Source organism: Clytia hemisphaerica, unplaced genomic scaffold (genome assembly GCF_902728285.1).
Source record: "Clytia hemisphaerica strain Z4C2 unplaced genomic scaffold, Clytia hemisphaerica genome assembly, whole genome shotgun sequence".
NCBI lineage: Eukaryota > Metazoa > Cnidaria > Hydrozoa > Leptothecata > Clytiidae > Clytia > Clytia hemisphaerica.
This window is the reverse complement of record NW_027103414.1, coordinates 2,573,178-2,645,266: the sequence shown is the minus strand read 5'-3', so window position 1 is coordinate 2,645,266 and position 72,089 is coordinate 2,573,178. Positions and strand designations below refer to the sequence as shown.

The 72,089-nt window shown below is 35.5% G+C and overlaps 2 protein-coding genes across 2 annotated transcripts; both read right to left on the bottom strand.

Moving 5' to 3' along the window:
* Positions 1 to 23,518: 23,518 nt before the first annotated feature.
* LOC136797590 (uncharacterized) lies at positions 23,519 to 29,127 on the bottom strand. The gene is made up of 5 exons (XM_067054180.1): positions 28,597 to 29,127; positions 27,560 to 27,825; positions 26,216 to 26,349; positions 24,249 to 24,520; positions 23,519 to 23,884 (listed from the first exon to the last, which is right to left on the bottom strand). The coding sequence occupies exons 1-5, from the start codon at positions 28,982 to 28,984 to the stop codon at positions 23,616 to 23,618; spliced, it is 1,329 nt and encodes a 442-aa protein (XP_066910281.1). The 5' UTR covers positions 28,985 to 29,127; the 3' UTR covers positions 23,519 to 23,615.
* Positions 29,128 to 64,220: 35,093 nt separating this feature from the next.
* LOC136797592 (uncharacterized) lies at positions 64,221 to 68,405 on the bottom strand. Its single transcript, XM_067054183.1, has 2 exons — positions 67,971 to 68,405; positions 64,221 to 65,499 (listed from the first exon to the last, which is right to left on the bottom strand). Exon 2 carries the CDS (start codon positions 65,464 to 65,466, stop codon positions 64,264 to 64,266), a length of 1,203 nt encoding a protein of 400 aa, XP_066910284.1. The 5' UTR covers positions 65,467 to 65,499; positions 67,971 to 68,405; the 3' UTR covers positions 64,221 to 64,263.
* Positions 68,406 to 72,089: the final 3,684 nt, after the last annotated feature.

Here is a 72,089-nt window from a genome sequence, read left to right as displayed (position 1 = left end):
AGAACTATCACAAAATAGCATTGCTTTATTGTTTTGATAAAGATTTAAAGATTTAAAATCTCCGAAAATTGTTAAAAACGCTGTAACTCGGCGTAAAGTCGGCATCTTGTGGCGACTTCATGTCCCTACATATTAACAACCATATAAAAAAAAACATAATTAGCAATTTTGGAGTCTGGTGAGCTCGTGTTGGCTGACTGACTCCGAGGTCATGTATTAATTTGTTAGATTTTGACATTTTGCAAACAAAACTTGTAAATCTTGAAAGATTTGCGAAAATTTTATCCACGAGGTTCACTCGAAACTAGAGTCTCATTTCTCATTCGCTTTCTCATCAGCGACAGTTTCCTTACTTCGTAAGTTTGCGGCTCATCTTGCGAGCAGTGAAACCACAGAAGCCAGAAGGGCTAGATGTCGTGCTTTAAGTCATCGCAGCCAAAAAAAATTGAACATCGGAAAAAATATTGTTGCTATTGATGATTTTGAAAACCCGCAAAGCTTCTGATTGGTCAAGCTTTGAAATTCTATTGTAATGTCACATGCGTGACCTAGGTAAGATTTCCTACCTAACCTCGGCACACTTTTCAACCGAAGCACAACATCTAGCCCTTCGGGCTCTAAAATTTATGAATGACACCTCAGTGAGCACAACTAACAGCTACAGTGTCTTATTTATTTGCTGACACAACAACTTTGTTCATATGATAGCGGTTTATCTTGATGAAAGTTATCATAAGCAGTAAAACTGACATCCAGTCCCTTTAAGCACGCTTTTGGATAATTCCGATAACCCTCAAGATTGTATCACGTCCGTCAGTAAAATCAAAAAGTAGTGAAAGTTGCTCTGCTGGGTACGAGATTTGCAAGCAGTGACATTTCAGTCTTCCCAAACACAACTAGCAGCTGAAGTCTCTCATTTATTTGCTGAATCAGCAATAGTTTCTTCATATGTTGGCGGTTGATCTGGATATTCCAAAGCGGTTGTATAGCTTGGTGGTGGTGGAACTAAAATTTTGATTGAAAACTTTAAAACCTTTTAAAACAAAAAGAGTAAGAAGAACTCTGATCCAAATAAGTTTTATGTCTTTGGCTAGTTACTTAAAAACCAAACATAACAGCCTTAGAGGTGAGGTTGGTTGGCTAGGATATCAAACAAAGTTAAGCTGATTGACGTCTAAAAGCGCTGTTTTCTGCTGTTTTTTGGGGTCAATCAATTATTAACTTTGGATTTTAACTTTATATTGAATAAATATTTTAGTGAAATTTCTTCACAGTGATGACCTCCTAAGATCAAAGAATCTCTCCAGTGAAAATGAAAGTTAAAGCACTTTTCTACAAGATCTTAATTTTTTCTTCTTCATTTTCATCTTCGTTTTTAGAATTTATTTTTAAACTTTTTTATTTCAAATTGTTCTACTCATAAATATCTCTTCAAAAATACCAAATTTATAGAATTCCTTCAAAAGTTATAGGTAAAAGAAAAAAGAGTGCACACTTATCGTGAACAGACTTTAGTATATTATTTCTCTATGGGAAATGTCCGTATCTGTGAAAGACGGAATCTACGGATACTTTAAAGTCTTTTGCCGTACAATCAGGGACAAAATACACAATAGGGAAATTCACCAGGGTGTTTTGAAACCACAATCGATTTGTAAGTGCTCTAAAGTAGGTTCGAAGGGTAGAGTTTCAACTCTGAGTTTTAACGCTAGACTTAAGTCTTAGGACCTTAGGATCTGAGGATCCGAAAGTTAAAAAATGGTCCAGTAGGGCTTGAAATATAGCCTAGAAACCAATAAATCCCACCCAGATCGAAATACTCGATGAAATCAAGTTGAAGGCCTAAAAATTGACATTCTCGCTCGAACTTCAATTTTCGAAAAATTGTAAATTAGCCAAAAGTGCCAATATATTATGACACTGATTGTAGTACGCTATACTAAACGTACTTAATGTGTAGAATACGACATACGTTTACGACAATAGACCCAAGAACTGAGGGACATTGTCATCTAAAATTTGTTTACCTGCTGATGGTAAAGAGTTATCAAAACCAAAATTGATTGCGCCATTCCCTTCTTGGTTTGGGTGATAACCAACAAATTGTGGTGGAAAATTATGCTCAGGATTCATATTCGTGTTGTTGATAGTAGCTGGTAATCCCTCATCGAATGCTGGCGCCGTTGGGGCTGAATGGGAATCTCCTCCTTCTTGTGCAGGTGATTCCTCTTCACCTGCTTCAGATCCCCCTTCTTCTGTTTGGGAATCTCCCTCCTCGTTTGCTGTTTGAGAATCCTGAATTGCTTGCTGCTGACGTCTTTTTCTTTGTCCACAGTTACAACAGATGAAGAAGATGATGGCAACACCGATACCAATGAAATGTAAGTAACCGACCTCTTCTTCTGCCTTTTCTAGAATGGGGAATATAGTTTGCTATTATTGGGCTTCTCCCATCCCGGGGTTTAACAATTTTGAAAATGGATATCCTCAACGTGAGGGGTACGGATTTTAACTGGAAAAGCCCATTACAGTAGACCAGGGAGTTTCATTTTTTCCTTTAAGCGGAAATTTGCGCTAACTTTTGTCTGATATTCTGATTCCGGATTGGTGACTGCCCTCTCTTAAGCTCTAAAAGAGTGAACCAATTTCCCATGTGAGAGGAATAATAGTCACCCTTAGATGCGCCGCATCCCAGTCAGGTTCAACGGCCCTTGGGGTAAGCCTGATAATAACAATAATCTCCAAAAATGAGGGCTGAGGTTCCGCCTTCCCACTGAAAAAATACGGTCTGGCAAAATTCCGTAATCATAACAAAAAAAATCTGTGTTTTAGCGTGTAGGAACAAATTACATCGAGTGCCAGATAAGGAAAAGTTGACCATCTCGCTTGTCTAAATATTTTTAGTTCCATTTTGACGATTTTTGAAAAATAGAAGCCTTTCAAGTGCTTTGACGCAAATTCGATTTTTTTCGCCATTACAAAAGCTTCGAAAGTTAAAAGATGATCATTATATGATGATATGAGCCCTCCCAACTGGGGAATAACATTCAAGAAAGTTGCAAAGTTGAATAGACGTTTATTGCGTAGAAGAAACGCTGGTGACGAGAGGTATAAGGTATTTGAGAAGTCGCCTAGGATCATGTGGTTTAAGGGTTTAAGGTTTCAGTGCCACAAACCAGGACTTCCCGAACCTCTGCTAATTTCCTCTACCGTTTCGTTCAGTTCATAGATATCAAACCGAGCCAGCTAGCCGTGAAGCAAGTGAAAATAAATTGCATTATTTTCTCGATTGTCTCAAACTCATTGCATCGTGAGAGGCGTTTTCTTTGTTTCAACAAAACAAAATGTCCCAATACATACACCTTTTCGACCGTAGCAGCCAATTACCGCGCGGGCATTTTTATCAAACTAAAACCGTCCCAGTCCTTTTTTGATACATTTTTCTATTGTCTATAGGTGCGAAAAAAATATTGGGACGGTGTTGTATTGGGATAAAATTGCGCGGCAATTGGCGGCTACTGTCGAAAAGGTGTATTCTTAATGACTCGATAATCATAACTTGTTCCTTGGTAACCGTTTCAAGACGAGGCATGAGTTCTTTCGGTAGCACTGTCCTCTAATTGTAGCGTCGTTCTCAACTCAAATCAAGAAACACAGAATTCTCTAACCAGAACAGACCGACACCGGCAACATTTAGAGCGGGTGTACATACTAATGAACTTACTTGTTGTTGTCCAGCCTAGAGCAAAACCACGGGCTGATCTGCGACCATGAAAAGTCACATGGATTCCATATCTCTTGGTGGAAAATGATTTGTGCTGGTTGAAATCCTCTTGTCTTTCCAATTTCTTATTAAATTTGTTGTACTTTGTGTCTTTAGGCTTGAAACCTTAAATTAAAAAGTCAAAATAAATAATACAAAAATGAATATCATAAAACGGTACCATGGAGGTGTAAAAAAGCTATCAAACTCAATACTTTATTCTTGTTTTGGGTTTAAATAGATAGACATGGCTCCGTGGTCAAGACCTACCAATACAACACCAGTGATGACATTCAATATGATGTAATCTTTCAGGGAAAAAGTTTTAAAGATAATATTTATTCTATTATATTTTTGTCTTATTCTGCTTTGTCAGCATAAGAGACTTTCAAAGTTTTTGAGATTTCAAAAAGACATCCTTTGAAACATTGAGATTAAATCCAGTGCGACTGGCATCTTATGAGGTTGCTCGATTCTTTTGTTCCTTTACCGGATGTACAACAGTAATTACTTTTGATTATGGAAATGTCACTTTAATTGGATCTCGGGGGGGGGGGAGTACTTAGGCAAATGGAGGGTACGGTATGTGCCGCCCTTAAGGGTACCTTTTTTGGATTTCCAAAGTCCCGCTAAGGGTCGGGAAAATCAGAAAATCAAATTTCAGTTCCACTAAGTGGTCGGAGAAATAGGAAAATTTCAACTTTATACCCAAGGAAAGATCGAAATTTGGTCTAAATTGGTCAAATTTGTCCCAATAAGGGTCGTAATATTCACAAAATTTTCCTTTGTTTTCTCCTTTTTAGTCCCGGTAAGGGTCCAAAGGTCGAAAGTTGGGCAGCGCCCCCCCCCCCCCCCCCCCCCCGTCAGCTCGCAACCCTAGTACCCCCGGAATCAAATCGAAATAATAGACAAACTTTTGGGTTATGATTCTCTATCACTGACTCTTTTTAAAAAGCAATGATGACATTTTTGAGTTGTGTTTTCAACGACAGGAATAAAAATATCAGCTTTGAACTTCATCTTGGATGGTCGTCATGGTTACTTTTCTCTGCGTTGATTGCGCGCTGAATAGAATCTGGATTGGTCGGCACAGCGTCGATATATGATTTCGACCTGTGCGTATCACGGTAAGGAACGCTGCAACCGATGCCGCCCTGTTTTTTAACCCAAGCCAAATAAAAAACTAGCTGTGATTTGCCTTTTTGTTGTAGTTGGAGTGTGAACGCGCATTTAGAATAAAAAATTAATTGAAAATTTGAAAAAGACGGCGTGATAACATTTAAAGGGTTAAGGGTGCCAATCCGCAAGAATTTATCTTTGCTATCTTATTACATATTCCTTTTTATTTCTTTAATTTTCAATTTCCGGGCCAGGGGTTGGGTTGCTCCAGGTCATTTACTTTTACCACCCCTGAAATCATACCATATTTATGCATATTAGATGAAGGGTTAACGTCTGCTATGGTTAGATTTTCTAAAAAGCTTTTACTTTAACAGGTAGTGAAACAAATTGGCTTATTGAAGGGCATGAACTTTAGCAACATGGTTGCTTATAAATTCGCTTGTAGTTGAACATACCGTAAATCGCGACAAGTGAGTCATCGTTAGAATCCAATTCAAAGTCTATTATATTAATCAAGATGTCACGATTTGAAGCAGTTTCAATTTTCCAAAGACAATCAATATCATTGTCTAATGGAAAAGGCCAATTTGGTGACATTATCACTCCAGTACTCTGTTTGAAGACTTTTTGGTTATTACACGTAGATGGTGAATTTCGACTGGCCATCATTGAGAAATCAACCGTTTCGAATGTGAATTTCACAGTAGTATTATATCGTTTTCCATTTTGTACAATCACTGTCATACAACCGTCTCGACTGTAGAATTCATGTGGTGCAGAGTTCCCACAAAATGGACCAAAAACTTTCTGATTCGTACACCTAAGACAAAATGAAAATTTAAATCTACATCAAGGTCAATATTTGAGAAGAAAGGGAAATTCCCCAGGAAGTTTTGAAACCCCAATCGATTTGTAAGTGCTCTAAAGTAGGTTCAAATGGTAGAGTTTTAACTCTGAGTTTTAACGTGAGACTTAGAACTTAGGACAGGATCTGAGGATCCAAAAGTTCAAAAATAGTTCAAAAAGGCTCAGAATATAGCCTTGAAGTCTGCCAACCCCTCCCAAGTTGAAATATTCGATTAAATTAAAAAGATAGCCCAAAATCGACTTTCTCGCCGGAACTTTAAATCTTGAAAAACGTTAAAATAACCGGAATTCTCATTTCGACCATGATTGTAATATAAGGGAAGAAGTTCGCGGGATTTATTTCGCGGTCTTTTGACAAATCCGCGATATTAAATTCCGTGAAACACAAATATTCTCAGAATTAAATAACCCCCCCCCCCTCTTTTAAGGGCAAAATAGGCCATATTGTAAACAAAACAATTCTCCCAGCCGTGCAATTCAGTTCCGCGAAATTTCCGAATTTTGAGCTTTAAACGGCTAAATAAAATCCCGCAAAAATTTCTTCCCGCAAAAATTTTTTCCCTTAAAGTATTCAAATTTAAGCTTATTTTCATCTACCTCCGTCCGATGAGAACAGATGATCGACGTAAGGTTGGCAGCCTCAATTTTTTTCCAGTAAAAAGAATCTATAAGGTGGCCGGCCCATTGAATTGAAAAACAGTAAAAATTGATTATCTTGTCTCGATTGAGAATACCTTTAGAAGGTTTCTAGTATTCCACCCTCGAGCAGAAAAGCTTTCTAAGAGAAAAATAAGGTTGTTTGTGAGATATTGAAGTTCTTCTTCAGATATTGAATGATCTCTTACTTACCCAACTTGAACATATATTTCACCAGCGCAGCCCTGCGTTGTGCTTGAAAGCCTAAATTCAACCCATTTCAAAACACTAACACCACCAACATTCTCCAACATATAGTATTCTAAATTTCCATTATTACTTGCCGTGAAAGTTTTTCGGTGTTGAATACTGAGATCAATGTGAAATTGATGACATTCTGGTTTTTGTTTTGTCTGCATAGTTCCATTTTCGTGATCAACTACATAGCTGCAACAATCTCGGTTCCTATCACATTCATAAGGCCAAGAAAAAGTAAATTCAAATTTGAATGCAATCAATACAAATATTAAATTTAAGTTCATTTCTGATAGTAAGTCTAATGTCTTTCACTGGTACTCAGGCTATCAATGGTCGAAGGCTAACGCATCATAGCCTAGTTAACTAGACGTTGACGATAGAGTTTTATCCAAGAATTTCAAGCCCAAAAAGAAAACATTTAGAAATCAAGTGATGTAAGTCTTTTCTGAGTTTTGACGACTAGAAAATCCACTTTTTTTAGATTTTATTATATTCCATATGAATTTATTCACAATTTGATTTTCATAGTTACATATAGGAACATGAATAGATGAATAACTGTCCCATCAGGCTGTCGTTACAGACTAACTATTCGTTGATTCATAAGCTTCATTGAGGAAAATCACTCTTTGAATAATTCAAATATTCTAAATTTTAAAAATGACCATTTTACATTTAATGTAATTTTCAATCACAATTCCGATTGCAAAGTGGTAATTTCGAAAAAAAAAAGGATTAGGAAAGATATCTGATTACCCAATTTTTCTTCATGCTATCGGTGACATATTCAACGGAGGGGTCAGTTTGGCATCCCACAACCCCCCACTCCCCTTCCCCGAGAAATAAAAACTGATGAAGAATAGTTCAGCATTTTCCCACTTTCATGTTTTTTTTGTAAGAGTATACTCTATAATAATACTCATGATGAAATTGGCTGAAAAATTAAAAAATAAACTAAGAATATCGCCATCATGGAATCTGAAAACTGAGCCTGAGAATGTCATTTTAGAGCATTTTTGGACCTACCTATGAATTAATCTATTTCCGTCCGTCCATCCGACCTGGACATACCTATATCCAATATCTTCGATTGGATCGATCGAACTTATCAAGGGTCCCCTTTGATTCGAGAGAGGGGGAGGCACTCGAATTATCAATATTTTTGTTTTGTGTTTGATATAATCTTTTTCGAATGTATTTTGTCAAGTATAAGCCAATTTTCTCCGTCTATTTGAGAATGTGGAACGTAATATAATGAGTCAGGAAAAACATATTATTCAATGAGTATTTCGGCCAATTGACCTTTTTCGATACAAAAAGAATTGAATTTCGAATGTATATACTGCCAACTGCCGATCGCGAAATTTCTATGTTTACATATTTTTCAACCTAAACCCCGGGGGGGGCACTGGGTTTGCGGACTGACGGTATGTGCGGGCCAAAAATTGGCTTTCAAAATTGCACCCTTACAGTGCAGCAAAAATCAGTGAAAATCATACCCTTAGAGTGCATTTTCCCCAAAATTTTCGATCCCTTTCGTGCAAAAAATGGTCAAAATTCTAGCATTTTTATTCAAAATATCTAGATTTTTCAAGAATTTTCTGAAATTTCTACACTTACAGTGCATCTCTAGTTTTTCCGACCCTTACAGTGCATTTTAAACATATTGGAAAAGGTACCCTTAGGACCCGCACATACCCGTCAGTCCTTTTGCCCAGCTGCCCCCCCCCGGGACCTAAACCCGTCTCAGTTATTTTTTGGCAAATAAATTTCAAACAAAAAAGCTCGAATGAAATATCGTTAATATTTTCTCTATGAAAACTTAGCCTCTGGTAACCAGCGTTCTAAAGGTATGGAAGCCGAGAAGGGTCAATCAACGTGCGATCTCTTCCGAAAGCTGTCGAAATTTCTTTTAAGCTGTCGCGTTCCCAGAAACTGTCGCATTCCCAGAAACTGTCGAGTTCCTAAAAACTGTCGCGCTTCCAGAAACTGTCGCGTTCCCAAAAACTGTTGCATTCCCGGAAACTGTAGCGAGCACCTCACTAAAAATCGGGATTTTTAATCTCGTTTCTTAGTGAGTTCCACTTTGACGATTTTCGAAAAATAGAAGCCTTTCAAGTGCTTTGACGCAAATTCGATTTTTTTGCTACTGCAGGAGCTTCGAAAGTTAAAAGTGACGTCAAAAAATCGAATGTTTAGAGCCCGAAAACCCGGGAAATTTACATGTTTAGATGTTTTTCAACCTAAACGCGTCAGTTATTTTTGGCACATAACATTCAAACGAAACAGGTGTCCAAAAGATTAGAACATAAGGAGGATAATGTGATTAAGTAGTTTGAATGAAACGTGTCTGTCCGCACAACGACGGTCGAAAAGGTGTATATTTCTCATTTGATATTCCGATATGGCCGATTTGCCGCCACCCTGACCAAAGCTTTAAAGGGAAAATCGCCAATTTCCCATCGGAGAAGACTTTACAGTCACCTGGGCGTCAACTGCACAACAAGTCCTTTTCACTGGCATAACTCAGTCTTTTTTTCGCACATAAATACAAACTGAAAAAGTGTCAAAATAAAAAGATTTGGATTGAGTGTAAGGGGATAATTAAGTATTTAAATGACAAGCGGTTTTTAACGTGATGACAGACGAAGGGTGGATTAAATTTGGTGTGGTTCGCATTTTTTTTTATCAAATTCAGTCCTCGCGAAAAAATTGAAATAATAATCTTTATACAAACCTCTATGAAATTAAGAGAAATTAGGTGAGAAAGGGGGTCAAACGTGGAAGTTTTTACACGAACAAAATTAGATCTTTCTTTGGCAACAAATCTTTCCTTGGACTTTTCCTTGTGACACCTCTTTAAAAAACGTTTTTGGAAATTTGACGTGAAGATGTAACTCGAAACAACTTGACTAATCCAAACAAGTAACACATTATATTACTTGTGTTACACGCATTATAAAATTTTTTTAATCTAGACATATTTTTTGACAAATTGACAAGTTGTTTTCCCAGTCGATTTCAAATGTAGGACTATTATGACAAAAATGTTCACCTACCAGTGGATACCCTTTAAAACCCTGTTCATGTTAAACCCTACAACAAAAAAGGTACCCCTATATCCTGAAAACAGAAAGAGCTCAAACTTTTTCTGGCGAGTCTAGGCTACCTATGAATTTCTTCCCTGGGTATGGTTTTTTGTAAAAGCTGCTAAGAAAATTTTTATTGCTTCGTGAAAAAACGCAATTCTATTTACCCCTTAAAACCTACAAAATGATTTTTTTGAATAACTTTTAAAATAGTCCTTTTGTTCACTGCAAAATTACTAATTCTACAATTAGATCATTGGTATCTAAATATTTTCTGTAAATAAGATTGACTGTACGTTAAAATCAAATTACATCTTAAAACCTATACCCCTGGTAAAAATTCTTGAAAAGTTCTTGAAAAGATCTTATCAAGAAACTTTGCTTATTCTTTTTCAGTTTCTTACTACGAACGTGCCAAGATCTTTCAAGATCTTTAACGATCTGATAAGACTCTTTTATAAGTTTTGAATAAGATTCATGTCCCTTACAGTGATTCAAGATCTTGACGGAATCTTAAGTAAAAGTAAGTCGGAGGTGACCTGCAGGCTCCACTATCTACCTGAAGGTAGGGGAGGGATTGCTCCACTTACTTGCTGAGCATCAAGCAGAGAGACATCAAGTACCATTTTAGGAATCTTTGGTGTGACCTGGCCGGGGGTTGAACCTTGCGCACCGTAGACGGATGCTCTACCACTGCACTACGGTCGCTGACGGAATTTTACTACTATCCCCGTTCAGTTATTGAATAAGGGCCGAAAGCTTCGCTCGAGTGACAGCATTCAACTGATGACCTCGTCATTAATCAACTATTTCATTAGTACAGTCAATGATAACACACGCAAAAGAAAAAAACAATTTACCGTATTTCGAAGCTGACCAAAAACTGTTTCGTAAATACTATCCTAAGAGATTGCTCTCCTTAAGACTAAAGACTCCTTCTTATGAAAAACAATCATAACCAGAAATTTACGTGCTTTTAAGATTCTTAACTCAAACTTGATAAGAACCACTAAGAATCTTAAAGCTTCTTTGCACATAATAGTTAGTTAAGATTTGGAAAGTCTCTTTATAAAAACTTTACAAGTTATGCAAAGAATCTTAAAATATTTTATGGCTCAAGATTTCGTAAGATTCTACTTAAGAACTTAATAAGAAATAATATAATTATCTTACTATAAATATGAGGGAAGAATCTTGACAATTCTTAACGATTTCTTTACAAGATCTTTAAAGATCTTTTTGTTGGAAGAAATTTTCAAGATTGCCTAAGAATCGTTGTAAGATCTTACAAAGATTTTATAAGATTCTTACTTGTTAAAGATCTTGAAAGGTCTTCAACGATCTTTTCAGATCTTATCAAGAATTTTTACCAGGGACCCTATTACACCTTAAAACCTACAAACATTGACCCCTTGCTTACAACTTACTGAAACTGTGAAATTGCAATTCAGATGGTGAATCGTGATTCAATTGATCAAATACTTGCTAGAAAGTTGGCTAGAAACTTTTATTCACTACTCTTAGGTTCCAAACAAAGGGGGGGGGGGGGGTGGAAAATTTTCTTATTAACTTATTATAAACTAACGGGGGGCTAATTGCCGGGGGCGAAAACCCAAAAATAAGGTAAAGCAGAAGCAGAGCAGAATAAGGGACCTTCTCATTGAAAGCTGAAAAAAAAATTCTTAAAAAACGGGGGGGGGGGGGGGGGGGGGGGGGGGGGGTTAACAAGGGGGGGGGGGGGGTTATTTGGAACCTAAGAGTACACTTTTGACGTATGGTACTAATGTTCTTCTAAATCTCCATCAAATTTGTGACATTTTGGGTATACAATACGGCCATGCTTTTGTCGATTTTCAGATTTTATTGACCACTATCATAAATTAGCTTTAAAATAGAACTTTGAGGGCCTTACGATTTCTTTAGGGTGTAACCATGGAGAAGAAGAAAATGATTTTTTCGTACCTACCAAAGTATCTTACATACTAAATGAGTTTATGGAAAATATGTGTAACGCAAGAGCTGAGCTGTTATTCTCAAATTTGAAGACGTACTCTAAACGACTAATCCAAACAAATAACACATTTATATTACTGTATTACACGCATTATAAAGATTTTTCAATCTAGACATATTTTTTGACAAATTGAGTATGGCAAGTTGTTTTCCCAGCCGATTTCAAATATAGGACTATATTATGACGAAAGTTTATTTTCACCTACGAAATTTTTCCCTCCTAAAGCTGTTTTGTTTTGTGATGATGTATTTTAACTTTTAGGTTTTCGAAAACAATTTTTCTAAGAACCCTGTTGAATCTATAGCATCATCTTAACCGGCAATGATAAATCACGCGTTTTTTTTTACTTTTAGAATGGGCGAGAGGTTAAGGAAATTTGTTTTCCAAAACAATACAAACTACAAGGATGCGGTCCAAGATGTCATTTTTAGCTTACCTGAAGAAGATCAACCCGCGTACTTTGGCTTACCTGCGAACATCGAACGCGCGGCTTAAAGAAGTATTAGTTCTCAGGTAATCTCATCTTTTCTACTTATATACCGATACTGTGTGGCGTCATGTTCACCCACAATCAGCCATTTTTTGAGAAATAGCAGAAAGAATATATGTATGAAATTTATGTCAGTTAGGTACAGGCAGCTTGCTTGAGTTTTGTTTGAAGGTTGTTCCCAACTGGATTTTGTGGAATTACGAATTGTTGTTATGAAAATTGCGAGAAGCTGATTATAATTTCAATAATCATATCCGCCATTTAAACTCACCGACTCACTATACAGTGGAAACCTATGTTGCTAAACACGGAACTGCTGCCATCTCTCTCTATTTTAACCTTGATCATTCTGTAATTTGAACTAAGATATGGCTAGAAGATTGTATTAAATACTTGTTTTATTAAATTCGAATTTTTCTCTTATTCGAAAAATATTCATGGTCTCTTGAATGGAGATCGAATTAGAGAGAGTCAGCTATATTTTGAAAACACCTTCCAATGTTTCCTTATATTTGAATCAGGGTAATTGTTATCCTCATTGCCAGGCTAAGCGTCGCTTAATCTGTGCCATGGGGAATTTCATGTGAGAATGTTATGTCTCCTTGACAAGAACAACAAAGATTTCAAAGATCCCTCACGCTGGTTAAAAGAAAATTGTGGGATGAACTACTGAAAAGTTTCAAGAAATGCCGTATTACAGGTCCGTGTTATACACGGCACAAAATGCAAAAGCACGTGGCAAGCATGTGGATAGATTTTGACTATTAAAAAGGTTTTAGACCAATAAAATGATATTTCTAACAATTACAAGTGTTTTTCGAACATTCTCTTTGTCTTTTACAACAATTAAAGCTGACCTGTAAGCACTGACCTGCGTCCTGTCTCCTGTCTCCAGGGTCATGTCTCCTGCGTTTCGAACCAACCGTTACAAGTCTTAGAATTGCGAATTATTTATTTTTTTAAATCTGATAAACACAAAGAGTTGCACTATTCTTTGTGGCTTCCCCGCTATTTCCTGAAGAATTGTCATTTCTACATTTCAAACTTTAAAGAGATTTTTTTTTCATTTGATAGTTTTTTAAGCCAGTTTTGCGTTCAGCTACAGCTTAACCGGCGTGCGACTGGTTACCGGCTAGATTATATAGTCTATACTATTAGCTTAGAACCTTGGCTAGCTCACTTCACCCTCGACTCCATGGCTTATCTAACCCCCTTACGCTATTGATGATTCTGATGGACGCGTTGACGGGGGATATAAGCCCTGGTGCACATAGAAAACGAAAGTGATTTCAGGGGTGTACGCGAATCGGATGTTGATTAGCAAAGTTCCATAATGACGGATAGGAAAAAAAATCTTGTCCGAACTACGGATGGTTTATATCATTTTTCAACAAAAACAAATACAAACTAGCCACAACCAGACTGTCAAAATGTTTGAGCCAAGCTGTTTCTCCAAAGCAAAACAGAATATGCAAGAGGATCACTTGTCACTTTCTTGATTTCTTTCTCATTGAATATGAAGAATGTTCTTCTGATCAAGCAAAATGCCATTGGAATTTCATACTGCTAACGAACACTATAGAGGGATAACTAAACAAATTTGATGCTGATTTTCTACTGTCTGCTGCTGAATGAATAAAAAGACATAAGGACAGAAGAACTATGTAAAAGGTCCTATGTCTACGTATAAATATATCTCTGGTACTGATGTCAGCTAGCACTCAATGGCTGAATGCCAATTGTGTTCATCGATCTGGTTGGATGAATTGGAAGTTGCCTTCTTTAGAAGTGGGAGTTTTAATGACATATCCATAAAATGAAATGGACTTATATGGATTGAATAATAAAGTATTATAAGATTATAATCTGTGTATACCTACAACTGAACTTGGCTTTACTTTTTATGTCCTTGTATAACTTTGTGTGCGTAACCTGATGCCTTACCCAAGTGACAGTACAAATATGGATTGACGTGAAATGTATATAATGAGATATGGATTTGAATAGCGGTAAATGATAATGACTGAATGATATTTGGGGAATGTCTTTTGACGCCTGAGTGAAACTACCTGATACCAATGACTGACAGTGTTGAACGTTTAAATGGGAATGGTGACTACTAATTTTTATCATTTTGGCACTTAAGAATATTTTTCAACATTTTTTCAAAATACACCTGAATGATAATTATATAAACAGATATAAACACAATGCCATTATGTACATTTTGGACTGATAATAAACTTGCCAAAATTGGAAATAATATATAATTTTTATTTTGTACAAACTTTGAATATTTCAACCTTTTGGCAATAAACAAAAAGGCAATAATCATGTTACTCAGTCAGTACAATTTTAAACTTTTATGTTTGTCAAATGTTTTGAATATTTCTAAAGATCGAACAAATTTTTCAAACAAATTCAGAAGATTGAATCAAAAATGAATTTTCAGATTAGTTCAAGCTCTTTTATTTTGATCCAAATGATTTGGAAATTTATGACAAATAACCTTTTTGTTTTGGAAAGTACAAACTTCTTGACTTTCTTCCAAGATTTCTACATTATTCTGTTTTTTTTTAAGGAAAATAAGTTTCTTCCATAGAAAATAGAAATTTGTTGACTTTTTCTTGTATTTTTAAAGGAAAATATCTCTGTGTTTTTCATCTTTGTATTAAGGATAACTGTTTATGTTTTGAAAGAAAATGATTTTTCTGCATTTTTCAAGAAAAAATGTCTCTGTATTCTTATAGGAAACTCAATTTTTGTATTTTGCAAGGAAACTTACGTCTGACTAGCAGTTTGCTTTGAATTGTGGTAAAATTTGAAAAATTGAAAGACATTTTTTTTTACTTTTAATAAAAAGTGATCCTCTCTTAGCAAATTTTCTTACCAAACTTTTTTTCTTTCAAAGAAATAGAAATCATTTTCTACACTTCCCCCCTTTTCTATTTTCAGACTGCTCAAGAAACTAATTTCTTATTTCTAAATTTCTAAAGTAAAAACTTGCTAATTTCCTACACCCAGAAAGTTTTACAAGAATGTGATGAGATTTGTTAAAAATCAATCAAAGTTTGCTGCCCCTTTTCCATGGTTTTCCTTAATTTCCAGTCTCCTAGGAAATTTTTTTATCCTTTTTTCAGGATCTTGCTTGTTTCGTCCAAAAATCCTGCAACAAAAAAAAAAGAATATAATATTGCCAAACAACAGCATAAAAATTTTACCTGAGGACAGGATAATTTTTTGGAATGAACAGGTTGATATTGCAGATTTGGGTTCCACTTGAAAAGTTTTATTAGGTCTTTTAAAAATCAAACCTATTAAATTATTATTACCTTAAAGGAAGAAATTTTGGCGGAAAGAAAATTTGGCGGATTTGACTGAAATCCGCTAAATTAAGTTACCGCCAAAATTTCTTTTTTCCGTCATCCGCCAAATTAAATTCCCGCCAAATTAAACATTTTTAAAATATGATCTCTTTTAAGGTGTTTTTGCTATTTTTTCGCTGTTTTGACGCCATCTTAAGGTTAAATTTTTAAGCGACCGCCAAATTAAATTCCCGCCAAATTTAGTTTCTTCGTCCATCCGCCAAATTAAATTCCCTCGCAGTCTGAAAAAACTATTTTGGCCATCCGCCAAATTAAATTCCCGCCAAAATTTCTTCCTTTAAGGTATTAGTTTGTTGAAAGATTATAAAGATTGACATGGAAAGCTTCAAATAATAAAAGGGACACTTTAAATCTAAAATAAATAAAACTTTCATTCTCTAGTAAGATAATTCTTGTTAGCTGTTAGCCTTAATGAACTACAATTTTGAAAAATTACCTTGTGCAAGGATTATTAAAATGGATTAAAATACAATTACAAACAACAATCAATATTATTATGTTGTATAAAAATTCCTTTAACACCTCTTTTACACTCAATTTTCATATTTTGGATAATTTCATAATTTTGGTAAGAGATCCTGTGAAAAGTCAATTTAAAATTTCTGTGCACTGTTACGCATACATTAAAGGAAGAAATTTTGGCCGAAAAGTTCCCGCCAAATTTAAATTTTCTCAAATCGATTTTTCACTATTTAGACGTAATAAAAGGGGGTATTTCAAACATTTTCACCTTAATTTTAATCCTTGAAACCCATCATGCCAAATTAAATTCCCGCCAAAAATTCTTCCTTAATGTTAATTTCAATATTACAATTTTTTCTATTCTCTGTAAAAGATTACCTGTTACCATTACGGTAGTATTATTTTTTTTTTGTTCAGTATTCTTGAATAGAAAAAATCTAATCTTGACAAAATCAATTCCAGCAGAAAATCTTACTATTTCACGAAATTATAATTTCCATCATGCAAAATTTTTGACTTTGATACAAGATTCTTGCAGAATCCCTCCAGTAGCGTAGACAAGAGGGGCGCAAAATTTGTGTAGAAGAGCAGACTTTCATGGCATAGTAATCTATTCATAATATAAAAAATATAATTACTGTGTCATAAAAATCTGCTCTCCTACACAAATTTTGTGCCCCTCCTGTCTGCGGTACTGCCCTCTAGAAAATCTGGAAATAACCCAAAAACTTGAATGTGTTATTTTTGGAGAATAATTATACTTTTGGGCAAAAATTAGTATTTTTAATATAATTGATGTAAATTAGCATGCAAGATCTGAAGATAAACTTACCGTCAATGGCTCTAACTTGGGACAGTCTGATAAAACATGGGACAGCAATTCGGCCATCATTTTACAGAACCTCCAAAGTCATTTAATTAACATAGTCGCAAATCTCATAGAAAACAAACTTTGTTGTCAAGAGAGATTTAGCAGTAAGTGAAAATACAGACCAGAAAGTCAACCATCCCATTATATGACCACTTGTCCCAAGTTAGAGCCGTTGACGGTACACAGGAAAAAATTCAGAAAAATTCCTTGTGACTTTTTGGTGAATTCACATTGAATCTAGGTGAAAAGTTGCAACCTTTCTACAATTCACAGCTTTTTTGAGTGAATTATTGAATGATTGCAGCTTTTCACCATGAATTCACTAAAATGTCACAGTGATTTTCTCGTAAATCTTATCATTTGATGTCCACAATATAATATATAAACAATGGCCATATTATAGACCTTTTTTCAAAGAGGACGTCCTGTTGAATAATTATGTAGTCCAGCCAGTAAGTAAGTAAGTAAGTATTTATTTACCATTTAACACTACAGAAAAGATACAAGTGATGATATGCACAAAAAATATATGGAAGGAGACCGCCTTATAGTCTAGCTAATCAAAAAGATGCGGCCAGCCATAAAAACAATGATAGAGCTATGCATAATTACTGTATCATGCATATTGTAATAATTATGCATGGTTATAGTATTGTTTTTCTGCTGGACTACATAATTATTCAACAGGGTGGCCTCTTTGAAAAAAGGTCTATTGCAAAAATCCTTTCAGTGTCTTTGGCTGCCAAATGTATAAATACTACGATCCATGTACAACTGTTTGCAGGACAAAAATGTCATTCTAAAATTTTAAACATGTACGTTAACACCAAATTATTGAGCAATGTTAATTTTAGCAACCAGAAATACCAGGGCTAAAAAAACACAGTAATCTCTCAGAGTTTTTTATAACTCAATTCAACGAAAATGAAGTTTATTCCATAAATTGGTTGATGCTACGTTAAATCTCATCTGATAAATTCATTCTTCAGTTCGCCAGTGTTGCACATCTTTCACAGCGGCAAGAAAGCAGCTGCCATGATGTATGTGATTTGATAAATACCCTTTTAGGTTTACTCGGTTGACATTACTGCATGGGCTGTCTGGTGGGGCTGGTTATATAAGACATAGTAGTCAATCAGCTACTCTTCAAATTGCCATTGGAAAATAATAAGCATGGAGATTTTGTTTTATTCTAACAACTTCTCTAAAAATAAAGAACAAAAAGCTCATAATTAACAGCAACTAAATTCAGGGCTGAAATTAGGACCTGCTGTCTGAGTCTAACATGACTAAAGTCAGTCAAAGGGAAATATAGGCAAAAGTCAAATCAGATAACCAAAACAACACACCATCCACATCCAGAAAAACATTAACATTTATGATGATTTTGACTGAATTAGATAATTTTGAGCCAGTAAAACTAAAACTCACACAGACAGTTTAATTGATATATAGTGTAAATTTTTATTGAGAGAAAAACAGTCAAAGTCCAGGCCAGTTATTAGTCCAACACTCCAACACTTGCTTCCCATCCATCAAAAACGAGAAACCAACTTTTCAAGATATTGGTTTTCATTGCCGTGGTCGTACAGCGTAAAGCTATTCACAGTATTTTGATGAAAATTATCCTAGTAAGTGCGTTCGCAGCTCGATTTTCTGTCTTCCCGAAATCTTTCTCTCACTCACTCAGCCAGAGTCCAAAGGTCGAAAAATATCAAGAATCTTGATATTTTTCATTTAACTGTACCAGGGCCCTAAACGATTCCTCCAATTATACGGTACTGGCCTCTTTAAGTCGCTTAAATCGTTTATCGGCCCTGGCTCGCGAGGGTGAGCTCACTTTAGATGTCCAGTCGTTTATATGTGCATGGAAAACGCACCTAGCTGATTTTTATTTACAAAATTACAGTTAATAAACATATCCTGTGACCCCCGGGGGGGGGTATTAGGGTTGGTGAATGAGGGGTATGTGCGCGGACGGGACCTCCGAAAACCGACCCTTAGAGAGACCAAATTTTAGTGAAAAAGTGACCCTTAGAGAGACTTTTTTCGAAAAGTTTTCTCTGATTTTCAAAAATTTCCTACCCTTAGTGAGACTTTTTTGTAATTTTTTCTCTCAAAATCAAATTTTTTTTCTAAAAATCGTGATTTTTCCCACCCTTAGAGAGACTACTTTGAAATTTCCTGATTTTTGTAACCCTTAGAGAGACTTTGAAAGGTGAAAAACCCGACCCTTACCGTCCGCACATACCCAGCACCTATTTTTGCCTTAGTACCCCCCCCCGGGCCTGTGACATATAAAACGCAATTTGGGAATATAAAAGCCGTACAAAAGACACTTAAAACAAAGTGGTCACAAAACAAAAGAGGAAGGAGAAAGGGAACTAGAAGACTCAGGAAGACAGGGAATATTTATTTTATTTTATTTATTTAACTATATTTATTTATTTAGAGCTGGGTACTAAAAATCTAGATTTTACAATGAGTGTAAACTCTGATCTAACTTAGTAAAAAACAACAACAAAATGTTAAGTAATATTGGCTAATTAAAAAAGAACAATAAGAAAGCTGCACAGCTCAGCGAAAAAAGTTGAAAAAGCGCTCAAAGCGACAGCCTTTGAAGGCTTGATTTATGTAATTTATGCATTATTAAGCCGTGCACCTTCTTCGCCGACCATAAAATGCTGAATGGGTAGCGGCCTTTAAGTGATGAATCAACACAAAGCTACTTTATAAGATCCGATGATCCCTAAAAGCGAGGGAAGGGGTTCAGGCCTCCCAAAATGTAAAATTCTTAACGCTGTTCAAGATTTTCCCGACCTTCAGAGACTTAACATAACTAAAGAAAATTTCTACATCGGGAACCAGATCATAAAAATCCAACACAGTCTCGAAAACATATAACTCCTAAAGGAAACATTTTCGCTAGAGGATGAGCAGGAAAACCTAGAAAACCGCACGCAGATATAATTGTCATAGTCGTGGTTGGAATCTCTTCTATATCGTTAGAGTATTATAAAAACTTTGCAAGACTTTTACTTTTTTTGACACAAATCTTTGTTTATAAACTCATAAAGGTCTAATGGACTTGTTAAAGTCTTCGTTTTTATCCCGAAACAAGACGGTTTCGTCCTTTGCTCTGAATGTTTATATACAAACCATTTATGTCTTTTTATCGTTTTACAATCTGTTCCAGATAATTGTCGGCCATTATCATAAACTTGAAAAACCGCATTCTCCTCAGCTATAAGATATCTTCTGTTATAAGGACCGATCAAAAGATTTGCATTTATATTTCGAGCAATTCTTTCCAACGTAAATTACGGTGGCCGAGGAGGGACATTCAAAATAAAAAAACAAAATACAAAATAAAAAAACAAAATACAAAATAAAAAATTAAAATACAAAATAAAAGAATCAAATACAAAATAAAGAATTCAAATACAAAATAAAAAAAGTTTGATATACAAAATAAAAAAATCAAATACAAAATAAAAAAAGTTCGACATACAAAATAAAAAAAGTTTAACACAAAATAAAAAAAGTTCAACGCAAAATAAAAGAAACCAACCGCAACATGGCGATACTACACTACAGAATTGATACCCTGACACTAAACCATAAGAAGCAAGTGCCTTCACCCGAATTATTTAACGGTTTAAAGGCATAGTATGTTTTGTCCATCGTGTGGTGCGCAAAGGGAAGTTGAATATAGATTCTGTGGAAATTGTGGAGATCAATTTATTGTTCCAAACCCAAATGAAGGGGAAAATATTGAGGAATCTCTGATAAAAAAGTATTTTCACGATGGTCACACATATTCGGCCATTGTCTGTTTACTTGAAAATTACGGTGTCAATCTTGGTGTCAGGACACTTAAAAGAAGACTCGTACTGTATGGGCTTGATAAGAGCCAGAATGTAGACGATGCAACATTGAGTGGAATCATGCAAACGGAACTCCAAGGACCTGCCTCTAATCTTGGATATAGGAATATGTGGAACCTTTTAAGGACAAAGTATAACATCAGATGTCCTCGTGATAAAGTAATGAACCTTTTACAAGAACTGGATCCTGAAGGGGTGGTTCAGCGAAGATCCAGAGTTTTGAGACGAAGAAGGTACACTTCAAGAGGACCAAATGACACTTGGCATATTGATGGATACGATAAACTTAAACCGTACGGTCTACCGATTCATGGAGCAATCGATGGCTTTTCGAGAAAAATATTGTGGCTCAAAGTTTGCAAAAGCAATAACGACCCTTGTGTCCCTGCAGCTTACTATCTTGATACTATCAAAGACGTTAATATGATTCCAAAACTTTTGCGCACAGATTTAGGCACAGAAAACGGACTTGCTGCTGCTATTCAATGTACACTTCATAATACCATTGGTGCACATAGGTATGGTACATCAGTATCCAATCAAAGGATAGAAAGTTGGTGGTCATCCCTTAGAAAGTCCTACAGTGGATGGGTGATTGACTTCTTCAAAAGAAAAATTGATGACGGCACTTTTGTGACTGGGAGTAAGTTATACGAGGAAGTTTGTTGGTTTTCGTTTTCCCCCTTAATTCAAAAAGATCTTGACCACATTGTAAAGAATTGGAACACACATCGCATAAGGTCATCTGGAGAGAACGTTATTGGTGGTGTACCTAACGAATTATACAACATTCCAAATTCTTTCGGTTATGTAGAATGTGGTCAGGTGACAAGAGAGCATGATTTAAATCGGATTGACCAAATAGATGAAATATTTGATAGCTTTCAACTCAAAAACTCAATGGACGATGACATAAAGGATTATTGTGAGCACGTGGTAGCTTCTAGGAACATTCCATGGCCACCGAGTAATTGGACGAATGCTGAATTTTTATTTGACGCTATCATAGCTTGCTCTTAAGGGCTTTTATTTTATGAATCATCTTTATAGTATAGTATATATACTTTATAAAAATTTCTCGTGAAACAAAAGTTAATGGTTTAGCACTTCAAAACTCATCAAATTGTCCACCCCCTGAATTGTCTATGAAAGTGATCGAAAAAACTTAACCGACGACTCCCGGCCGGCAAAAAAACAAGCCTAGGATTAGCGTGAGAAAAATACCCTCGAAATTTCATCCTCAAATCGAAAAAATACACTGAAAAAACTCTCATCCCCACTGGGAAAAGCATGAAAATTTTGGGAATCCCCACTGGATTTCTGAGCTGTAAGTAATAGAATTCAAAATACCCATCCATTAAAAGCAAGGGAATTTCCATCCCCATTGGTATTTGGCTCCTTCATTTTATCCCCACTGGCTAAAAAGTTCTCACCGGGTCACTGAGACAGGGGTGTTCAGAAAGACAAAGTTGGTGAAACAGCGACCCTTAGAGAGCGGATTTTAGAAAGACTTCCCATCCTTAGAAAACAATTTTAGAATTTCCTTGGTTTCATACCCTTAGAGAGACTTGGACAGATCAGTAAAGGTCAGTTTCCACAAAACTCCCAACTAAATACAATAGTAGTCATATCACCTAATGAAAAAATGCGAACGTCTCTTTTTTTTTAACTCACGGGTAAACTATATCAAAAATAAAACAAAATAGTAAATGGCATATGGACTATAAACATATTTTACAAGTTTTCTTTTAAAAAGCCGTCAAACGACAAAGTTATCATCGATAGCATCTGGCGAAGCAAAACAATATTTACAAATAAAAACTCATGTCTAATGTGCACTAAAATATAAAATACATACAAATATGACAGTATCTACAATCTTAGCCAAAATATATATGTCAAAAAAATTCAAAATATCTGCTTTCACCTCTTTCCCCGACCTTTCCCCGACATCAATGTTTGTCAAGGAGCTAGTTTGTGCAGCAGCGAGTTAGGTTTGTTGCATTGATACTTTCAATAGAGGTCTTGCGCATTTCGCTAAGATACGTAATTTCCTCCGCCATTATGGAGTCAAACGTTCGATTTCGTAGAGGCGATCCCTTATGCAAATCGAACGTTTGACTCCATAATGGCGGAAATTACGTAACTTAGCGAAATGTGCAAGACCTAGCACTATTACTCGATTGGGATGCGAGACGATTTCTATCAAATGTATTCTGTTTGGGATACGTTTTTGCACCTTGACATTCAAATTAAAAAGGGGAAACTATAAAAGAAACCCAAAAAGAAGAATACATTTAGAAACTTTTGACCAAAGGATCTTAAAATTCACCGATAGAAACTAAAGATATTCCACCTTAGAAAATTTTCCCAACCTTTTCTAGGCAAAATTTCTTCTCCAAGTTTTGGCGCAGCCAGTAGATATCGAATTCCTAAAGTTGTCAAAAAGCTTACGGAGTTGGATACAGGATAAAATCGAAAGTGTATCCCAATCGGGTAATAGTGCCTGGAAAGGTTCAAAAAATCAAATCGGTGAAAAATAAATTTTTGACAAAAACAAATCTGAAAAAAGAAACTTAACAACGTTTGAAGAATAAAAATGTTACGATTTTGTATAAATTAAACAATAAAATACAAACGTAAATACTGTACAAAAGTAGTACAAATGATGTGAGCAACAATACAAAAATAACACGAGGTTTCGTAGGTGTAATATCAAAAGAATATTTGACTTTAAAATGAAGCATGCAAAACAGCGAAAATAACGTGTTCAACTCCTGCCAAAACCATGCATTTTCACGTGGCTGAAAGCTTCACAAAAGCTTTGAAACATATCTTCGACTGTTTGAAAGTGAAGCGGGATGATTAAAATCGAAGCACAAGTTGAGGCTTCTGGTAAGCATGCGCAATCTTTACCATTGTTCCGTTTCGCACACGGGGGTTTGAATTTCAAAATCAATTGCGGAATTCCAGAGGGGAGGATTGATTCAGCACCAGTAACAAACTGGAGAAGAGATCCTAGCTTGAAAGGTGGATTCTCTAAAAAACAAAAGAAATTTAAACTATTTTTAATGTACATTACTGGGCAATATAATACAATATAAATTAAAATGCAAGTTATCAAATACCTTTAAGAAAATTTTCCAGGTCACTCCTTTTAATAATTGAAATTTTCAAAAGTCCCCTCTTTTTAAAAGTTTCAAACCCTTTTTAAGGGGGGGGGGGGGGGTGCGTGCCCAATATGATTTTAACACACCCAGTGTTTTCAAAAACATTAGGTTAAAAAATTGATTCTTTTGTAATAAGCCGTTCGTCAGATCGATAAATGTACATTCTTAGAATGTAAAAGAATGTAGCTCAATTAAAGCTAAAAAAAGAATCTTTAAAAAATTCAAAACCTTACCAGAATGGAAGCTCAACTCGCACATCTCGAGAAAGATACGATAGCACGAAAGCTGAAGCTGTTTGACATTCGATCCGTCTTCAGCAAAATCAACACGTAAGCGTTCAATGAACATTTCATACGACCAAAGCAGCATATCTGAATGGCAAAATATAATTCTGAAAACATCCGGATTTGAACGGATTGGTTCGAGCAACTGAAAAACTTGCAATCCTTGCATTAAGCTTTCAATGAATGGGATGTATGGTTCCATCTTCTTTAGCAAAATGGTTCTAAAAGAGAAGACACAAATCAAATTAAAAGTAGTTTCAAAAGTTCAAATCAACAAGTTTGTCTCAATCATAATCTTGATCAATTTAAATCAAAATTATTTAAATATCTACCATTTAAATTTTCAATGAGCCAAAGTTTTTTTCAATGTTGCTTTTTCTGAGCCAACCAATCAATCTGAGTTGAATTTTTCTTTTTTAATTTTCACCAATCGGGTGAAATTCCAAAGGGGTTTAAAATATTGACAAAGGCACACAAACTGACACAAAGGAAGGCTAGTTTTGAGAAAATTCTGAAAATTAAGATCTCATGACACACACAAGCAATGAATGTTTTGAAAAAAGCCAAAGCCCTAGTGTTTTTATTTTATTTTTGAATTAATAAAGAGCAATCAAGGCATCATTGACATCATTAAACTGTACCGACTTCAGAATTCGGCACCGATCGGTTTAGCACTAATGGTCGTAATCGCAGAAGCTTTCCTACAATATCATGAACAAAACGCACTTCAAGCAGCCAACGCACACGACCCTCCTGTTGCACCTAAATCCTTCGTTCGTTACGTCGACGATAGCCATGCCCGTTTCCAAACCGTCCATCAAGCTGAAAAGTTCCAAGAAATTCTCAACCAACAAAATGAACACACCCAATACACTATGGAAACCGAGGATACAACAAAAAGTTTGAACTTTCTAGACGTGAACGTTCGAAATAACAATGGCCGTTATGAATTGAAAATCCACCTTAAAAATGCGATCACTAACGTGCAAGTTAAACCTAATTCAGCTCATGACCCAAAGGTGTTGAAGAGTATATTCTCTGGATTTCTTAACCGTGCGTACAGAATTTGTGATGACTGATTTCGTCAGGAAGAAATTGATTTCTTAATAAATAACTTTGTCGAGAACGGTTATGATCGTAACACTTTAACCCGTATCGCAAACGATTACGACAGAGCCAGAAACCAGACAACCGACAATCGAAATGATCCAGAGCAACTACCAATCGTTAAATTACCTTGGATACCTGGTCTGAGCCCAAAACTGAGGAAATCCTTCCGAAATGCTGGGTACAGAACAGTGTTCAAGAGTGGTTCAAATCTAAAAAACTTTGCTAACTTCTAAGAACAAAAGCCGACTACCACCTAACAGTCACCCTGGTGTGTATATGATAGAATGCGAATGTGGTAAAAGATATGTTGGCGAGACCGGGTTAAAGATATCCACACGTGTCAGCCAACACAAAAAGAACGTTGAAGATGAAAAATGGGACATTTCGGGTATAACTAACCATGCTAAAGACTGTACCCAAGGACTTAATTGGAACGAAGCTAGGCTTTTAAAGACTGAAGAGAACAAATTTGATAGAAAAGTGCGAGAAGCATTGGAAATCCAATTCCGTCAGACGGCGCCACATAGTGACCATGGTCTTAATTTAGACGATGGTCAGTATGTGACATCTAGGTTTTGGAAGCCAATGCTCTCGCACATTAGGGAGAAGACACTACGTTGACTTTTTTTTGACGTCAAAAAAGTCAAGGTAGCGCCTTCAACCGTTTGTATTGTTTAGACCTGACGAAGACCTGCACCAAGCAGGTCGAAATATTGTTTACACGAAAAATATATACAGAATGACCATCAAAATGTTATTTAAATCATTAAATTATATTTCCAAAGGAATAAAAGACCTGTTCCAACCTTAGCAAAGCTTCTTTATCTTGAAGAGTAATACTTCTCGGGAGGGCCCTGTATCCAATTGCTTGAAAAACTGCATAACCATCATCACATACCACTGCTTCCTTTAATAATTCTATTGTACTTGCTTGATATACCTGTAAGAAAGTTCAGAGTTGTTAATCTAGCGACTGAAATCATCAAAACTACCTTAAAAGTGAGTTAATTTTGCGTGGACCTTTTTCGCGAATCGAAATTTTTTCACGAAATTTTTCACGAAATTATTCACGTCCCGGACTTATTTTTGCAAATTGACCTATTCTAAAATCTTTGAGTTGATTTTTTTTTGCGAAATGAGTCTTAAATATTAAATTTAGTGACTTCGAATTCGGAATTATATTCAGAAGATAGGTAGTATAGTTGTTCGTCTGCAAATTTTCAATTTTTCAAGATTAAAGTTTGTCCAAAGAGGGAAATACATACATAACTTGATTAGCGAGTAGGAAAAAAAGATATAAAAGGATGAAATGGGGAAAATACAATGTCATTTAATTGCGTTTCAATTTTCGCAAGATTTTATTTGTACGATTGGAAATTTACAAAACTTCCACGTGGACTTACTTTTTCGAATCAACCTATTACCTCAGTCAACCTATTATGGTATAGTTTGGAAAGGGCCACTAACCCCTCTTAGTCTAGAGCAACCCCCCCCTACTGGTACTGCCTTTCAAAATTTGATGCAACCCCCCCTCCAACTTTCAATGTAATATTCACCAACCACCACCCATTAGTAATTCAAATTATAGCATATTCACTTGCATTTGAGTCTATTCTCAGAATTCCCTTCAAAAAAATTGTTTGAAGTAGATTGTCATGGTGTCCTCCAGGTTTTCAGGTCCCCCCATCTGGGGCCCAAAACCCCCATTTGGTCTCCTCCCCCACCTGCCCTTTTTCCGGGATCCCCCCCATTAGAAGAAAATATTTGCGTCCAACCGATTCACTATATTTTGAATAATAACTTAAACAAAAATAACAATTTCCTGCAGTGAACACACAAATGGATGAAATATAGACACATTTTTAATCATCTATTGAAATATTATACCTAGTTTTTGCTCTTTCTCCCCCCCCCCCCAACTTCTTATAAAATTTCCTGAAAGCCCCCATCAAGGTTAAAACATTCACCCCCCTCCTTGAACCAATACGTTCAAATCCGGATGTTTTTTCAGAATTATATTTTGCCATTTAGATATACAGCTTTGGTCGTATGAAATGTTCATTGAATGCTTACGTGTTGATTTTGCTGAAGACGGATCGAATGTCAAACAGTTTCAGAAATTTTAATAATTAGCTGCATCAAATAAATACCTTGCTATACATAACTCCTAACTGGGATTCACGATCCAATTCAACAGGTAGAACTTTGAACATTTTCTCAACTCCACCAACAATGTAGTCAAACAACCATGGTGCTAAAAAGTTTGGTGCTGGGCCATGGTTACAAATTGAAGAAGCGAACAAGTGACCAATGGATTTAACTTTTCCGTCCACAATAGAGTGACTACTGGTCAGCAGTGGTTCCATAGCATTATCCACACCACAAAAATAGTCTTGTTTCACCTCTTTTAGGGCCTCTAAATAATGAAATAAAACAGAATAGCTAAGAACAAAAATGATCATTGTTTAAAGAAGACACCCTGTTGAATTATTACTCTTAGTTTCCAAATAAACCCAAATAAAAACCCAAAAATGAGGTAAATTTAGGCTTAAACCAGGCTTTTTTGAGCAAAATAAGGAACCTTCTCTTTGACAGCTGAAAATATTCTTAAAAATTAATAAACGGGGGGGGGGAAGGTCCTTAAAATAATAAGCTAAGTCCTTTTGAGTAAATGGATAAAACCAACTGTTTGGGACCATAAATTTTTGGTATCAAAATACCCAACAATGAACTTTTCAAAACTTTTAAAGGAAAAAAGGACACCACCACCCGGCTATGGGTCTGGTATCTGGATGTTAACCCCCCAACTTTTGCTAGGAGAGTACCATTAATCGGCATTACTATAATAAGCCAGGGTAACTTTCATCACCTCCAGACCACAATATTTTCTGGTCCCCAATTTATTAAGGCCAGAAGTTATATCATAACTTGTTGTTATTCTAGCTTGTAAAATGTACAAATCACAGACCAGACTGCTAATTGGTGATCGATGAAAGTTACCTAGCTCATTTTATGAAACTAACCCTGATTGACGGTAGCCATCCCAATCTGAAACGACTTGCCTATGTCTCATTGGCTGCGATCCTTAGCAATATTTGTCAACTTTTTAATAGGGCTGCAGCATTATTGGAAAGGTCTATAAGTACCTACCCACCCAGAATACTACTACTAAAATTCTCATATGTACCTGTGTAAAACTCTCTGCTGACACCGCCACCTTCATCCCTACCAACTTCTCCAGCAAATTTGATACATAATTTTGCAGCTATTCTGTCCCTCCAAGGTTTTTTGAAATGATTATGAAAGTCTTTGAAACAGCTTCCTCTGAATACAATTAAGTTTATACTTTCATTATCCTTAACTTCAATGCTATTGATGGTGGTTTGTACTATTTCACGTACCTCTTCTGACTGTAATACTCTTCCTGTTCCTTGAGTCTCTTCTCTGGGTTCTGTTTGCATTTGTTCCATCATTGCTTCCTCGTTATAAGATGTAAATGTTTCTTCATCATCAATTATTATGGGCATGTTTGGGGCATTATTGGCACACTCATCAGCATGTGTTTCTATATCCATTAATGAAAAGAGTGTTCTACAAGTAGGACATGGATAATTTTTTTCAGTGAGGTTTGTTTTCGCCTCTGCATCAGCATTTATGACAACCACATCATCTTTAACTTCAATTCTTTTGGGAACAATCGTGATATTCTCAATATTCTCATCATCATCTGAATCTGAAGCCTTGTCTGCAGCGTTGGAATTAAAATAATCATCTATTTTCTTGTCTTCTTGTTTTTCAAGATACGTTTTAGGAACATTATCACTCATGAAGTCTACCTCAAGGCATAAGTATAGTTTTACCCTTTCATACGACGGTTCCTTGAGAAATTCTTTATACTTTTTGACAGTAAAAGTTTCTTCAGATGATGGTATTTTGTCAACAATTTTTTCGTCAGGATACAAAAGAAGGTAGTCATCACTTCCACAGAAGTATTGGTCTAGAGATGAGTGCTTCTCTATAGCTAGTTTGAAAACAATATCAGCTGAATCTGAACGACTTACGGATAAATTGGCCCAATTCCCTCTTTGTTTTTTGAGGACACCTTTGTCTCTGACCATTAGCCCAACTTTAATGGTCACTTTATCAGTTCTCTCCTTTGTTGATTTTGTTGAAGTAGATTGTTTGGATTGTTTGTTATTGTTCTTTTTTGAAATCAGTTCTGTGCGTTGTTTAGTTTTGGCTGCCTGGAATTGTTTGAGATTGAGAGTTGTGCTACTGGAAGCACTTTCACAGGATTCATCACACTTTCCTTTATTCCCACAATCCATACAATACTTCAACAATCCATGTCCACAAGAACCACAAAAGCGCTTGTCAGGCACCATTGACTGACACTGCTTACACTTCACCTTTCCTGCTTCCGCCATTTTGAAAATTTGGGATAACCTTCCGCTCGCTTCGCTACTGGCTACGGGATTTTTTGGCTATCCGATTTTTTATTTTGTATTTGATTTTTTTATTTTGTAATTAATTTTTTTATTTTGTATTTTTGAATTTTTTTATTTTGTATTTGAATTTTTTTTTATATTTGTATTTTTTTTTTGTATTTGAATTTTTTATTTTGTATTTGAATTTTTTATTTTGAATGTCCCTCCTCGGCCACCGTAGTAAATATATAAAAATTTAGAACAATTTCGATTTCAATTCCCCTGATGTCGTCGTAAAGAAATTTAATGTTCAATAATTTTTTGTTTTTTTTTTCCTTTCCGAATTTTCTTTTCGTAAGATAGCAGCAGCCATTGGAAAATAAAATGTTGTTACTGTTTTCATTACAACATATAGTGTCTTTGCATTTTTTAAGCAGGTTTGATTAAAGAAATCTTGCCTTGAGCGTATGGTGTGATACGTAAACTCATAAGGATCATAATTTGGGTTTTTTATAATTTCTACAAAGTTTAGCCAATCGTAGGGGTAGATGAAAAATGAATTAGGGACTTTCGGAAAAATTCGTTGTATTGGCATCCAAAAGTCTAATGGACAAGTACTCTTTTCTCTATAAGCACATTGGATAATGATATCCCAGGAGCGTTCATTCTGAAGTCTCTTTAAAAGCTTATGCAGTTCAATTTCATCGGGATTATAATATGTGTTGGGTGTCATATAAACAAGTGTTTGTTTTCACGCGTTTTCGTCCATCAGCTTCTGATTAACAAATCTTAAGGTCTTGTGTGGTGGTATACTTTCTATAAACGGATAATCATTAGCATCAAAAAACATCTCCAGTTGATTGTCATTTCCCTTCCGAAGTCGAATGGAATTATCGTAATTCTTCTGATAAACGTATACAGCATAACAGGCCTCGTTTTCAATCACATCATCAAGAAGAGAAGTTAATCGATACAAATTTCTCCTTGATAAATTATTGATAAATTAAAGTGATGTTTCTTTGTTCAGAGCATTCCAGCATCTTGAAATCTCTTACTTGAAACAAATCTGCATTAGAGCAAGACATCCATGTACAACATAGAAATGCGAACGAAACTAGAAATATTTTAAAATTCATATTTCTTTATAACTCGGACCTCTCTGTTCGATCGACTTTTACGAATGTCTCAATATACAATATATGAAAGGTCTTCTAACAAATCGTACCAAATTATAAAACTCTCTTTGTCTATTTTTTTTGCTCCAATTTCATCCCTCTCCTTTGTTTCTTTTCAGTAAACGTAGGACAGGTATACAGATTTGACATAAAATGCCGTAATTGATTTTAGAGTTAATGTGTAAATGTATTGTTTACATTATCCTTTAGCTCTGTCGTCATGAGTCCCTCGGTTGTCAGTTAAAGGTTTTGTTTTTAAATAAGATAATATCGTTTGCTTACTCATCAATTTTAATTTACAAGCTTTTTAACATTGGATTGACACGGATGTGGAGCAAGATGATCAGAAAAAGGAAAAGAGAAACATTTTTTGTTTAAATAAGTAAAACATAACAATAGGCAGACACTGTCCCAATATGAAATATGTGTCTGATATGAAACGAGAACACTTATATAAAAATAAAACCTAATAATTTTTTTTCATGGAATAATATTTCGCTTTTCCCTTGCCTTGTTCCTAATGTTATTAACCTTTTAATGACTGCGTCGTTTTATCTGTCCGTGCCTAAAATTATTACTATTGTTATAGAGATTTACAGGTTAGAAACACAGTGGGCCTCTAATCGATCTTTCTTATACTCTTCTTGTTCGAATTTCAAGCCATGGGCTTCCCATGCGTCGTTTAGTTTTTCTTTGGCACACAACGTTGTTTAAACGTTAATATAACGTTATATGGACGTAGTGAACGTTATATAGACGCTGAAACAACGTTGTGTGCCTGCTGGGACGTTCCGCGGTGGCTTGTTCCAGGCCGGTACAAACATGTAGTAGAATGATTTTGCTTGTGATCCATGAAAGCTGTTATTCGCGAAGTTTGGTGAGAGTTAGTGAGCGTGTCCTCGGTTTGGGCGTGTTTGACTATTCAATTTGTCCGGTATTGTTGTTTTATCATAAAAGTGGAGATGTTTGTAGACCTAGACCATATCTATGTACTCTCAAAAACAAATTGTCTTAGTGACCAAACTGATTGTGATTACTCAAGATGAGGTCGGACAAAGGTAGACTATAGAGTGCGGAGGATTTCCGGACTTAAAGTGGTAAAATATCGCATTGATGACACCGAACATAGAGTTGGCATTGTTGACTTGCCTGGCTAAATGTTCCTCAAATGATAGTTCAGCCATCAATCAGAATACCAAGGTTCCTTTTTTTTTGATAACATGCTCAGCTGATTATCTGCGAGACAATACAGATGAGTATGTTTGATGTTTGCAAGTTTACCAAGTTTAAGGACAATTTGGTGGAATTTCAAAAGCTAATCTATAGACCATTTTGCGAGTTTTTCTATATCACGAGAGAATCAGAGATAAAATTGACCTCCTTGATTGAACCGATATTATAACGTAACCTTCTAACTTTTTGCAAAGTATACGATGAGACACATTATCAAAAGCCTTGGCAAAATCAAAGTAGATGCATTCCACAACTTTTCCATCAGATATAATTTTGCCAATTTTGCACTTGTCGATATAATTCAAAATTTGAGTATCAGTGGGGCGTCTACTGATGAAGCCGTACTGCCTATCTGATAATAGGTGTAGGTTTGTCAGGTGTTTTGTCAAATGCTCACGTAAGAAAGACTCCATTAGTATGAAAACGACGGATGTTAACTAACTGGTCTGTAGTTAACCACTAAGTTGTGTCCTGTTTTGTTCTTATAAATTGGTGTAACGCGAGCTTCCAGTCCTCAGGTAGAATCCCTTCAGCTAGTGTCTTCAACATTAACCTTGAAAGGGGCTCAGAAATTTTGTTGACAGATTCTTTAAGCATCCTTTAATGTATTTAATCAGAACCAAATGATTTGCTGACATCCAAATTCCTGAGGTAAGCGGTTTACTTATCATACCTTTGGTTATAAAGATGTTAGCAATTTCATGCACTGTTCTGCGTGGGAATTCTCCGTCGGGCTCGATAGTAAAAACATCACTAATCGACACTTTTCGCTCACTTCTCTTCGCAGATCGTCTCTGTGGATGAATATACCTTGGTTCTCCAGCTTTGACAATAGATTTCCTTTAGTGAAACGAATTGGTTTCTAAGCTCTAATAGCTTGTTTTTGATCGAATTCCAAATTTCCTCTACCGATTTATTATGCATCTCATAATTGAGTAATCCTTTTGACCAATCGTTCGTCATCGGAGTCTGTCTCATTGCACAATTATCACCTTCATCGAAGAAATATCTCTTAGAATTGACTTGAAAATTGGAAAAACCACGGCTTTTTAACTGACTGTTCTTAAAATATTCAACGATATCATTATCCAAGGCTTACCATTAAGTGCCAACACGTATGTGGTTGTAGTGTAGTGGACATCAACCTTGATTTCTGTACAGGCGACCAAGGTTCGATTCCCACTCACAACGGTTCACTTGGCAAGTGAACAAACCTTCGCACGGGTCAACCCATGCAATGTGAGGGGAATTGGGTAGTCAGTTCAAGGTGCTGACGGGATGCTTACTCAAAGCATCTATAGTTGCGAGAATGGGCTACCAGAGCCTCCTGTAACTCAACCATAATAGATAGATAGAGAATAGATTGTATATGCGCATTGACCTCAGTTTGATAGAGAACTACTAAACTGAGGACTGAAGTGAGATTCGAACTGACGACTTTCGCATTACTAGTGCAACTGCTCTACCGACTGAGCTATCCAGTCCACACTGGAAGCAATTTCGGGAACAGCGTCGAGTTCTTAAAATAACTTAAAATAACGCGGCTTTTCAAGAGCCGTGCCAAAAAAGACACAAAAACATTAGTTTTTTACGATAAATTTAGAAATCTTAAATTTTCAAAGTAGCACTTAAAAATGTTTGACAATTTTCTTTCTTTTGGTATATCAGATGACACTTTTTCAAAACCTGCGGTATTTTGGGCACGGAATGCGATGAAGAGATGTCTTGTCATTGGTCGTTAAAGGGTTATTCTGAAACCGGTATTTCGGAAAGATTTTATAGGTTTTTGGTAAAGGCCAAGACAATTTAGTGGGACGGATTATCACATGTATACTTTAAATTGTGATAGAGCTTTGAAATTTTGTACAGAGGTTCCTCATGAAGTAAAGAAAATAAAAATTGATTCAACGGTTGGTAGTTGGTCTTGGTCTCGGTCATCTCGGTCGTTCGTTCGTTTTTTCTTGTAGGCGTAGTTGGTCAACAGAGATTTTATACGCACTGTCAAGGTAAGGAACAAAGAGAATATGTTTCTAACACCCTAAGATCGTGAGAAGAATTTGGTTTAACTCGGACGTATGTGATAGCATTTCTACGTTGAATTTTTAATTCACAGTCTACGTTATTACTTTCAAACGTATACCTCTACGTCTAGAAATCTTTGTCAGATCTTCAGCCTCCTTGGTATATTAGATGTGTTCATTCTTGGTTGAGGATTTTGAGCTTTTCAGCTCGACAAATGGCTAATGTAGTCAAAATGGTCAAAGGATTTTTGGGCTCAAAAGGAAGGTGGATTTTATGGGCTGTATTAAGAGCGTTATATTCATGATGCTGTAGGGAAGCTTCTCTATTTAGCTGTGGATAATTTTTAAAACTTGCTCGGAATTAAATTCTGAATCGTACGAATTATGGATGGATAATTATGGATTATGAATTATAGACCATTCCAATCATTGAGACCTTCGATGTTATAAAGACAGGTATAGAGACTCCACTGTTTTACAATTTACGACAACTGTTTGTCTTTTTCTCATTTTAGGTGATTTCTCAATTGAAAGTAATGATGCGATCATCAGAAGGTGCCAACAAGTTCGATAAAGACAAATGAGGAATTGAACTGGCTACTTAACCTCTGGAAAAAAACTCAATCAAGTATATGATGTTATAATATTTGAAATCTTTATCAGTGACGCTTGGAGACGAATTTTTTCACCGGCAAATTGTTTTAGCCGACGAAATTCGTTAAATCTTTCTTGTTCAAATAACAAATTATAAAAGAACACAAGGCTTCGTAGGCTGCATGCATCCCCAAATTAGTTTTGATATAGGGGATGCGAATCCGGCTCTGATATCGCTTCCGAGAAAATTACCGAATAGCTATGTATTTTGCAGAATTTTGGCGAGTTGTATTTTTCAAAAAACTTCATGTGTATTGTCTGAGTTATTTGATGACGTAAATAGAAATCAAATAAAGATTCAAATAAAAAGAACATATGGCTAGAAATCTCTCTTTCTCCTCTATTTCTTTTTGTTTATCGAAATTAATTGAATTAGCAAACAAAACTCTCAAGATAACAAAAGACGACAAACTGTCAATCAAAGTTCTCTATCATTCAACTCTTTTTTTGGTTAGCAGATTTTTTGCTAAGTTCGGAACGGTATTGTGAGCCTGATTCGCATCCCCTATATCAAAACTTATCAGAGGGGATGTGTGCAGCCTAAAGGCTTCGAAGCTCAAAATACTTAGAACATTTTAAGAACATTTTAAGGGGTTCTGAGAAAATTACACAAAAACACTCACAAAATGGTGAGAACACTTTAAGAACATTTTAAGGCTTCAAACTCATGAAGTTAAGAACATCTAAAGACTTCAAAATTTCTAAACGTTCTTTTGAAAATACGTGCAATGGGGAACCTTCAGGAAAGATTTATACTATCTTTCTTTTGCACGACTTCAGGAATCAAAGGTCGTCCAACAGAAAGTGTCAGCACCAAAAGACGATGAACAAACACAACCTGTGGAATCTTTCATATTACTTGAACATTTACAATGCCATACAACCCGCACAACAAGTTCATACCTCGGTCTCTTCACTTGCCAAAGTCATCAAAGGTACCATATGGCCCGGGGGTGGTACTAAGGCAAGATTGGTTACGGGGATGCTCCGCTGGTCAGGGTACCTTTTTTAACCTCCACGAGTCCCAGGTAGGGTCGCAAAAACACCAAAATAGAAAAATCAATCCCTCGTAGAGTGCCTATTTTTGGAAAATTTGGGAAAAATGTAGAAAATTTGAGAAAATTTTGGAATTTCAGTCCCACTTTTTTCTCAAATTTCGTGTCCCACGTAGGGTCTATTTTTCGAACCTCATCGGAGCACCCCCGTCGGTCGACAAGGGTAGTACCTCCCCCTGGGCAATTTTTTTCAATTCAAACTTTAAACCCTACCATGTCGTTTTGTTGAACGAAATCTGTCAACAATTTACACCTTTTTTCAACTGATTTACCCCTCGCAATTTACCAGGAATTTTGTTGTTTTTGACTGAGTTTTGAAGCCAATTTTAGCAATTTTTGTTGGTTCTGGCGTTAGTTATGATTCAAAATCTGAGGGACCGGCGTGAAAGGAAAAAGGGCCGATAACTTTTCTGACTTTTTGACAGCTGAAAATATTCTTAAAAATAGATGGACGGGGGGAGGGTCCTAATAAGGTCCGGGGGGTTGGAAAATTTTCGAAAAATTAACAAGCGGGGGGGGGGCGTTTATTTGGCACCTAAGAGTAACGCTGTTAAACGTTAATTTCTAACATCGCAATTGCTTCTTTGCGGGTACCACTTTCAAACTATTCCGATCAAAGATGATGGGTATATAAAGGTCCAAAAATACAAGTTGCTATTTTTGGACCGATCCGCTAAAGATGTTGATAGGGTGTATTACGTTTTACATGTTTTGCTTGACATTGAAGTAATTTCAGTTCCTTGAAATCTTCAAGCAATCTTCCCCGCGATTTCACAGATATCTTTTTATTAAGGGAAGAAATTTAAGTTTATAGGTCATTCGCTGAAATAAATTATCGTAAAATTTAATTTCCTTTCAATTTAGTCTCTATTCTCCTCGTATTTCTCCTAAAAACTCTTTTTTCCTCTTATTTCAGCTAAAATATTGAACAAAAAAGGGTCGTTCGCCAAAATTAATTCTCGCCAAATTTACAAATTTTATTAAATCGCCAAAATAAATTCCGCCAAATTGCACCAAAATTGGCGAATGATCTCATTCATCAGCCAAAATTTTTTCCCGCCAAAATTTCTTCTCTTAAAGTATAAACACTATATCTCTCTAGCTTGGGAAGCACAGGTGAAAATAAACACGATACTTATTTACGTTTTTATAACAAATGTTTTTATAACATATGTTTTATGATGAACATTATTTACAAAAAAAGATTTTCTCTAGATTAACACTAGTTTCAAAATAAAATCCCAAAATTTGGGTTGGATGAACTAAAAGAAATTAATTGAAGAAGTTTTTAAATTTTAGTACCTAAATTGAAATTGGGAACGCAGATTCGGACAAATTAAAGAATAAGAAGAATCTCACGATACTGATTAAAAACAGAATTAAAATTGCAAAATAAGTTTTGATTTTAGATATATGGACACCCTTTATGACACTTTCTCTTTAATTGGTCAAATCTATAGAACAAAACATTTAAAAAAAAAAGTCAAAAGTATATGCTGTATTTTCTGAAAGCCAGTAATATTTTCTTTTACGGAAAAAGGGTGTCCGCCCATAACTGCTATTATTCAGTTCTGCAATTTTTTTAATTTTTTGCACATTTAGCTAACCCTTAAAATTTTCCTGTGAGAAGATCTTGTCCTACACTTTGTAAACATATTTGTTATATTTTATACAATATTATATACACTTGAGCTTATTATACCCTCAAAAATAACAAATACATGATGAACCTGGGTGAGCTTTTTTGTCAATTTTGAGCCAAAAGTGTTCTTATTGGCGTTCTTGAAGTTAATAATTGGGTTAAAGGGATAATCAGATGGTCTGAGATATTTTGCCTGCAGATAGCTTCTAGGATTTTAGGAAAAACCTCTAAATTTCTCGGTGTACTTATTTTCCTAACGGGCAGGTCTAAAACGCCTAATACCTACTACTTAATACTTACTACCTAATACTTAATATTTACTGTATATACCTCAAAATTGCTCGAAAATACCTTTAAAATAATCAGCATGCCCAATTCGGCCTAATCTGAAAATTTGGTGTTAAAAAAATTTCAACTTTTTGTCTTATAACGTTTTGAAGACATGAAAGTATTTTCTCTCTTTTTTGCTCTTCACTTTATTTTCCAGCGCTTTTTCTATAAAGTTTACAGACTACACACATTTTGTCGAGACACACTTTTTCGTAGGAGAAAAATATTTCGTTAGCTCATATTAGCTTTATTTATAAGAATCAGTCGATCTGAAAATTTAAAATAAGTAAGTATGCCCCTGTTTCATTGGAGCAGACGTAACTGAAGTAGATGGCAGAGAATATTTAGACATGACTTGATTTTATTACAAACCTGATTTACAAATGACCCTTTCGAGCCTAAACTTCATTATAGTAAGAATTATTAATGTGCTGAATAAGATGCTTTAAATATCACTAGATAGAAATTTCTAGTAGAAAATGCTAAAAGAGAGATTTTTGGAGGTGCTCATTGAACTTTTGCCTATTATTGACAAAGTGACATTATCTGACAAAAATATTATTATAGTTATTGAATATAAAGCCCTACGAGCCAATCTCAAGAAGTACTATGACACTGCTCCATATGATGCAGATAATACAAAAGGATACAATTAATGACCTATATTTGATTTCGAAGAGCGTTTAAATAACGTTTTAGCCGATTGGATCTTTATAAAGGAGACAGGGGTGTATAAGAATAATTGATTTGAATATTTACATATGTTTTCTTATAATTAGATCAAAGTCATAAGAGAGCAGGAAAAAGAAAAAAACTAAGATAATTACCTTTTGCTTTGTACTTATATGGGGCGAAGAAAATATTTACTTCAATGCAAATATTTAAATATTCTTTTAGATAACACATTGAAAGACTTTAGATAAATATAAAGCAAAGACTTATGTGTTGACATTCAAATTTCACAAAACTTAGAGATTTCGAACATGCGAAGGAGAGTCAGGGCCTGGAAGTTCTGGTCTGTAAAGTATCCAAACGGATTAGGTAGTCAGTATTAAGTATTAAGTAGTAAGTATTAAGTAGTAGGTATTAGGCGTTTTAGACCTGCCCTTTTCCTAACTAAAGTTATGCCACTTTGAAATTTTGAACCTTTGCTTGAAAACAATAGAAAAAAGTGTGAAAAGTCCCTGAAAAGTCCCATTTTTCGAGATTTCAAATTGGCATAACTTGAGTTAGGAAAATAAGTACACCGAGAAATTTAGAGGTTTTTCCTAAAATCCAAGAAGCTATCTGCAGGTAAAATATCTCAAACCATCTGATTATCCCTTTAAAAAAATTAGCGCTCCAGACTCTTAATTTAAAGTTGAGAAGTAAAATAATTACTGCAATTGCGAAAGTTTCTTGTGAACTCAGATAATTCTGAGCAAATTATGGCTCATCTATTCAATTCATATTCTGGCCATGTTCGTACGATGTTCTTATTTTCCCCCAAATTTCAACCTCTAAATGTTTATATACAACGTGTTTCAATTAAAAAAAAGTAAATTCAAAACAAAAGACAAATTAAACTTAATAACCAACTCATTAGGCAACCTATTACCGTGGATGAGTGTCTTACAACTTAACAACCATCAGCTCTCAATGTACATATTCTCATGGTCCTTTTATACAGCAAATAACATGCTAAATATTCATTTCTGGAATTAAAACAATTTTCCAATCTATAAATATCCTTTATTAACCCCGACCCTTTCCTCTACGAAAGTCATGAATCTATAAGTATCCTTTATTAACCCTTTCCTCTATGAAAGTCATCATAGACACTTAATATTAAACGTTGGGAGGAGCAGGGTTTTGCCTCTCGTCTTCGTCAACCTCACTATCGTCAACTTTATCTTTGCAACAGAAATAACAGCATAGATAAATGATTGACGATACAACAAAAATAAAAGCTGGAGCAGCTGATAAGATAGCTATAGACTTATCCAAATCGGTTAGGCACTCTTTATGCCAAGGCGTTTGTATGAGTTTACCATCTTCCTTGGCAAAACATTCGCGTACTAATTCGTTGCTGCTGTGTTGTTTGATGTTAGCGATGACTCGTAGTAAAGAAGCTAATGTGAAAAGGGCCAATGATAAATAGAGAAATCCTTTGTATACGGATAGGCAATGAGGCATTTTACATTTAGATTTATTGGTTTGGGTAGGTGGGATTTCGGTGTTTTGTTGCGGCTCGGAACCTGTTGTGGCTGAAGTTGAGGGAGATTCAGTGGTTTGGGTAGGTGGGATTTCGGTTTTTTGTTGCGGCTCGGAACCTGTCGTGGCTGAAGTTGAAAGAGATTTAGTGGTTTGGGTAGGTGGGATTTCGGTGTTTCGCTGCGGTTTATCTTGGAGTAATTTCCCAGATTTCCCAGTTTCTTCTTGTAATTCGCCGGCTTCGGTGTCTTCATTTTTCTTTTCCTGTGTTGATACATTGGTGTGGATATACTTCTGCAAATCCGGAGATACAGACCAAGAATGCAAAGACACATTGAACGATGTCTTTACCAAACAACCACCATTTGTATTCACCAACAAAATAATTTTCCATGTAGAAGTATTGAAGAATCAATTCAGCACCATTATCAGAGAAAATAATAACAAGAGCTAGAAAAAGCTGAAAATTCGAGTACTCCTTGATCACTTCGTCTCGCTGCTTTCTCTTTACTTTTATGACTGGACTGTATACGATTGATGGATTTTCTTGACTTGGTCCAGGCATTGTGTCATCTTGTGGAGTTTCCCCTGTGTCGGTCAGTCGACTTGGTACTGGCTTTGCGTCATCTTGCGGAGTTTCCACGTTTTCAATGGTTCTGGGGGGGGGGCGTACGGTTTCACGGTATCCGGGATAAGGCTTTTTTAAACACGGGATAACGGTATTTGTGAAAAAAAACTACGGGATGGCGGGATTTCAGATGACACACGGTGACGGTATTTGTCAGATTTCAATATCGGGATACGGTATTTTGAGTAAAAATCTACGGTATTTCGGTGAAAATCATAGAAGGGTGGTACAGCCGGTACGCAATTCTCACCACAACCAGAGAGTTAAAGTGTAAACGGGGCTTTAAATATTCGAATACTTTTTGGGTACAGCCGTTTGCTCCCATCTTTACGCAATTCTCACCACACAGACACAGAGAAAATTCCCGCACAGCGTAAAGTGTAAACGGGGCTTATAATATTTAAATGGAATATTTTTCGAATATTTTCAATTGAATCGAATGTTTTCATTGAAAAGTTTTTTTCACACTCGTGCTGCGTGGGTGACGGAGACAGTTGAAAAGTCTTTATCGTATCGATTAGTGTAGTTGCTTGATCGAATGAATTGAGCATGTCTTCAATCCAATGCAGAGGACTTTTCTATAAATTCGGCCAATCTGGCAATTATCAGGAAAGCCTCTTCTTTCGTGTCACAATTCCTGAAGAAGTTCGAAAAAGACGTGACGAAGTTCAAAGATTACATCAGGTTAGTGTTATCCGGGGGGGGGGGGGGTGGGTACTAGGGTTGCGAGCTGACAGGGGGGGTGCCGCCCGACTTTCGAAATTTGGGACCCTCACCGGGACTAAAAAGGAGAGAACAAGGAAAATTTCAAAACTGAAATTTGATTTTCTGATTTTTCCGACCCTTAACGGGACTTTGGAAGTCCAAAAAAGTTACCCTTAAGGGCGGCACATACCGTACCCCCCCCCCCCATTTGCCTAAGTACCCCCCCCCCCCCCCGGGAGTGTTATTTAGAGTATTTTATCCGTTTTATTTATTGCTGATTTTTTGTCTTGTATGTGATGTATTATGTAACTGAAAGATTATGTATGAGATGTTTTGTTCTCGAAACCATGATCTTTTAGACATTTGATATTTGAGGTCAACCCTTTGTTTTGTATCTATCTTCTTGCTTCCCAGAGATAATCGTAGGGGGCTAGAAGGGGTCCTAGGGGAAGCCAACGAGGGAAGTCTTATTCTGTTGAAGACTGGCATGTCTGGAACCATTGAGTTTAAAGCCCGAAGGGCTAGAGGAGAATCTTTAACCTTTCTTAGAAAAGAAAAAGTGAAGCCTTAAATTAAAAAATGCGCCGCATTTTTGAGGACGGATTGAATCTAGCGATTTCTTTGTTTTTGAGTGATACTTTTTCGAAATTTTGGAGGTAAATTTTACTTTCAATCCGGCATTTGTTGAAAAACCAGGCAGGTCACGCTAGGCCGCGCAACTTTGGTAGGATTCTAGCCTTCTACTTCATTGACTGTAACGGTGGAACCTGGGAGGGGGTACTAGGGCTGCGAGCTGACGAGCTGACTAAAACCGACCCTTATAGAGAGGGACTGAAATCGAGGAAAAAACCAATTTTTCGTGAATTTTGTGACCTTTTTGGGACTATTTTGCTTGAATTTTAGGCTTTTCAGGGTCAAGAAATTAGGTTCCGTTGTTATTACAACCCTTAGGATGACTGAAATCAGATTTTGTGATTTTATGACCCTTAGCGGGATTTCGAGGTCCAAAAAGGTACCCTTAAGGGCGGCACATACCCGTACCCTTCACTTGCCTAGGTACCCCCCTTTCGGGGCTGGAATGACCTATGAGCATGAGCCACCCCTCCTGATAGAGTTATAATACACCTTTCCCGTAACCGTAATATAGGTAATGTCGGAATTCCGGTTTTTTTCTCGATTTCGTTCTACAACGTTTCTCGAACCGTACGTATCATAATCATACGGTTGATGAGTGAGCTAAACGTCTTTTGCCAAATAAACCCTGGTAAAAATTCTTGATAAGATCTGAAAAGATCGTTGAAGATCTTTCAAGATCTTTAACAAGTAAGAACCTTATAAAATCTTTGTAAGATCTTACAACGATTCTTAGGCAATCTTGAAAATTTCTTCCAACAAAAAGATCTTTAAAGATCTTGTAAAGAAATCGTTAAGAATTGTCAAGATTCTTCCCGCATATTTATAGTAAGATAATTATTATTTCTTATTAAGTTCTTAAGTAGAATCTTACGAAATCTTGAGCCATAAAATATTTTAAGATTCTTTGCGTAACTTGTAAAGTTTTTATAAAGAGACTTTCCAAATCTTAACTAACTATTACGTGCAAAGAAGCTTTAAGATTCTTAGTGGTTCTTATCAAGTTTGAGTTAAGAATCTTAAAAGCACGTAAATTTCTGGTTATGATTGTTTTTCATCAGAAGGAGTCTTTAGACTCAAGGAGAGCAATCTCTTAGGATAGTATTTACGAAACAGTTTTTGGTCAGCTTTGAAATACGGTAAGTGTTTTTTTTCTTTTGTGTGTGTGTTATCATTGACTGTATTAATGAAATAGTTGATTAATGACGAGGTCATCAGTTGAATGCTGTCACTCGAGCGAAGCTTTCGGCCCTTATTCAATAACTGAACGGGGATAGTAGTAAAATTCCGTCAGCGACCGTACTGCAGTGGTAGAGCATCCGTCTACGGTGCGCAAGGTTGTGGGTTCAACCCCCGGCCGGGTCACACCAAAGATTCCCAAAATGGTACTTGATGCCTCTCTGCTTGATGCTCAGCAAGTAAGTGGAGCAATCCCTCCCCTACCTTCAGGTAGATAGCTATCGAAAGTGGAGCCTTCAGGTCACCTCCGACTTACTTTTACTTAAGATTCCGTCAAGATCTTGAATCACTGTAAGGGACAAGAATCTTATTCAAAACTTATAAAATAGTCTTTTTACCAGGGAAGGGTCATGATATAAATCTTTGGAGTTCACATTACCAAACTATCAAGTTTGACCAAGGAACTTTCTTGGTTTTACGAAAATTCTTCACGGGATCGGTATTTTCGGAAAAAAACCACGGGATGACGGGATTTCCTCGAAAAATTTACGGGATGACGGGATTCCAGATTGCCGTACGCCCCCCCCTTCTGGCGTATCGTTCATCGCGACCAGTAAATTTCCAGGTGCGATAGAAGGAACAAATGGCAATCATCTTGCAGATATATCCGACTATACCGAATGCAAAAGCAGATTTTGTTACGTGACTGTTACGGTGAAGTGATTGATGTGATCCTTCTAAATGAACAAGATCTCCAAATTCATATGTATAAAAGGCGTAAAAATCACCAATCATATCAATTAAAAACCACCAATAAGTAACAATCCCAAGAATGTAACCAACAAAATGTTTCATTTCAACACAATTATAGTTTCCACATTTAGTACTGCAACATAAAGAATTGTTTGAGCAACAGTCCTTGCACCAGTTAAGACAAGAATCGCAACGTTTATCACAATTAAGACAACAACCACAGCAACAACAGCAACAGTCTCCATCATCACAACATTCACAACATCTTTCTTTATCATCGTTACAGTTGTGAGTGGTATTCAGATAAACTTCAATAAGTTTTCGATTGTAGTTGAAGAAAAACACAACAAGGCTTATAATGAAAGCAATGAATGGAATTGCGATGATAACACCAAGCCAAGCCTTTTTATTCATATCGGACTCCCATAGCTGGTCAACACCACACCAATATTTGCAACCCTTCGTTATAGGTAATTTGATACAAGTATTCGAACACGGGATGCTCAGCTCTCCTGGTTTCATTTTTGATACTAATTTTTTCTTCGTGCCTCCTCTACTGAGAGATGTTCACAACTACACGAAGATCGCGTGCAAAGCCAAAGAAAAATATCATGAGATAAAATATCTTCCCGCCCTCTCTTCTTCATAAAAAGAAGAATAGATCAAAAGCCCCACATGCCTCATTGCTTGTATAGTATATAAATAAGCTCTTTTATGTACTTTTTTCTAAGAAACAAGGAGCACACATGGTCAAATTTTAGAAAGAGTTAAGGCTCATACACGCTTTTTTTTATAAGAATGGTGTAAATCCTTTTCATCATGGATATTCTTAATTTTTTTGAGAAAATCAGCCTAAAATATTCTTACAGTACATTCTTAGGTTAGGATCCTGAATCATACTAGATTTAACATTTAGTACATACGTCTCAAGCATAAAATGGCACTTTTGTAAAAGGAGTGAGCCGTACTTGAGGATAATTTATAATTTATAATTGAAAATGCTCTTAAAATGGCATTCTTAGCTTCAGTAGTCAAATTCCATGATGATGATATTCTTAGCATTTTCTTAGATTTTTGGCCATTTTCATCATGGACATTCGTATAAAAAGTATTCTTATAAAAAAAGCGTGTAATTTAATAATGCTTGATAAAAGCAAACTTTTAAATACGTAAATAAATAAATATTTTAAATACGGTAATCAGCAATAAGAACTATTTGAAAAAAATAAGAAATGGAAATACATAAGAGAACAGAACCTAAAAGCAGTAATTTGCAGTTTCTTATAAGGCGAGACCAATTTAATTTGTTGTTCTACGGGCAGATCGTTAGCAAAATATGGGTCGGTCGGTCGGTATAATAAAACGAATTTCTCATTTATCAGGGTTGGTAAGGTACCGAAAATGTTTTCCAAAATTATCTGGTTCAAAAATTCACTTTATTTTATCTTCGATGATCATAATAAAATCTTATTGTATGGAATGCTTGATTTTCTAAATTTTTCAATTTCTTGAATTAATTTTCAGCTTTATTCAAATTTGATTCTTACAAATAAGTAGTATGTAAAATATATTGTATTGGAAATTCAATATAATTACTTTTTTTTGATTTTAGCAAAAATAGGGTCGGTCGGGCCCGTAGAACAACAAATTAAATTGGTCTCGCCTAAATAAAAGAAATTTTGTAAGGCCACTTCTTGGAATAAAGAAAATTTGAATTTATTTTCTATGAACAGAAAAATAGATATTTCTAAACGGCCTGCTGATCTTGTAAGGCCACTTCTTGGAATAAAGAAAATTTGAATTTATTTTCTATGGACAGAAAAATAGATATTTTTAAACGACCTGCTGATCTTGTAAGGCCACTTCTTGGAATAAAGAAAATTTGAATTTATTTTCTATGAACAGAAAAATAGATATTTCTAAACGACCTGCTGATCTTGTAAGGCCACTTCTTGGAATAAAAAAAATTGAATATAATTTTCTATGGAGAGAAAAATAGATAGGATCAACAATAGATCACGATACGTGCTATAATTTCCGAGCAGAATGTGAAAAATCCGCGTACAACACGTATATTCATTCTAAAAGGTTACACCTTTTTTCTTTTTTTAAGAAACTAGTTTTACCTCAATTGTTTCTTAAGAAATCTATGGTTGGCTACAGAGACATTAGTAATCGGCCATTTGATCCTTAAATGTTTCTTACATGTTTCTAAACTTTTTGACATAATCAGCCTATTTTTCATGCAAAGAAAAAACATTTGTTTTGATTGGAAGGTTCTTAAAAAACGAATTAAAAAATTTTATTTTCTCATTCTCAGCAACATCATGTTTCATAGATGTTTCTTAGATGTTTCTTAGTTTTTAGGCATTCTGAGCCTCATGTTTCTTAAAAGTGTGCTTCTTAAAAAAAACGTGTATGTCTCCATAACACGGATATACCCAGGTCAGTGGGGCCTGGAATTCTCGAGTTATCTTTTCCCGAGTTATTTTGCATGTGACGTCTAATTTCAGTTTTTATGACGTCACCACAAAAATGATGACTCGATTTTTTTTAGGGCTTTTAACTTTTCGAGTTATTTGGTATTTTTTAACTCGAGTTTTTTCATTTCTTTAGCTTTTCGAGTTATTTGGTATTTTTTAACTCGGGTTTTTTTCGTGCCTTTAATTTTTCGAGTTATTTGTTGATATATTTAACACAAATCTGCCCCTTCGGGTAACAAGCCCATATAAACAAGTCGAATTTTCCATAAATCGAATATCTACTATAAAAATATAATGTTAATAACTCGAAAACTTTAAGGCACGAAAAAATTCCGAGTTAGAAAATACCAAATAACTTGAAAAGTTAAAAGCTAAAAAAAAACTCGAGTTATCATTTTTGTGATGACGTCATAATGCCGTCACAAAACTGAAACTATGACGTCATATGTAAAATAACTCGGAAAAACAACTCGGAAAAAAATAACTCAGGAAAAAATAGTTTGGGAATTCCAGGCCTGCCAGGTTGGTGGATTTTGAATTATTTACAATTCTTTAAAAACGTTTTAATCAAAGATAACTAAATCTAGATTTTCGAAGCTGTGTCCCTACTTTGGAGATCCACGATATGATTTCTCATTTTATATACTGATGGTGAAATGTTTAGAGATTTGGAGAAAAATCAACTCAAGGTTTGAATCAACCAAAGTGCGATCTTAAAGACAATCTGCAGTGACAAGACAATTTACATAAATCTTGAAAATTCGCAGAAAGCTAGTATTGTAGAGGATGGAAAAGTATAAAGTACCACTCCGCATCAAGAAACTAAAAAAAAATGCAATCTTTAATCATAGAGAGATGTTAACCAGACCCAAGTGGACGAAAAAGGTGCCTTAAAAGGGCATCAATAACGTTCACAACGTCCATATAACGTTAAATGACCGTTGAAACAACGTTGTGTGCCAGTTGATAAAGAATCCTCAATCTTTCCCACGCAAGGCAAATGAATCTAGAATTTTCTTTGTTTTTTCATTTAATCTTTTTTGAATTCTGACGGTAAATGTTACTTCCGATCTAGCCTTTGAATGAAAACTATGCGAGCCATGTCAGAAATAAGTAGTCTGAATTGCAAACCTCTACAAAAGTGCAGGTAATCTAAAAGGAGCAGAGGATGCTAGCAGCCTAGGAAATAAGTACCTTCAAATTCTCTACATAGAAGTTTCAACTCTTGCCTCCGGCTATACACTATTGGGCCAAACTCTAAATTTTAGTTGCTCCAAAATTTAGCATAGCTATACATGTTTTTTTTATAAGCATACAAAAATCCGAAAACAGGCTCAAAGATGCTTAGGTCGAAAGCTCAATAAGGCTGAAAAATGCTTGAGGGGATGCTTAAATCTAAAGGATATACTGAAAATCCGTAAAATTCCAGCCAAAAAAAGCCAAAATCAGGAAAAAAACATTTTTCGTAGCCTCAAGTAATGCTTGCCATATGCTTAATTTCTCCCCATATCTGAGCCTAGATATGCTTATAAGTGCAATGCTAATTAAAGAAAAAACATGTAAAACAGTTCAATGTGTTGTATAGAACGTCTGAAATTTCCTCAGAAATAAAAAAAACACTTGGCCTTATACTTCGCTACACTCTTATAAGCGTAACGTTTATAAGCATACTTAGGCTCAAAATTGGTAAAAATTAAGCATAATGCTGAGCATACCTCTAAGCTGAAATGCAAAAAAACTAACCTTAAAAGCTGACCTTTTTAGGGTTACCTTTAAAGCTGTTTTAGCTTTCTTAGATCAAAGATTTTCGCCTGCGTCGCCAAATTACAGCCGAATCAATGTTCCGACTTAGAAATTTGAAATTTCCATGAACCCAAAGAAAATCAACAAAAAGAAGTCTAAGCGTATAAATAAGCATAAATAAAGACTGAAAATGAGATTTTGCTAGGCATACTGAGCCTCGACCCGATTTTCTGGTATGTTTATAAAAAAAGGTGTATTAGATTTACTAGTTATTTTAATTTTATTACCGAAACAACTACTAAACTAACCAATCTTATTATTTCTCATCAATTTTATAGGAAAGCTCCATTGTGACAAACACGAAAAACAAGGTGCCTAGCTCGGGCAAAAGACTCCCTACTCTATTCCTCATGTAAGTCTTATCGTAATCTTACCGGAAGCTTTCCTCTTCTTACCATACAGACCCCGAAAGTGGCCAACTGTTACTGGAAGATTGGTCCAAAAAATCATCCCCTGAAAGTTTGATCTGTATATTAGAAGACTACACAGAGCAGTAATCCTTATTAAATAAAAAGTTACAATCCTTAGAAGTAGGTCTAAAACGGCTGAAAATAACGAAAAACAACAAAAACTTCTCAGTGCTGTAACTTTTTATGTAAGAAATATCCAAAAAAATCTGAACACGGATTTGAAAAGTCTGATGTCATGGTTATTGAATCAGTAGAAAAAACTTATTTTCTCATTTTTCTTCTTCATTTTCAGGTTTCAAAAATCTTTAATCTAATAGATTCTTCCCCTTGGTAATATCTTTCCAACAGTGTGCAGCTTTTTAATATTTTTGAGCCAGACTTTAGTAGGCTTGAATAACTAGACACCTAGGAAGTTTTTAAAGCTCTTTTAGAAATGTGTTCGATGACAGAAAAATAAAACGTGATATCCTGAAGTGCTTTGAATATAAGTTTGTAAACTTTGTGGGAGTGGCGTAAATATTTCGAATCGTCGCAGAGAGGAGCTCGTTTAATTAGCCTTCTAAAATGCTTCAATCGGATGTCTGGAGCTAAAGAGCTAAATATCTCTATTCGAGATTGGTGCTAACAAAGGACGAGAAATGGCAAAATGGAATTTTCATCCTGGAATGATTTATACGGCACGTATAAGGTAGACTCATAAAATACAGCATAACTAACAATTTTCTTTATCCTGAAATAAGATATTCTATCAAGGGATCAAGAAGTTTTTGTTTGGCTAAAGTTAATGTCAGTATATCCTTATTTGGTGATTTTCTTGAGGTTTGCAAAGTATTTACATCCTTCAAAGAAGAAATCTCACATCTCCATAAATATTTGGATGTGCGCCTCTAACACTGATGACGGATATATCCGACAGTGGGTGTTTAGGACCAGTAGTGTGGTGAGTCGACTAGAATTCGAGCAAACTGGGAAGGCAATATAAGAAGATTTTGGTTTTGGTGCCCCCTTCGAAAAGGTAAAGCTCGCTGTAAAGATTACGCGAGCGAAGCGAGCACCAAAATTTTGGGGTATTTTTGTATTTCGGCGCCCCCTTAAAAAAGACGACTGATGGGGGGGGGGGGTACTGCCCCCTACCCCCTGCCACCACGCTACTGTTTAGGAGGATGAAGCCTCTTGTAATGCCCAGTTTAAATTTGTGGCCACCATTTTTGGTCAAATTCAAAGGATTGTATTTTATATTTTGGTTCGAGGGAGAAAAAATTCGAAATTTTCTTTCGTCAGAGCGAAGTTAAAGAGTGAGTGAAAATTTTCACTTTGAAATGAGATTCTGACTGTTTTTGAGCACATTTTGGCAACGAGTAAAATTTTGGTTTTGTTTCACAAGATTCGTCCTCTAGTGAATACACCTTTTCGACCATAGCCACCAGTTGCCGCGCTGGCATTTTTTTGTCAGCTTTATCCCACTAAAACCGTCCCAGTCCTTTTTTCGCACCTATAGACAATAGAAAAATGCGTCAAAAAATGATTGGATCTAGTTTAGGAGGATAATAAAAAGAATAAGTGGCACGCGCCTGACCGCGCGACTACGGTCGAAAAGGTGTATTAATTTGAAGTTTACCATCGGGCACCTTTTCATCAACTTCAGTTGAGCTACAATCTGACAATGTCTGTCTGTGTGTCTGTCTGTCATAAAAACTTTAGGGCAGCCTGGAGACTTCAAAAATGCTTGGATTTGGCTGAAATTTGGCACACTTGTTCCTTGGGTGAATATCTGGGGGTCTACAATTGGGCCTATAAATAGTGTTTGAAGGCACTGAGTAAAGTTGAGCCCAGTGCGTTGCGCACGTTCGAATATTCATCACGGATGATCAGATCTGCACCAGCAGAAGAGACTCGTAGCTTTCTAATGAGCTATGAGCGAGCTTCCCGTCTTCTAGTTCCGCAGTTATAAATAATGATTTAAAGTTTGACTTTTCCTATTTTTGAGAAAACTTAGACAAATAAAACGGCCTGGTCGCTAAAAGGTTAATCAATTCAGAATTCTCAAAACATCTTCGACCACCTGTAAGTTAAGTTGCAGTACTGTTGTTTTAACATAAATGTTTTCAGGCATTGTTATCAATATTTCTCAAGTATTTCCTCAAAAACAACCGACCACCTTTAACTCTAACTATGGAAATTATATTGATCTAGATTTGATGTCCAAAATTCCTCGAAAACACGTCAAATCAAAAATTAATTTATCTAACATATTGGAAAGATCTGGATTTTCATTTGCTCTTCGCTTTTTAGAAATTGGCTGTTTTAGAAGCCGAATGAGCTACCCGGCTATTCGAAAATCTTCCGAAGAAAACTGTGCACCCCTTTTTGAGGAGGTATATTCCCATTTAGGTTATGAAATGTAGTGGAACTCCATAGGGGTATTCTAGCCTTAAAATGTTTTTAACTTGTTCTTAATATTTTAGCCATCTAAGCCTTAACTTGCTCTTATAAAAAGGTTCTTGATTTTTGTTTGCTCTTCGTTTTATTAGTCTGCCCACACGCTGCATAGTTGGCTAATCAAAATATTTGACTTAATTATCCGGTTGATGATAACTAGCAGAAAGAAATTAATGGATTTTGTTTTTGCTAAACCACAAAGGTTTACTACAAAATTGTATAAGGAAGATAGTTTGACGTAAATCTTCATTAGTCACCATACTGGTAATATTCTATTCCTTGTTCGTGAAATGGTAGGATTAATTTACAGACCTGTAGGGGGGAATCCTTTAGTTAGATCATATTTGATTCAAATGTGTTAGTTTTAGCTGTGATTTATTAGTCTTTTCGATTTTGTTTAAGTAAGTAAGTATATTCATCTTGTGGCTGTCGGTAGAGCCGGGAGTGAGGGAGTCTATCCCCTTTTTCTATTTACACTAGACCTGGGAGATCGAATGCTGAGGTGGAGGGCCACACCTACTCGCAGGTTCCAGTAACTTACCGCCTACATCAGATTTCCCAATCTAAGCTACGCTCATCCACTTGAGTTGGCGGTGACCGAGAATCGAACCCACAGCCCTTAGATTGTAAGGCGAATGCTCTACCGAATGAGCTACCCGGCTATTTCGTTTATTCGTATCGAAAATCTTCCGAAGAAAACTGTGCACCCCTTTTTGAGGAGGTATATTCCCATTTAGGTTATGAAATGTAGTGGAACTCCATAGGGGTATTCTAAAGTTCGTTAAAAATAAGTTGCCTGGGGTAGTGGTTGAAACCCTGTGAAAATTCAGAATTCCCAGACGGGTAAGTAAAAAGTCGACCTCCTCAACAGAGGAGATTAGATACCCTCAACAGAGGGTACGCGGTTTTTTTGGAAAAGCCCATATTATTATTCTAATGGCTTTTTCAGCTCTCAAGACTTTATTACATTAAAATAATTGCCCGCATTTTGATCTCATTTACAACAGAGTGGGAATTTTTTTCGCTGGAGTTGTCATGAGTAAAGCAAAAATTCCCTTAAGTTATCTAATACGTAAAATCAGTGGGTTCGGATTCTACTCTCAGGCCCTAAGACTCTTAGGGCCTGAAACTATTCTAGCAGTGCTGATGTTTCCCAAGCTGGGATAGGAGTTCGTTGTAGTTTTCCAAAGGGATAAAATTTTAGGGTACATTCGCTTGATTTTAAAGCGGGTTATAGGACACTTTAAGCGAACGTGATATGAAGGTCGGCTGCGGTTCGCAAGGTTGTAGGTTCAGCAAAAGAGAAGGGACGAGGATTAGTGTGGAAATCCAAGGAAAGGAGGCACCATACTTTTGGGTGGACAGCCCGGGGGGTACTAGGTTTGCGAGGTGACGGGTATGTCCGAGCCGAAAATCGAAAATCGACCCTTTGGAGACAAAATTTTGGTGATTTTGGGACCCTTTGAGAGACTTTTTCCTAAATTGTGGTCCATTTTTTCCAAATTTTAGTTTGATTTTCACCAAATTTTGGTAAAAATTCTTGGAAATCGTGACCCTTTGAGAGAGAAATTTTTGATTTTTGTGATTTTGGGACCCTTTCAGAGACTAACTTTTGAATTTGTACCCCTTTGAGAGACTTTTGAGGAATGAGAAAAGGTACCCTTATGGCTTGCACATACCCGGCACTCATTTTGCCTAAGTACCCCCCCCTCCCGGGGTGGACAGCTATGGAAAAGGGAGTTTTAGGACTGGGTTGGGGTCTCTGACATGTGATAAACTCCGTTGGCTAGAAACTTTTTCGGCTGATTCTTTCTGTGATATAGTATAACCTCTGACCTTTTATATCCCTAGACCAAGTAATTATCCCCGCCTTTGATCGAAGTACCAATTTAGCGCATTGAGTAACTTGGTCCAGAGATATATAAAGGTCAGTGAGTATAACCAATTGAACATTTCAGAATTCAAAAATGGTGTCTTATGATTCATATGATACGTCTTTGTCATGCTTGACGAACAAGGAACTTAGTTTTTTTGAGTCGTGGGTGGATAGTTTACTTTCGGAAATAGAAGATTTCTTTTACAGATAATAATAAAATTTGATTACAGTTTGTCTATCAACAAAGAAGTCATAATCTAAAGTTGGGATTTACTCTTGTCTGTTCAGTTTCTTATACTAAAAGTGGTTTAATTGGGCTACTTCAGAAAAAAGTTGTATGCCTTATGTTGAAGAGGTCTTCTTTGTGGTAAAGGTTACCCCCTTGATTTTTTTCAATTTCAGGACCACACTGGATTTTCAACGTCGCTTTACTGATCACCCTGGATTTTCAACCTTATTTTACTGACCAACCTGAATTTTTACACTAGAAAAAACACACCCTCTGGATTTTTTATTTTCCAGACTACCACACCTCCTCAACACATAGAGGGTACAGAACATTTCTAGAATAGCCTGATTGTCTGATTACTCTGCACAGGCATGCACGGGCCACCAGCGATTTGCGTAAATGCCTGGATAGGCTTTTTCACTTGTGTGAATGCGTTAAAATTTCAAAAAAGCTGCGTGAATGCGTGAAATTGAAAAACCTTGCGTGAACAGAAATTGCATGAATTTGAAAAAACGTTGCGTGAATGCGTGAATTTGGGCAAAAAATTTGTGTGGTTGCGTGAATTGAAGGTCTGCTGGTCTGCTCCGTGGGGTGTCATGCATGTATTCGAAAAGCCTTGGCTCCGTAAAAGAGAATCTGCCCCGGGTTGACAGACTGCTTTGATCTCTTTTATTTACATTTGTTATGAATATTGATTGAGCTGTTGAGCACGTTGATTGGCTATAGCAAAATTAAACATAAACATTCTAGTCGCTTTCGCTTTCGCTTTGAAGTAAAACATAACGCGGTTTTGATTGTTTTTTGATAAAAAACCTACCCAACTGGTACACAACGTTATTTCAACGTTTATCTAACGTCCACAACGTCCATTTAACATCAGATTAACGTTGAAATAATGTTGTGTGCCAGTTTGGTTGGTCAGATCGTCACATTCACCATACCCTTTTAGAGCAGAGTGGGGAATGCGCAGAAAGAATGATATGTTGTGAGATTAAGGGCTTCTCTTCTCAGAGAGCGTAGGGGGTTGCTTAAAAAATAATTTACTGTCTTTTTTGTCTTGAGGGGGTTAAACAAATAAAAAAAATCCTTTAAAAAACTTACAAGCTATATTTGGAGAAAGTTCGTGCACTAATTTTAAAAATTCAGGATCAATGCAGTATTTCTTGGCAAGTCTGGATACAATTTGATATTTCGTACAGGTAAAAAGCCGAAAAAAGAATTGTTTTACGCCAGAAAAATGTTTCATCATTATTAGAATCTTATTAACTCAATCTAAGTGGAGGCAATTAATACTAATTACGTATCCGTTCTTGGTGTGACTATATACGATTTTAAAAGAAATGATCAGCCCACCCGGGAAAAGTGTATTTGCAGCTACGTATAGCTACGTACAGAAATAAGTTCCGTCTTGGAAAATTTTCAAAATTTGATAAGAGAGGGAGGGGCGCGACATACAGAGGTTACTACTCCAGGATATGAGTATCAGGATTTAACAAAAATGAAAAACCCGGAAAAAATGTCTTTTTTTATTCAGATATTAGGAGATCTTACTTTCATTTGGATCAAATCCAAGCTCCAATTAAAAGGGAGGGTTAATTAACTGTCTTACTTAGAGTTTATTTAATATATACAAATTCGTGATTATCGCAGGATTTAAAAAATTATGATTCAACGGGGGACGATGTTTATATCCTTTTCATTGGATAATCACCGGAAATAAAACTTTTCTCAATAATTAGAGTTTAATGTAGCTAGGAAGGATGCTATTTCCCTGTTAACATGGATGATCGTGAAGTTTATGAATCGGTGATTTGATATCTATTTGATTTTCTTCTACCCTTTTGCTACAATCAAGTTCAAAAAACAGTCTAGATAGAAATACGAGCCCTCAATGCATTCCTATACCATGACAATCGAACGACACTGGGAGAGCGATGCTCACGCGAAGTCGAATTTCATGATTACCACGGCACTTAACAATGCCTGTCTCATCTATCCATGTTCATTTATCAGAGTGATGGTACCCAATTCCCCTCACATTGTATGGGTTGACCCGGGCGAAGGTACAATCACTGATCACTAGCCAAGTGAATCGTAGTGACGTTGGGTATCGAACTTCCCAGGCGTGAAGTGGACGATAACCATTATACCAGCTGGCGCGCAACGTTGTTTCAACGTTTATCTAATGTTCGTAACGTCCATATAACGTTAGATGAACGTTGAAACAACGTTGTGTACCAGCTGGGATACCACTATGACTATAGTACAGTTAACTCTCTCTAATTCAAATCTCTATTTTTCGAATCTTTCTATAATTCGATCTAATCTAAGGGCGACCGTAGCATGAAGGTAGAGCATTCAGCTACGGTGCGCAAGGTTATGGGTTCAATCCCCAGCCGGGCCATACCAAAGATTCCCAAAATGGTACTTGGTGCCTCTCTGCTTGATGCTCAGCAACTAAAGAGACGGATCAAGGGTAAGTGGAGAAATCCAGGGAACGTAGTGGCGCCCTCCCCTACCTTCGGGTAGACAGCTATACGAAAAGGGAGTCTTCGGGTCGCCCTCGACTGCGGTCGCAAACTTACAAACTTCAGACGAATAGATGATGTCAGAGTGCTTTCTTTATAATTTGATCTAAAAAATTTGGTTCCTTCAGCTGGGGAGTAGTATATTACTCTCTGTTATTCGAATCATCTCTTGAAGAAAATTTTTGGTATCTATTGAAGATCAAATTAGAGAGAGAGTCAACTGTATATTGAGAACCTTTGGTATTTTAACATTTTTTCAGTAAGTTAAAATTTAGGCGAGAATGGTTATTTCTGCACTTCCACTTTATTTCATTGGATATTTCTATTTGGGATAGGTTTAGTGGTTGAATGATTTCCAGACTATCTCAGCCATGTTAGAACATTTTTGAGCTTTTTGATCCTGGAATGCTAGAATCCTAAGTCTAATAATAAAATTCATGTTTTATGCTTCAGGATCTCAGATAGCGACATGCTGATGCAAGGCTAAATTATACTAATATCTGAATCTTTGTGGCTCTTGTTCGTAGAATCGTTAAAAGTTAATAATGTGCTACTTCAGATTTCTTAGTAACGCATTAAAACCGAGAAAAACAACAAATCGTCGTAGGTGGGCAATCACAGAGAAAGAAAGAAAGAAGAGTGCTAATGAAATTATATTTACAGATTTGTGATAAATCCCAACTGGCACACAACGTTGTTTTAACGTTCAAATAACGTTATTTGGACGTTGTTTTGATCTTGTGTGCCATCTGGGATAGGACGCGATAACACATTCCGATGTTTAGTAGAGTACATAGAACGTAAAAACAACAAAACCATTAAAATTCATTTATAGATGATTAATATGTGGTTTGATGATTTTTTATATTCCGGTGACACTCCTCTTTCGTTATAATTCCAATCTCGGACAATGGATTCCAATAGTTTCCTTGTTTATTTCTCTCGTCTTTTTTCTCTGATTTTTTACCAGGAAGTCATTAAAAAAATCATTCTGGCGTACGCTAACTAACTGAACTTGCGCTTATCCAATTGATAGTGTAATCATATGACTTTAGGGTAATTTGTGAAGAATAACCCGTGGGTTAGGCGTTTTTTTGAGAATTTCAACATTTGAAAGTTCTTAAAAAGTTCGAATCCATTTCAAGAACCTATTTTACTCCCACGCTTGTTCGTTTAATGTTGTCGATACGCCAGGACTGTTTTGCGTGCATAGGGTCAAACGGTGTCTGGTAACCATGATCATTCCCCTGTCCTAAAAAAGGTAACAATTTTGTTATAGGGCCCGTGCCGTCCGCATCAGTGGGATTGTCCTTTCTTCCTCCCTTCATAATTTTGGTAAAATTATAGATGATTTTTCTAACCGAATCAATATTTCGGGAGGATAAAACGTTTACAGATTTAACACCCACTCCATAGAAGCCCGTGCAGTGAACCGTGGTGCTGTGGTTCGCAAGGTTGGGTGTGGGTTCAACCCGCAGCCGGATCATACCAAAGATTTTCAAAATGGTACTTGATGCCTCTCTGCATGATGCTCAGCAATTAAGAGAAGGATCAAGGGTTAGTGGAGCAATCCAGGGAGAAAGAGTGGCGCCCTCCCCTACCTTCGGGTAGATAGCTATCGAAAGAGGAGCCTTCGGGTCGCCTCCGACTGCGGCCGCAGACTCACTTACATACTTGTAGAAGCCCAGACTAATGTAACATTTCCCCATTCATATAAAAGAATTTGATGCAAGATCATTAAAGGTAATAAATACGGAAAGCAATATAATTTAGCGGACGTCAGGAAAGAAGAGAGAGAGAAAAAAATCAAGAAATCAGTGCCAAGTGATATTTATTAACAAACGTAAAAGAAGAATTTAAAAATAAGGAAATCAATCAACGAGGCCGGAAAGCGACCTTGAGATGCAGTATTCACACATTCTTATCATTAGATATACTGCATGCATACTTAGACTATATAGTATCTATGGATATATGAAATTATATAATTTACAGGAAGATTATGAGATTTTGATGTGCCTGTTTTTGTTTACCATCTTACATGCGCTAAATTATTTATCAATTTTCCATTCAATATTTCAATACTTTTGCTTATGAAAAGTATGGACAATCGTTGCTGACCCTGTCTCATAGGTCCTTGACCCCCTCTATCAACTGAATGAACGTCGCTGGTAGGTGAATTCCTCTAATATTTGATCACCACAGGAAAGCTACACTTGAGTCTCGTACCCGAAGTGGAACAAGCGATCTACCAATTCAACCGGTATTTAGATCCCTTTATCTTATCCCTTATGTCATAAAAGCTCTCACTGTTTCAATGATACAGAAATATCATGATCACCAAGGGGGCTAAAAATCAAATATTTACTTTGGGCTTGACATCATTTGATATTTCAACCACTAGAATGGAAAAAGTAATCTAATTGGGTCACGTCACAGGATGAAAATGTTTCAATACTGACGAGGCAGGAAAATAGCCTGTGTTTATTTAGTGAGAATCTTAATTGAATTATTGTTCATAGCTCGAAAATCCAGTGGGAATTTTCAAGATTTGTTGGGTTGAACTTCAGTGTATTTTTCTTAGAAACACCTTCTTCTCACATACCCACTGGAAACCCTTCCCACTGGAAAAATTGGCCAAAATATCGTCCCCGGTGGGAAATCATCCTCCATTTTTTGTCCCCACTGAAAATAATCGAATAAAGCAATCCTCACTGCAAAATATTATCCCCACTGAATTTTCTGACTTAAAAATAAAAGAATTGAAATACCCAGCCATAAATATGGAAATTTCAATCGCCATCGAGTTTCAGTGCGTTATTTTTATCCCCACTGGCTGAAAGAATCCTACTGGGTCTGTGAGAAGGGGGTGTTTAGAATGATGGATTTTCCGACCAGTGCGGAAGGGCTCCAACCGGTTCAGTGATGCAGGGAGATAAGGGTTCAGTTTTTGTTTTTAATTTACTCGGATAATCATTCTAAGAGATGATTTACATTCCAGCAGAGATTTGGGAAAAGAGGATAAGAAACGCCGCTGCCGCTCGCTGTTTTCCTATTCTTTCCCTTTGAATTCGGCACCCTTTGAAGAAGCAAGGCTGTAGAATAGTTGAGCAAGAAGGAAGGCCGAAACAAAATGGCGTTACGTACAGGTTAACCAATGTTCAAGAAAAAAGTCCTTGAATAAAGCTTTCCAGTGAGTTCTTTGTGAAAAAGAGACTGGGGAGTGAATCTTTGATCTTTTGGGGGTTTCCCCTGAGAAAATCGAGGAAAATCATTCCATGTTCTGGGAGTAAAGATGGCGGACATGAGGCATGCTTGAAATTTTGAAAAATTGGGACCAATTTCTTTCTGGCTTGTATTGCTCTGAATGAATTTTTTGTGTTGCAGACGTAATTTTTATGGGTAGTAGGAAGGTTGATAGTGATCATGTAAGTATTAGTTTACCCCGGCACTCTCTAAAACGTCTTGGCATTTTGATTTAAGATGGGCAAAATCAATTGATAATTTTGTTGTTTTTCTTCAACTTTTAGATAAAAAAAATGTAATTTTAAGCAAAACTTGCCCCATGGTAATGGAATTGAGATTCAGTAAGTATACTTGATTTCCTCTGTTGTACTTTTAGCTTTATCTAGGGAAACCATTGATTTTTGGGTTGGAAATTTCAAGGTTTCAACAACAAAAACATTTCAAAAAAATAACTTTGACATGTGATATTTATAAATTGTGACTACCTGAAGGGCCATGATTTTGACCAGTCAGTCATTAAATGATTTAGAAGGTGCAAGGCTTTGGTACTTTTACACTCAAAATATTGTTTAATCCGTGGAATTTGCATTTTGTATTTAAACGGATTAGGGTAATTTCATATACAGATTTACATTTTATATATTTTCAGGCTAGTTATCATATTCTTTGTGAAATACTGTTAACAACACCGTCCCATAGAAGTATTGGCCATCCAAGTACAGGTTGCCGATGCAACGACGATTGACTCAAGATTCAGACATTTTTGCATGTTGACGGTCACTTCTGTTCTCTGCAGTAGTGCCAGCAGAAAAGGACTGCTAAAAGATGAGTGGGAACTGATGTATTAAAACTTTACGTGTATTATATCTATTTGACTCAACAGAAGCAGGATGGAATAATAATTCTATGGTGTTTGATGTTATATATATTTATGGAAAAAGTGGATTTGAGCAGTTGGACCTGTATGTCCTTTGAAAAATGGATGTCGATATATTTATTATTAGAATGTTCAATGGAAAATTGGGGATTTCGATATACACATTATTAAGTAAATGTTCTCTGGCGAAGTGGATTTTGATGCAACTTCTTTTTGGAATCTTTATTGATCGATGTTTGTTTTTTATCCAGGTTGTCCTTGGAAACTGAATTTTGAGGCATAAATACATATTGCATGGTATAGATGAAATGGATACGTGCTGCGATGATAAGTCTACTTCATTTGTCTATATTTTGATTTGGGGGCTTTTGCCCTGAAGCTATCCCTTAATTTGGGAAGCAGGTCAAAACAAGTCATCAAATCAGGGAACATGTAGGCCAAAATTGCCAAATGTAAACAAACCAGGAAGAGCCAGAAATGCTTCTATAATTTAAATTTATATTCATATTTTCAGTCTGATGTTATCTTTAAACTATATTTTTCAAATTTAGATTTAAATTTTTTTAGCATGGAGTCATAACACCTTTTGCATTTAGTGTTCATGGAGCAATAATCCAATTTTTAATCAGCTTTGAAGTCTTAAAATCTGTATGAAATGTACTACTCAAGAACATAGTTGGAAAGGCTTTGGTCGTTTTTATTGTATATCCAACTTTTTACTTCAAGTAAAATCAACGGTGATCTATTTTTCATCATGCTCTGCAATACACATTGATTTGAGGTGTTTTAAAGGCCTATAAATGAAGTTAAATTATACTGAAAAGTGGGTTGGTCTAAAAAGCAGGGTAGCCAATTGGGGTAGCCAATTGGGCTAGGTTGTGGGGTACCTAAATATTTTACAGACCAGAATAGAAATACCAAAAATGAATGCATAGAACCACATTTTACTGACCAAGGAGCATGAATCTGATTGATACTTAGATTTTTTTATTTTTTTTATTTCACATTTATTTGGCTTCAATTTGTACACATTGCTCTTCCGCCTAAACTTAAAAATGAAAATGAAAATACAAAAGAATAAATAGAATTAGATTGATCATGTATGATTCCAAAGATAAACAAAGATATGAATTACCACATGTTAATGCACGAGGAGTAAGAAATAGAGCTTCATTATAATAGAGCTATTTCTAAAGACTTTTTGTACCTATTATAAGCTGCCATATTTAAAAATTTTGAAAGGAGTTAATTGTTTGAAACATCTAAACATGATTCAATAACAAAGGATTGTTAAGATATGACAAGATTAGAGATCATATGGCCCAAAGGCGATTCCAAAGCTATTATCATCGAATTACAGCTTCACGGAAATAACAATTAAAAATATAAATAAAATCTAAATCTAAAATATTAAAAACTGTTTTGTATATATTTTTTATTCGGGTCTGTAAATTTTCAAATGAAGCCAAGAAGGAAGACAAAATGGCGCCAGGTCTCTTGAGAAGTAACAAAGTTAAGTACCTTTGGAAAAAGGGTTATTGTGGCTGAAGTTCGAAAGGAATCTTAAATTTTATTACATTGAATCATTAACAAGATGTTGTAATAGTTATTTCCACATGAAAACAGGTTTCAGATTTCAAAAGTTTAGACAAAAAGAGGTACTCCATAACCTAGCCCAATTGGCTACCCCATTGGCTACCCTGCTTTTTAGACCAACCCCTGAAAAGTCTTTTTGTTCTTAATCTTTTGCAGCAGTTGCAAAGAAGATTTATATTCAGAGAAATAGCGAAGTCATATTATGCACTGAAAAAAATACAAACTAACAATGACAATCTGTAATTCAAATATACATAATATACACTGTGGAAGAATATTTAATTTTTATACACTATTATTTGGTGGGTTGGATGGAAATGCATAGTTTTTTTAACCTCATTTTTACGATGTTTTTATAATATTTTTTCTAACATATCTGGGGAAATCCCCTGGTGATGTCTTCGGTATAATTTTTGTATTTTTTCAATGGTATTGTAAGATTATTTTATGTTTTGTTGTCTAGAACTCATAAAGTTATTACAAGAAAGCTTTCATGGTATTTATGACCTCCTGGCATTGATATCATGAATGGCCATCGTTTCTTTTTTCCTTTTCTTTCTTTGACATTTGTTGTTGTTTTTTTGTCCTCCAAGGTTTTATTTTCAACCTCGCTATCCCTACTGAAGAGGCCTTTATGGTATTGTTTCTTAGAAACTTTAGCCCGAGAATAATGATAAACTAGTTTTACCAGCTTTGTTTGTATTCTAACGCAACACATTTCAATTATTTTGGTATCTAAATTATCCAGCAAGGAAAATATTTTTTACAAATAAAGCTGAGAAACTATTTAAGGCTCGCAACCCAAAGTCTTGTCCAAAGTAAAAAAGTGCTTATAAAAAATAACAAAATTCTCGATTTTAGAAAGAAAAAAAAATTCACTTTCGATATCAATCACGGCTGCCATTTTTTGTTTGTACTTCTAGTCTTGTGCGCATAACGAATCAAGCGCTCTGATTGGTTCAGAACGAAAACAATCGATCGGCCGCAGACATTTCAATAGAAACAAAAGATTCTACAGCCTAGCTTCAAATAGATGAATAGCGCATTTCTTATCCTCTTTTTCCAAATCTCTGATTCCAGAGTAGGCGTTTGACATATGTTTTTGCGTTTCAACTGAAATTGCGGACTAAATTGGATTAACTTTTTATAAATGTCTTTTTCATGTCATTCTCATAAATTGATGATTAATTTACTTCATTTTTCTTCTAAAATTATTGATTTTTGCTTCCTAAGCAAGTTCTTTTTTCTTAAAGCAAAAAAAAGAAGCGCTGAAACGACACCACGCAAATAGGACTTTTTTTCAATGAAATTTTGCGTGCCAAAAGGAAGCGTAAAATTGTTGCTTAGGAAAAAAAAATCGTGCCAGAACTCTCTTTCATTTTTTTACTTTATACTTTCTTCTTCAGAATGTGCTTTCCTAAGTACATAGTGTCCATGCCAAATCGTGATTCGGATTTTTTTTAAACTTTTTAGAATAAGAAATATATCTTTAAACATATGTTTATGCTTTGTCGTTGCTTGGTTGGATGTGAAAGCGAAACTGAATCGTCATGTTTTATCTATTTGCAGGGATTTGACAAAGACATATGAGAAATCTCCACCTAGTACACGCTTTTTTTTATAAGAATGGTGTAAATCCATTTCATCATGGATATTCTTAACTTTTTTGGGAAAATCATCCTAAAATATTCCTAAAGCATTCTTAAGTTAGGATCCTAATTCAGACTAGATTTAACATTTAGTACATACGTCTCAAGCATAAAATGGCATTTTTGTGAAAGTAGTCAGCCTTACTTGGGGCTATTAGACAATTTTATAATCAAAAATGCTCTAAAAGATGACATTCTTAGCTTGAGTAGCAATATTCCATGATGGTGACATTCTTAGCATTATTCTTAATTTTTAGACCATTTTCATCATGGACATTCTTATAAAGTGTATTCTTTAAAAAAAATACGTGTATTGAATACTTTCCAATGGTATCAATTACAATGTTTCGAAAAATAACTTAAAATTACACATTCGACCAGCCTGTTATTCAGATTAATATTTTTTGGAAGAGTAGATAAGATAATTATAGGCGTAAATGCTATATATTCTCACCAAAAAAAAAGATATCGCTCACGCAGCATTTACAAATTCCCTTTTACCGGATGGTCCAAAAAAAAAAGTGTCCATAAAATTCAAATTTCGATTTAGCATGTTAGATTGGCCATATTGACTTGAAATTTGGTACAGACAATCTTTTATATAACACTGAATATCCATAAAAATTTAATTTTCAGTAGACAATTTTTCGTTCTGGTCCGTAAAATACCAACCAGAGAGAGTGGGAAGAAAGATAATAGGCAGTAGATACTTTAACTTAAAATAATTATTCTTTTAAGATAATATTTAATATTTTACAGTTTTCCAAAATATTTCATGAAAGAATTATTTTTGGCTTAAAATACGAAGTAATTATCAAAAATATAAATTTTACAATTTTAAAATGCTATAAAAAATGAAATAAAGTAAATAAATCTTCTTTTTTTAAGTTTGTTAAAACATGTAAGATAATAAGATGGGCGCATAAAGAAAGCATAAGATATCATATATACAAAAAAATCAACATAAATAAATATTTTAATTTTACAAATTCCTATAAAATTACTTTAACGAAAAAATAATTTTTTCCTTTAAGTTCGTCATTACAATAAGTTGTTTTTTCATTTTTATTGCTGAGTTTTAATTGTTTTTTTATACGCTGACAAACATGTGAACTTTGTCCGCCAAATAAGCATCAATTTCATAAAGCTCTAAATAAATAGCTCGCCAGGTTTGGTATTTTGTATATTGCATGCCTTGGAATCTTCCAAAATCATAATTCAATCTTCCAAGGAGTGATGTGATCATGCGAGAATCGATACCGAGAAAGGATTTTTGTTTCCTTTCGTGAATCATATACTTTCCTAAATTGTAATGATCCAACGAATGGAAAATTGTATTTGCAGATAAAGTTGAGATGGAGATACCAGTATGTGCCAAATGTTTTTGAAAGACTCGTCTAGCTTTCATTGTGAATTGAACAAATTTGGAGATTCCCATACAATGAATTATATTCTGGTGATTCTTGATCTGGCGATGTGAGTTATATCCAAGAACGATTTGTAGATTTTGCCTTGGGATTCCCCAAATATCTGCTGGGTAGTGATTGGCTGATTCGTTCATTCCAGAGACAGCTGAATGCATGTCATCAATACTGGATTTGAAATCATCAGATAGGTCCTCGTTGTCTTTGATTTTGGTTAGATTGAGTTCAGCAATATTACCAGCTTCGATGTGAGTCATAGAATGAGTGTAGACACACCATAGAGTGTTTAAAAACCCGAAACAAGTATCCATATCTTCAATCTGCTTACCTTCCAATTGCAATTCTAAGAAGCTTGGTTCACCAGATTCGTCCAATCCAATATCGAATGTACATTCTTCAATCTTGCGTGCTTCTTCATTCTCAGCAGGTAAAAGGAAATTCTGGACGGCAAATCTCCAAATATTTTCTTCCAATTTACGTTCAAAAAGTAGAATCAAGGATGTCTCCAAAATCATCTTTGCTAAACGTTGCCGTCTTTGTGCCATTGTTAATTTGCTTTCGAATAAACGGGACCAGTATTCTTGTGCGATTTTAATGGGCGTGGACCAGAAGTATGGTAGGCATGCCAAATACAGATACTTCAGGTATTGTCGGAAATTTGCTTGTGGTGCTGCCATTTGTCTTGGGATTTGGATTTTCTCATATTCAGCATCTTCGGTTGCTTTGGTGATGACTGGTCGCAATGTGGCGTATATAGGGTTTCTGTTGATGATTGTTTTGAACCAATTGTATCTTTGGTGTATGAACCATATGATAAATAATCCAATACATGAGGTCATAACAATAGCTGCAATTGATTGGTTATCCATGATGTAATGTTTGGTTCAACTTTAGTTGTATCTCTGTAAGAGTAGAAAGTAAAATGAATTGAATTTCAAAGATACGCATGGCTTTTTATACATGTGGTTGAGATGTCAAGTTCCTTGTAATGCGCAATTAATTGATGAACCAATATCAACAGTCAAAAGAGTATTGTCTGTTATTATTTATTCATTGAAATCTTCATTGAAAAGACAAAGTGTTTTTTTTTTCTGAAGAGGTAGGAAAAGCTAACATAGCATGACATTATAGTAATTAAAAGTCTTCCTCTAATCTTTTCTGATTTTACATTTGATGACTGACTGAAACTCGCTAATTAGCGGAGATTTTGTTGTTCTTTTTCGTGTAAGCATGCTATGTTATTATCTACTTCCTTCACAAGAATATCACATGTTTCTGCCGTTTGCTGATTTTTGAGGTTATTTTAGCCGAGTCGTTATCGTTGTCGTATTTGCAATATTTGCGGTGGCAATAAACCGGATTTTTGTTTTTCTATTTTGGTATGGAAGTGTCTTGATTAAATTTTGAGTTAAAAAGTATAAGATCACACCAATCAGGGTGGACGCAAGCTAACCACTGCCTCATAAAAAACTTGAGTCGAGGTTTATATTTCGTCGTGACATTCTCACTGACAAATCAAAGTCTCACTTTAAATCTTTTACGTCAGAACAGTACAGTATGAATATCTTGGAAATCATAAAATATGGTTAAAAATTCAGAGATTAAAATTACTAGAAGAAATTAATTCGAAATCTGCCTATCCATTTATAATTGTCGGATTTAACATTTTTTCCTGTAGAACAGAGACCAGTTTTAAAATGATGTATCCTTGCCCAGGTCAACCCCCGACTGAAATCCTAAAACTGTCACCATCCGTAGTAATTAGACATGGCTAAAGATTTCAATTGATATTTAAAAGATGTTACGCAATGAATTAAAAAGTGTACAGTTTTTCCATTAATGTTTGCTCATTTTTGCCTAATCTGCACAGTACTTACCTCTAATCGTCATACAAATATTTGAGTTTTTATCAAAAAAGTTATGATCAAATTCACCTTTTCTTAAGCACCTTACACAACACACCACACACTACCGAACTATATTTTCCTTATTTGCTCTAAGCTTCATCTTTTTCTCCATTTGGCTTTTAAATAAGGGGGAAATTTGAATGGATGTAGCATAAAAAGAATTAGTGACTCTCAAAGCTTTTATATGCCATCATCATGGGGGTAGAAAAAAAATAACGTCACTCACATTTAAGATTATCATTTTTCATAACGATATTATGTGTTATATACTATAATAAACTTCTATCATCTTACTTCCTCATAGCGTAAAAAACGGATTAAATTTGTCATGTTTTTCTAGAAAGATCATGGTGTGTCTTTTATAATAGATTTTACCGGCTTGATTGCTGATTGCCGTTAAAATAACGGTTCGATGGGAGGAGACGGAAAAACTGTGCGCAAGAATTATGATTTAGTTTAAGCTCATTCAAACTCACTGTTTGAATACTGTTAAGAAGCTTTGTAGGTCCTAAAACTTTACAGTGACCCAGCAATAAAAAAAACGTGATCACCTAATTATCAGCTTAATGGCTTTCAATTAATCACAGAGGATTAATGAGCTTGTTTTCTAAAGCACAATCATTTTGTGTGATTAAAAGAACCGTCTAAGACTAGCCTGTCAAGTATGATTTAACGATAAAACAAACAAAATCGGCTCCGTTGTTTTAACTTTTAAAAGAATTTCTAGTTCCGCATCACATGTCCCTGGTTTATCAAAAAGCTTTAATTCGCATACTCCTGTAGCTCCCCATTGTATATGTGATACATGGAGCTCACATAAATACTTGCAGTGTTACTTAACTTTAGAACCGCGAGAAGTTTTCAAAGATCAGCAAAATGACTTTGGTGAGATTGTAAGTCTAGCTCGTCTGTTTATTTCATCATTTGTTAAATATATTCCAAATATTGTTACTTTCGGACAGATATGTTAATCGACCTTCCCTTTATCATAGCAGATTAGTAAATGTACAAAGATAGGTAAGAGATGTCATTCGGGTGTCAATATGGCTGAGTGCTAGTATCTTAAAATTTTAAGATAATGTTGGTCGGGAGTTGATCGAAATATATGCCGTACCCAGCTGGCAAACAACGTCCTTTTAACATTCATCCAACGCTATATTGACGTTGTGAACCTTAGATAAACGTTGAAACAACATTGTGTGCCAGTTGGATAGCGTTCTGAATTTCATCATTGAATACTCTTTTGTAAAGTGATATTATCCGTATGGTATTATCTGTCAACCAGTTTGAGTATACAATGTATATTGAGCTTTCAGTATCGGTCATTCTATCAAAATTGCAACATGTGCTACATAAAAACCTATTGTATCAGAATTGTACATGAACCGGATGAGAATTAGTATCGGATTCATACGGCGCTAATCCTTAGTTTTCCTTAAGCCGGTAGAGTATAAAGTTCCTCTTACCTTTACAGTGTTAGCAGATGGTATTGCGCAATAATTAATGATCGTAGTTGGTGAATATCCTTTAGTGATTTTCCTCTTCGTCTTTCCTTTTGACTGCAATCTTCTGATTTCTGATTTCCAGCTTTATTTCCACTTTGAATATTATCAATTCAATGGTTTGTTGGTGTAATGATTTATCCAAACGATACAACGTGGTTTATATTGAAAATTTGATGCGTGGGTGACAAGTTATTAAAGAATAGAATCAATTGTTCTTTAAAATCTCTATATTGTTAGATTAGCAGGCCGAGCGATTTTTTTTTTCTTTCCTTCACTATCAGTATGTATTGTTCTTTTTTTTTTTTTAACTTATCGATCTTTTTCGATGATGTCATTTTTACTATGTTGTCATCAAGCACGCTTTTCTATTACACTTAGTGTGACTGCTGATAAAACTGTCCGTATTTTGTGTTACTATGGTGATAAGAGATTATCGATTTCTCTCTCACTACAGATTTTAACTACGGTATTTTACTTAATCGTCCTGATTCGGTACTTTAGCCTGTACCTAACCCTTTCCGTGAAACAAAAAAAGATAACTCCAAAAAAATACTATGGGTCTGTTATACTTTTCTTGAAATTTACTAATTCTGATATTTTTTTTACCTCAGGATTGATGTATAAAAATATGCATCAGGTTCTACGTAAATAACAATGGAGTCACTTTCTTGACATTGGCAGTATTTCAAATTGTTTGATACAGGATTTGTGTTGACAATTTTCGAATTTTTAACCCACTGCTGTTTTGAGGCGACATACCGAATAAGGGAAAACTTTGTAGAATTGGCGGCATCCCAAGTCGTCTAAACACAATGGATTTTTCCCAAATGATAAGTTTAAATCCCAATTATGATGACCAATACCAAGAAATTTAGGATTGTACTAATTATTACATTTACAAAATTGTTCACTTTAGATTTCCTGCAGATGCAAAGTGCAAAATTGTGTGGGTTTTTTTGTTATAGATTATATGTCCATTTTCCCTCAAATTTATGGTATGCAAACTTCTTAGATTAAGTAGAGCAATCTAAGAAACAGGGGAAAATCAAACTTAATCATTGCATTGCATTATGGTCAAGCTCGTTGCAGAACACAATTAACAGCATTGGAAATGCATCACACATAGACCCACGGACACAGAAAATAATAAAGGAGTTTTTATGAGTTATCAGCAGTTTGCTTGTATAGGGAGCTTTGAAGAATTTGACCCCGGATTCCAATTTTGATTTATCGCCATATTTGTTTGCAATTTCTCCACGTCATATTTGGAATTAATCGCTTGTGCCTTCCCTTGTTTCGTGCATATTTAAAATACTATAGTTATGACACCAGTTTAGCTATAACTTAGCTATAAGTCTAAATCGCAGACATTTACAAGACCCCAGGTAGTATAAGGAGCACGAATCCGTTAGTGGATGCCAGCAGCCTACTATAACCTAATAACAGGTGATTGATTCTGCGCTCAAAAGGGGTATGGTGAATGTGACGGAGCTATGGCTTTTATGAGTGCATATGTGATTTGCCAGCGTGGAGTAATCAAAATTTTCTCTGAGGTTAATCCTGGAAAAAATACTCAAATGTATTAAGGATTTTACTTTTCAAATATATATGGAGAAATTCAACTGATTCAGTGGAGTCTCCATAACTCGAACACTCATTGTGAATATAAATTTGTTCGAGTTAAGGAAATTCGAGTTATAGAGTAACGTTTAAAAAACATTGTTAACTGAAGGGACAATAAAACTTGTTCGAGTTAAGGAAATTCGAGTTATAGAGTAAGGTTTGCAATGCTTTGTTAACTGAAGGGACAATAAAACTTGTTCGAGATAAAGGAGACATTAGAGTTATAGAGTTATAGAGGTTCAAGTTAAAGACACTCCACTGTAGATCCTCTCAAGTCTTGACATCGAACTGGATTTAATCTTATCTCGTTGATCGTAGAATTGTGTAGGAATCGACTCAGCATAATAGAATCAAACATTTGTGCCTTATGCCGAACAAGTTTAAAATACCAAAATTATGACACCCGACTAGAAGTATGACAGGAATTTTACTTTTAAAAAGAAATATATTTAAAAAAATTGATAAAGTATATTTTTGAATGTCAATGATAATATTGGGAAGAGTTCAAAGTAGTCTTGTGGTCCAGTGTTTTCTTATCAGATTCAACAAGGTATTGACAGAATTTGTTTTATCTTAAAGTACAATTCTATATGAAATTGGGTTATCAAGTAAGTTTAGATATATACCTTTTTTTAGGTTCAACCCACAACATAGTAATTTCAAATCCTAATTCTATTATGTCATAGTTGGCCTTTGAAATTTCCTAGAAAGATAGTACGCAGTGTTTTGTAATATATTTTAGACTTTCCAAGAAGTCTCCCCTGAGGATATTCCACTGGTCCAAGCGTTTACAAGTTTTACGCAATCATTCTATTTAGCATACTGGTGACTTTTTCTGTTAACCCCCCTAAAAGTCTAAAGTCCATTATCTTTAAAATGACTTTACCGTGAAGCTTTTAATATCGATACTATTCATTGAGTTTTGCACTTATTTAATCATGACGTAATCTTTACTAGACGGAAAACTCAAGATTACTGGTAAATTCTCCGCTTAAGTGAACACTATCTACATACATTATGTCATATTGAATGGAATATCTGACAAACGCAAAGTGTTTAATCGAAGAACTTTTATAAATTTTCATTTAAGTTTCTTGGTATAATCGGATCTTCTAAAGTTCCAGAAAGCAAAAAGAGAATCATGGGAAAAAAAACAACGAATAAACAAATATATTGATATGACGATGTAATTGTGAGCTTATCAACAAATTTTACTATTGCGAAATAAAATGTTTGAAGGGCTACTAGAGGGGAAACAACCCGGCACAGAGAAATACTGAAATACACTCTAATGTAGTTCTACTATCGAGTTAGTGTATCGGTGTCTTTCTGTAACGGAGGTGGTTTGCATTTGCTTTGTCTAGATCCTGATCAACTGAGGACAACGGTAAATCTTTACTTTCACCGTACTCAATCGTCCAGGTCCAAGCTGAAGGTAATTTCAATTTTTTCATTCGCTCATCCATCCTCAAAAGGTTAGACACATAATCTCGCTACTATAAAAGGTAGACCTGATCACGGAGTTGTACTCGTAGGATTGCGTCATAACTTAACAAATGGCATTGTCTACCCTTTCTGATAATTAACAAATAAAGATTAAAATTTTGATACAATGAAGTGACATTGATAATCAATCATAGGCAATAATAAAATAGGAAGAAATTAGTTCAATGTCAATAAAAACACTTAAGTCGGCTTAGCATATCTAAACTAACAAGCGATGAGTCATTCGTGATACTAGTAAACTATATACACCAAATGATGTAAGATTTATGTACAGAGATGTTTTACAAAACAAAGAAAATGATTGATTTTTAAAGTACAGCAGTGGTCAGTTAAAACCATATTCATTAAAGTACGGTTTTAAAAGCTCCGTTAGATTAAAATCCTCTTGATTTAAGTGTAAGCAAATCCACAGTCATTAAAATCTTGTTTTTTCTTTCTTATGTTTATCCAATTCTTTTGAACTAAAATCTTTGACGTGTCATACTTACATTTACGTAAAATCTGTGAAAAGTGAAAAACAACTTCCACTCTCCCTTTAGAACTTATAAGATCATGTTCGCTCGTAACCGTTCCGCTTCGCTCCGAAATTAAATGAAGCCACTTTTTAAAGTCAATATTAGCGTCACTTTTAACCAATAGAATGTTAAAACCAATAAAATGGCTTCATTCCGTTTTGGAGCGAAATGGAACCGTAGCGTGTGAGCGTGGTCTAAGATTAAACTGAAACAGCCGGTTGAAATTTCTAGTTTATCTGGTAAGAATTAGGTCTTGTAATTTTTGGTGCCGCATGGGCGAAGAAAGTTTGTTTTGAATTAAGTAAGGTCAAACTGCTTAAAGTTCAAAAAAGGTCACTCTACGGTCATTTCTCCTAGTCTTTTTGGATTGCGTACAAAATCTACTATTTAATCAAAGTTGTAGTTTTTTTTTACAGTATTTGTTCATAATCTTTTT

Coding starts and splice junctions, on each gene's coding strand:
- LOC136797590 (XM_067054180.1), bottom strand. CDS start 28,984: ATGGATATAGAAACACATGCTGATGAGTGTGCCAATAATGCCCCAAAC. Junction 26,350..27,559: donor TAGGAGTTATGTATAGCAAG/GTATTTATTTGA, acceptor ACTTTCTTACAG/GTATATCAAGCAAGTACAAT. Junction 23,885..24,248: donor CGAGTTGAGCTTCCATTCTG/GTAAGGTTTTGA, acceptor TTTGTTTTTTAG/AGAATCCACCTTTCAAGCTA.
- LOC136797592 (XM_067054183.1), bottom strand. CDS start 65,466: ATGGATAACCAATCAATTGCAGCTATTGTTATGACCTCATGTATTGGA.